The sequence below is a fragment of the Chelmon rostratus genome, chromosome 4 (assembly GCF_017976325.1).
Source record: "Chelmon rostratus isolate fCheRos1 chromosome 4, fCheRos1.pri, whole genome shotgun sequence".
Taxonomy (NCBI): domain Eukaryota; kingdom Metazoa; phylum Chordata; class Actinopteri; order Chaetodontiformes; family Chaetodontidae; genus Chelmon; species Chelmon rostratus.
This window is the reverse complement of record NC_055661.1, coordinates 249,171-307,087: the sequence shown is the minus strand read 5'-3', so window position 1 is coordinate 307,087 and position 57,917 is coordinate 249,171. Positions and strand designations below refer to the sequence as shown.

The window sequence follows — 57,917 nt, the reverse complement described above, 5'->3', positions numbered from 1 at the left end:
GTGTGATGGCTGCAGTTACCTGAGAAATTGAGTCCATGGTCACAGAAGCCCAGCTGTTTCAGCCCAATCCAGGTAATGGCCCAGCTAATCGTTTCTTTGTTCCTGACTCTGTCCATTCCCAGTGTCAGCAGTGGGTCCACACATTCCGATTGGCCCGTCACCAGGTTGCTGAAGCTACATTTCTGGTGCCATAGGATGGAGGCTGACACCCGTAAGTGTGTCTGTAGCTGCGTTTCCATTGCCCCTAGAAATGCACAAATCCTAAATATCGCAATAAAAAACTGGTAATGGAAACACCTATATTTCGAAAATCCTCTCAGATATTGCAAAAACATTTTTACTCTCTCATGAGGTGGTTTTTCATACATGTCGATATAAAAGAGTATCACAAAAGTGTAATGGAAACACTTTTTTCGCATTTACATGTCACTGAGGTGAACTTTAAAGACACACGTGCGCACAGATGTACAGCACGGTGTTTGCCATTGTGATGAGTGTGTGCACCTCAGCTATGTGGGAGACACGCGTGCACGCCATTAACTTTAATATTTACACATAATTGCTGATAGAAAATATGTTCAAAGGACACTTCAGTAATTCACAGTCCTGTATTCTGACGCTGTCAGAGCAAGCCTCACGTAATAACAAAGTGATAAATAATAGGCCATTAAAATCAGTGATCACTCTAAGTTAACAGATCATTTCTTTATTTCACCTTTAGCATTTGTGCATTAGAGTACCTCTATCCTACAAGGCCAGGAGCGTGCATGTGCTTTTTAATTGTAGGGCTTTGTGTTAAGTTTTACCGACGCACAGCACGCACACACATATCTGCTGCATGTTTTATGACAGTAAACTGTTGCCTTACATTTCTCTGAATTTATATTTTAATATGTTCTGTGTATAAAAAAGATAAATAAATAAAACATCTTCGCGTTTCCTGAAACGGGAAAGGGCTTCGCCTTTGAGCAACTACACGGTGCCTCCGCCTTCTGTTCATAATAAATACAGCAACAGCCGTAGCAGCTCCCGAAATCAGTGTCCCGAGATGCATAGCACTTTTGGCCATCTTCCTCAAAATGAAATCTCGCGGGATGTCTGAGAATTTACGAGAATTTCTGCTGGTTCACAAAACACTGTTCAATGGAAACACCTGCAAAGTAGCATTTGAACTTTGCCGAAATTTCAGAAATGTCGCTTTTATTTTGCGAACAACTGTAATGGAAACGCAGCTTGTGTTTGGTCTATCTGTGCCCAGGAGAAATCATCTCAGCTATGCCTGTTCCTGAGTCTTCATGTGTGTGCAACTGCAGGGCGTGGCTGGCAGGGCTGCTCACTCTGCTTGCCCTGCCTCCTCCTCGCTTGATCACACCTGCTGCTAATCATGCAATTAAGACCTACCTGTTGCCACGGAGAGAATCGTTTTGTAGCAGTAGGTCACAAGGACCCTGCAGAGAACAGAGGCTAGAGACCAATCAGGAGGGACAGGAGGGGCTGATTGGCAGCAGGTGTGACTGCAGCGGCAGTCTTTAAATTGTGTGTGCTCACTGTGGCTGTGACTGCTTGATTCCCTCTGGCTCTGGTAGGGTGGACTCTTAACATTGTTTTATAGTTATGTTAGTATTTTAATTGTTAGGGTAAAAGTGGGGGTACTTGCACCCTGAGGTATCTGTATTTTAATTGTGGGTCTACCATTTTTCCAGGTCTAACTTGAGTGTCACACAGCACAGAGGTATGTAAAACAGCCAGCATTTAAACCTCTAGTGCTTGACCTCGGAAATTAATTGTGCTTTGTTTCCAGGCAAAGCACTGGCTGCCGTTTATTTTGTTATTTTAGTATTACGGGTTTTATTTTTACTGATTGTATTTTATTGTTTAGTGTAGGATTTAAATTGTTTAGTTCTAATACTGTCTCCTTTTGCCAGTGTGGTTGACACTGGGAGTTCACTTTAGATGGTAATACAGTTTGTGGTGGCACCTTGTTAATTGTGTGGTGTTTTATTTGAAGTGTGAGTTTTGCTTTCTTTGGATATGTAGTATACTCCCAGTGTCCCAGCAGTGAGTGGTCGGTGTCTCAGCCATAGTACGACTGTCTGTTCTCTTTTTCCTTCCCTGTGTTAATCAAATAAATGACATGTGTATGACCCACACTGGTTGTTGTGGCATCTTTATTGAAGCCCTTGTGTTTCTCTTGCCTGCCATCCCAACTCCTGTATGGTTTAATTGCTTCAGGTTCACACCCTCTGTCTGCTCCAACTACACCCTGTTGTGAGTAGTCTGGATTTGGACTGCCTGTTCACTCTCAGCCCATTCACCTGCAATATTGTTGGATCATCTGGACTCTTCTGTTGTGCGTTTTAACATTCAGTATATTTAACTCCTGTCTCTGTGTCTAAGTTCATCATTTGGGTCTGGTTTCTCTAGAGCAAATCTTAATCTCTTTTGCAACAAGTTTGCTGAAAGTTGGCACTATAGCAATGGCCCCCATTTCCCATCATGCACTGAGCAGTGTGTTAAGTTTGCTGTTTTGAAAATTCAAATACCATACCTTCTGTGAAATTCAGAGGGGAAAGGTTCATGGTATGGGGCTGTTTCTCTTTAGTATTGATACGATCCAACTAATTGGAAGATATAAGACATGTACTGGCCAGTTACTGAGAAATCTGTTGCCATGCACCAGGACAATGAGGATGACATGTGGGTGGACCTTTCAGCTGGACTACAATCCAGAACATACTGCAAAGGAGACTGTAATTGGTTCCAGAGAAAGAAAATGGAGTTGTTAGACTGGCCCAGTAAATTGCTAGACTTTGACCCAATAGAACATTTGTGGAAGGTACAGAATGGGACAAAATCCCATTTGACCACTGTCATTGCAAGTGTCAGTGTGTGTGTGTGTGTGTGACTGAACCTTTTTCTATTTTGTTCTACACAAGTCTCTACTCTTCCCCTTCCCCTGGGTGTACATCTTCATTCCTGATTTGGAACACCTGTGGCACTAGGAGATCATGCCTGCTGCTTGCACTTAAAAGTTGGGTGTTTTTCCCTCTGAAGGGGGTGGGGCAATTGAACAGGTGTGGAGAGATGAACAAGGCCAGAGGACGTCAGAGGAGGAAGCACGAGGGGTGAGCCAGAGACACAGGAAGAGGACCATAGCGAGAGGGCGAGAAGGTGCAGCAGTAGTGGCAACGGAGGGGCTGATGACGCATAGCCCTGTGAGGAAGATCAGAAGGTGCACCGGCAAGGGGGTGTGGAGAGATGAAGCATGGTTCACTTCTCCTGTCAGTTAAGTACCTCTCCTTAATTTTCCCTGATTCTAAAGGTCATCTGCTCAGAAGACAAGACTACATTTTAGAACTGCTTTATTCTGCAGAATAATAGAGGCTAGAATTACTAGCCTGGGTCTTGTGTTTTTTTTAAATCTAAGTTTTGCCTTGTTTTGCTGTTTCATTATGACTCAATGACCCAGTGCATGGACTTCTAGCCCTTTTTATTAAGTAGTCTGTAACACTTGAAGCTGCTGAAGCAACCAAACTCAGTCTTTGGTGGGACTTCTTGTATGCAGGCTCTACACCGACCACCCCCTGGGCTTCGCCTCTCCAGGGACCCTGGGAAGAGGACAGTGGATTTGCTGCAGGGAAGGGAGACTTTTAGTTGAGGCCCCGTTTTAACTTGTGTTTCTATCAAATGGCTGGCTTTCAATTGTCTTGTTGTTCACCTTCCCTTGTCTTTCTGCTGTTTTGAACGGAGTGCTCCCTATCAGAGCAGAGTTGGTTTAAAAGTCGGGTTCCACCCTGTGACACAAGCAAAGGCTAGCGTGTTCGGTGAATTTCTTCCTGTGTCATTACACTTTATGGCACATAACATTTCTTATGGCCTGGAATGTTACAATTTTCTGTGTAGCTTTATCAGCAGCACATGCATCTACTGGCTGAGTTGTGCTAACCCATACAGATGTACATACATCCACACATGTGAGACTTTTAATAATCAAATGTGCATATGAATGTTTGTGTAGTTCTCTTCAATTAGCACATGCCATTAAAAAATAAAAACGCATTAGGCTTCTTCTGACCCTCAGTTTCAATGGAATCAATGTTTGTCATCTGTTACAAAGAGACACAGCTCAATTAGCAGTAAATAACGAACCTTTGGAATTATAACAAGAAAGGAACACACCAGTTAGCCATGAGTAGTTCGAGTTTCTATGTTCTTGCTACTGTCCCTGTTCAGTGTTCTGGCCTTCTTCCAGAACGCATAAGTAATCAGAATTAATTGTTCTGACATTTATTTGATTAGAATACTCAACTTATCTAGAATGTACAGTAAATATAATTATTGTAAGGTACTTCCAAACTAGAGTTATGCAATCAATGAACATGGATGAGTAGTCTGAATTTGAATGAGCTCTGTGCCTACAGCAGTCTGTTTCCTGAATTCAATTCAGTTTTATTTATATAGCGCCAAATCACAACAGAAATTGTCTCAGGACACTTTCCATATAGCGCCAAACCAAACTCTTTAAATGACCTCAGTAACAGGCTAGAGCACTCTAAGCAATAGCCACTGCAACGCTATCCCCTAAATTTACCTTAATAATACAACATTTTAGATGGTTTTAATCAGTAAACACATTAGTACAAGTAAGGCTGCATCTTGACTGAAGTTTGTCACAGGGGACTGCATTGACAAACTAATGTAAACTAAAATCTTCCATGCCATTGGTCAGCATCACTATGTCCACTTCCTTTGAACATTAAGAACTAACCTATGACTGTGCTGTGGTCATATGTTGTCACATGATTTTTTTACGTGGCACTGTGCCCCACTTCAAGAGCTGGATGATTGGAAATTCACCACAAATGCTGCAGGTGCTTCAACAAATATTGTACATGGCTAAGCTAAGATAATCACACAAATACTGACAATTCAACCAAGTCTGTGTTGTGTATAGACATGCAGAGATAGAGAGCTGAAGGCTGCCTTCAGGTGTAAAAGAGTTGTTAATGAAAATTGTCCAATATTCACATTTGCACCCAAAGTTCACATTGTTTGAAAGAGATATTGCTGTTTAATATCATGTTTTCACTTTGAGCACTGGGTGGCAGATAGCCCAGTAGTGCTAGCTTCATACTTATGTGTTTGTTATTTTAGTCCATTGAGAATCTCCAACTTTTCAAGCTTGCCAGCAAGAAGTTGTCCTCCACCAATTATTGGTGCCAGAAAAGGACTAGTGGGGTCAAACACTGATCACAACATCCCTTCATGAGATATTCTCTCATCCGGTCTTCTGATGACGGTGGAGAAGAGCACTGTTTAACAAAATCTTCCATAGGCATTAAATTCAGTTAAAATTTGGTGACTATGAAGACCACAGCAGATGATTCACATCATGATTCTCATCAAACCATTCAGTGACTTTGTGTCCTACTTGAAAGCATGTCTGTGAAGCTTCTCAGTCATCCAGGTCATGGCTATCCAAGCAGGTTTGAATCTCACCCAACTGGACTTGATAGGAGTCTTCATTTCAAACTGATGTGGGAGCCCAGGTATTAAACCTGTGTTATCATTTGGAAGCATGCATTCATTAGGTTTGTTTACTTATTCCATTTTTTTTCTTAATTTTGTTACATGTCTGTATATGCCAAGTGAAGAGATTCCAAGCTCTCTTGACTTCTGACAGCTGTGTCTTCAGTTAACAATCATCACAGCCAACTGGCAATAGGGCTGTGCAAATAGGGTGTGTTACTATGGAAGGACTGCCATACACAGTTTCTGACTTTAGAATTTCTATCATGGACATCTTATTTGGAACTTCCATAAAATCAGTGTCAAGTGTTTTAATGCAGCTTGTTTTTATATGGTTGTGTGTGCCTGTTTTAAGTTACATTCAATAAAAACCAACTGAAATCAGCAAAAATAAAGGGATGACACAAGGAACTGTACTTGTAATAAAAGTTTATTGAGAGACTGCCAACACTAGTGGCTGCACAGGTTTACTGCATCAATCCACACACAAGTACCTGTGACACTCGCTCCAGGTAAGAGATACAGTATGATGCCAAATCATGCCCATATCATAACTGTAAGGGCCATTAGAAGGAAGATTGGAATATTTTTTGATGGGATGTTTGCAGCGCCTAGAAGAGATTGGCAGCCAGATGTGGAATAACTATTGAACATCATGAATACAACAGTGAAATCTGTCATTTAGCAAGACTAAACACAGTGGTGCAGTGACGTCTAATGCCTCGTTTGACATTTTAAACACAAGACCAAACAGCCCCTCCTGACAGAAGACACTGCCTTTGCATGACTCTGCATTCTACTGAAAATCAGCTCAACTGAGTATGTGTCAGTCCTTATGGTTTATGGTTATGGATTTTGTACTATCTGACAAACAAATTTGATTTAATTGCAAAGTTGAAATGAAATCACTGTTTTGTTCCACTAAAATAGTTAGTTGGCAAACTTCAGTGATAGTAAAGGCCACTCCCATGTTGGAGAGTTTAAAAAAACAACAAACAACAACAACAAATTGCTGGTTCTTGTTGTCCACATTCACATTTGTCCAGAGCCATGTATGTTGATTCTCTTATGTCACAAACAAAACTGAGACTGTGAAAACAGATGAAGTTGATGACAGGGACATTTCTACTGCCTCTCTTCATTTCCTCCTCACTGCTTCTTTTGGCCCAGTGACATGCTGAAAAACAACATAGTTCATTAACCAATAATACTGTACTGCACAAGGTAGAAGATTATATAGATTGTTCTCGTTACTGGAACAGAGAGGCTCATTTCTTTAGGTCAACGATTTGACTCTAATAGTTCAGAGGTCATGAACCCATTTTAGCCTTTTTTTACTTAATTAACTAGACAACCTCCTGTCACTCTGTGTCTCCTATACCTGTTCTACAGGGCCCCTCCAGTAAATGCACTGACTCCTGTTAAATGTAGGCCTACTTACCCCATTGTTTGATGAAAGCTTATAAAGGCACCTGGTTGGCTGTTAAGCATCTTGGGGCTGTTTCATTTAATCTACAAATCATTTCAGCACTGTAAGTGTTTGTTGGTGAAAATCCCAGCAAATCAAACAGACCTTGATAACAAAAACTGGCAAATGTCATAAATATGCTGACCTTGGTAGATGTACATCTCTGTGGCATCACACTAAAACTGCATGTTGGTTGGTCATGCCTCCACTCACTGTACATTAATAGCATCCATTAGGATAAAATATTAATTTGTGGCTGTTGGATTCCCAACTTCCAAGAGAAGTACTATTTTTCATCTTACAATCAATCTTTGAGTACATCAGACATCTTTGCCTCAACAAACACACATACAGAAGGCCTCTTGTCTCCTAGAATAGTAAAAAGCCTGTTTCCAAATAAGCACAGTTTGATGTCTTCAGTATGAATCCATAATGTAGAAAGTAATAAAAATAAAGAAAAACCATTGAGTGAGAAGGTGTGTACAAACTTTTGACTGGTAGTCTACATCTGAATGTTTTTATAGTCCGAGAGAACAATTCCATCCACGATTGATTAACTAGTGGACAGTCTCCCCTCGCTCTACCTCTCTTGTACCTGTACCTGCATATCTCAGGAATGCCTTAAGGGATTGCCATCAAATTTGGCACAAATATTCACTAGGATTCAAGGATTAACTGAATAGACTACGGTGGTCTAATGCAAAGGTTGAGGTCACTGAGACCACACGTCTGTCCCATTCTTGTTAACGCATTATCTCAGGAATGTCAGGAGGGAATTTCATTACATTTGGTACAAATATCTGATTACTTCATTGATTAGAATTTGTTGGTCAAAGGTCAAGGTCGCTCTGACCTCACAAACATGTTTTTGGCTACACAATAATTCATACCCTAACTATGACAAAATTTCAGACCTATGTCTCATAGGCTAAAATGATGAAGTAAATTAAGCCTAACATCTTGGAAACTCTCTATCTAATGATATAGCAAGTTGCCCTGGCCTCCAGCACACCCTAAGGAATCTGGGAATTATCTTTAATCAGGACATATCCTTCATCCCCATGTTCATCCATCAGCCTCAAAACAATGCAGAAAAACTAGTGCAAGCATTCGTTAATTCCAGGCTTTTTCATTATTATTGTTATTGCATTCCTTACCATCAGGCCCCAATATGTTGCTTAAAAACTCACCAGCTGCTTTTGTTAAAAGCTGTGTTCAAACAAAAACTACAAGCCTGTTTCCAAAAAAGTTGGGACGCTGCAAAAAAACGTAAAAGAAACACAAACGGCTTGTTATCAGCGCATATTTCAAAAGCCAGCATCCATGATGGAGGTTTTTTAGTGGACATGGCATGGGTAACCTGGACATGTGTGAAGGCACCATTAATGCTGAACCATATATACAGGTTTTGGAGCAACATATGCTGCCAAGCAGACATATTTTTCAGGGAAGGCCTTGCTTGTTTCAGCAAGACAATGCAAAAGCAAATTCTGCACGTATTATAACAGCAGGGCTCTGTAGTAAAAGAGTCCGAGTACTAAACTGGCCTGCCTGTAGTCACGACTTGTCACCCATTAAACATGTTTGGCACATTATGAAACCTAACATACAACAAAGGAGACCCCGAACTGTTGAGCAGCTGAAATCACATTAAGCAAGAATGGAAAACAACCACTTTCAGAGGTTTGTTACAAGACGAGGTGATGCAACAGAGTGGTTAACATGACTCTGTTCCAACTTTTTTGAAACGTGTGGCTGGCATCAAATTTCAAATGAAGATATAATTTTCAAAAACAATGACATTTCTCAGTTTCATTGGGTTTCAATGTTTTGCAAATCATCACATTCTGGTTCTATTTAAATTTTACACAGTGTCCCAACTTTTTCAAAATGAGGCTGAAGGAGAAGAGATCATATTTCTCCCATATTAAACCTCTCTGCATTGGCTCCCTGTAAGATCTAGAATCAAAGTCCCTCTCCTTACCTATACAGCCCTAAATGGTCAAGCACCAACACATCTTAAAGAGCTCAATGTCCCCACTAAAACACTGCATTCCTAGGCTTACTTGTGTTTCCTAAAGTCTGAAAAAGCAGAATGGGAGCCAGAGCCTTCAGCTTTCAAGCTCATCTCTGTTTGTATATTCTGTTTAAGAAGGCATGGTTGAGGTTGTTTTCCCTCAGGAAATTTAAGTTCCACAAGGTCAGTATGACGTTGTTTTCTCTCACAGTTTTGTGGCCAGTGTCTTGTTTAATACTGGTATATGCTGAGGTACTATAACTGCCAATACTAGGAAACGGCTTAAAAATGTATTTAATACATTATTAAAAAGGCATGTTTTATAACTGGTTTAAGTCCTGCTTCATTAGATGCAGCTTTTGAGGAAAGAACCAAAAGAAGAGTTCAGACTGAAGTTCATCCCACTTGGTGTTTTAGTAGTCTATAAAGTGTGTTGAGTGACCAGTTAAGGATGCAGAGATACTTCAGAGAATGAATGAGGGTCTGTTGTGCCCACAGCACATTTGCACATTTCCTGGGATATGAGTTGTGTTTTTAACATACAGTACAGTTTTTGTGGAGATGGCAACATGGTCACAGAGGCGGTGTTGCCATCTCCACAAAAATACTTCATGAGATACTGTAGGAAAAAAAGCTAGTAAGTGAACCTTGAGCTTTTTTGTCAGTCTGTTTATAAGATCAGGGGTGAACCATGTGTTTTTTAATCGTATTTAAAACTGATCACAAACAATATTACTTATATTACTATAGGGCTGCCAAGTTGGCCAAAGAGTATTTGCTTTTTCCCCCAAATCAATTAATAATTTTCACAATCGAATGCATGTGTTTTTTTACAATTCCACTATAAATGAAAATTTTGAATATTCATTGGTAGCCTTATACCACTGCTCACTATTTTCCAAACATCAGATTGAATATGTTAATAAAGTGCAGGCTTTTCAAATCAGTCAGTGCCTTGATATGCATTATCACAAGCGGATGTGACGTACTGTATTATCCAACTCTAGCAAGTCCTTCTGGAATGATTTGTGATGAGTTAACTGTACTGTATACGATGCATGACTTATAGTTATAGGCCTTAAACATGCAAAAACACTTGAATGATGCTTTGAATAATGTGCAGACCTACTTATTAAAAAATGCCTGGTCTTGCAGATTCAGGACCAAACTGTCAGCGTTAAGGTACACCTTGTTCTGAGATGATGCGACCTGGAAGCAGACAGAACAGCCATCATCATCAATCACCATCATCAACATCAGTCACCTTCACCACAAGGGCCAAATAACTTTTTACCTGCTCATTCTGGGATCCTGCAAATTTCATACAGAAATTAAATCTTGCCTCCTTTATTGACAAATCACATTAAAATCAAAGTGGAACAGAGAGATAAACAATAGTCCTGACCGTCTTTGCAATGTTCTGTGCTGCTCTGATCCGCCTCAGCTTCAGGTAACCTGGGTTCTTAGTCACTGCTATGCCCAGCTGACACACACACACACACACACACACACACACACACACACACACACACACACACACACACACACACACACACACACACAGTTTTTGTTTAGTCAATACATTGCCATCCTTCTTTAGACATTTAAAGTCCTAACAGGTTTGTTTTGCTTTCGGACTAGAGTCTATCACATTTGTTAATTATTTATTATAGTATAAAACTCGTGAGGTTGAGCAGAAATGTTTCAACTAAGTAATAGTGAGAAGCAGGTTAGTTGTACAGTCAGTCAATCACCATTTTGGCAGCTTCAGCCTCTCCTTCAGCCTGGATGATCTTCTGTCTCTGATCCTGTTTGGCTTTCTCCACATAGAATTGGGCTCTCTGTGCCTCTTGCTGGGCTAAAACACACACATGCATGCATTATTACAGTTAATGCTCTTAGCACAAATTCAATGAATTTCAAGATTTCTTATTTCAAGTAAAACATTACTCAGTCAAGATACATTTCTACAACCATATAAACTTGTTACTAAATATTTTGCACCTTTCTCTGAACATCTGCTTTATGTTACACCCAAAGCAAAAGCTGTAGTTAGAGCTGACACACTGTACGGTGTCACACAATGGGCAGACTACTCTTTGCTTACTTTGCCCTTGCTTTTCAGACTTTACATAAGAATCATCATCTTTACAGCTACTTTGTCAGATGGAATATTTTGACAATCTGTGCATTCAAAGGGGTGTTCTTTGTATTATTATTTTGCTTGCCAATATCATTTACTGTGTGTTGTGAGAAAGGGTTGATTTAAAGAAAGCAAATGTTCACAATGCACCTCACAATAATTACTGCATAGGTTAGGAGCCATTTAATTTCATAGTACCTTTCATCATGATGTATTTGTCATACATCATGACATACATCATGTCATACAGCTGATTTGAGCATTAAACAATAACCCATTTAATTTGAGTCTGCTGTGTTAATCAATTCACTTTCACTTCAATTCAGTTTTATCTTTATAGAGCCAAATCACAACCAAAGTTGTCTCAGGACTCTTTCCACAGAGCACAAAATTGCAGATTTGATAATGTAATTAACATTTCTGAAATGTTTAAATTGAAGCTAAACAGAAAGTAGCAAAGGGGAAAGATTAATGGGGTTGTTATAATAAAACATATAAAAACATAATAAACATATTGCTAGTCAGCATGAGCCACTCTGCTGCCTGATAGTGGTATACTGAGCCTTACCAACTTGCTTGGCTTCCACAGCAGCCGTGTACTGGCTGCTGAAGCTCAGCTCTGTGATGGATACATCATCAAGAATGATGTTGAAGTCTTTGGCTCTCTCAAACAACTCCCTGCGCACCAGCAGGGACACCTGGACAACAATACAGACCAACAACAGTCAACACTGGACAGACAATGTCACACAGGTCTGGACTGGACTCTGTGGGATGTCTTGAAGCAGTGGTTTGTAGCTTGATAATGTTGGATTGCATCATATTCTGAGGTTTTTGGCAACCTGACACAGTCTAAGAAAACTAAACATTATCAGTCTCTCAATGTTGTAATTGTTGCATGTAGGGCTGAAACAGTTGAGTATTACATTAGGTAATGAAGATACAATTCACATCACACATAAACTGGGATGAAACTAAATGTCACAGCAGAGTGTACAGAGATGTTACACTGCAGTACCTGTGCTCTCTGTGTGATGAGCTGTGAGGCGTTAAATTTTGCCACAACAGATTTGAGGACCTCGTTGACAATGGAGGGCAGGACTCTCTCATCATAGTCCTTCCCCAGCTGTTGGTACATGACAGGCAGGTTGGATGCTAAGGGCCTGGACAACACCCGCACTGCGATGTTCACCATCTGCAGATCTATACCACACACCGGTAATGTTTAATTTCAAAACAAAAAATCCTTAAATAAAGCTAAATATTTTGCAATTAATCATCTGATCCACTTCCTCAATACATATACAACATACAACATGTTTGTTACCATACCCACCAAAGCTGATTCTGTGATTATCGTGATTGCTTGTGTTATCTTTCCAGATCTACAGTTCCAGACCATAGTTCGGAGGCATGTGAATTTACTTTAACTAGCCTTGTAGTCTTTTTGACTTGTAGCTGGTAACCTTTCAGTTTCTATTATGCTGCAGTCTGATCTAAACACTTTATAGCAGACAAATGTCATTCAACTACCCATAATACATGTGGTTCAATAATAATCATACATGCAGTTTTCTTTCAGTGTGGAGTGGAGATGGTGCAGGTTAGATGGACTGTAGTGTAGTGCTTAGATAAAGTCAACCCTAACTCTTTGGTGGAGTTCGAGTGCCCAGCAAACAGCTTTCACAAGACAGAGAGAGTGTTATGCAGAAAGATTTTATGGTGAACATTCAGAATTCAGAAGGAGTCCCTTGTTGTTGTTGCAGTAAAACTTTTCCAAAGTGACAGGTTGTCTGAAATAATTCATAATTCAAACCTGACATGGAAACTCAGTGACAGCAAGTGTCTGTGTGACCTGGCATTCATAGTGGGCATTACCACATACCTCTCAGAGTTGAACCTCTAGCTCTCGTCAGCTTCTCAGTTTTTTACATGTGACATCATTTGAATCAAAATTAGAGCTGTGGCAAACCAACTGGAAAGAGAAACACTCTGCAGTTTTCTACTATGCAAGAAAAAAACCTGCTATAAATCTGAATATGTCTATATAAGTGTGAAAACTCCTTCAGGCACTTTGTGAGAGGTTCAGAACAAGAAAAGTAAACAAAATGAATTAAACATGTTTGTTACACCATTTAATGTGGAACCAGCTAATGTGACTGACAACCTAAAACATGAAAGCATTGAGCTGCAAAGCAATGTCCTATTACTGTAAGCAGTTCTTTTCAAAACTGACTGTTAGAAAGATTTCTGCTCAAGACCGACTTACTCAACCTGGAAAAATCGGGTTCAAGTGGCATCATCATCATCATCATCACTGATAACAGATGCAGTTCCAGTGAATGCAGAGGTTACTGTGTATGCATTAAATAATTTACCCCCTTCCCCCACCACATATGCCTAATAAGCTTCTCAGGTATCCCATTGTTGGGGTGAATGGCATCACTATGGCGAGCTCTCTGAGGCCTTCAGAAAGAAGGTGTAGATAGGTATAAGTCTGGGAAAGGTTTTAAAAAGATCTCCAAATAATTAGAAATCATTCACTCCATTGTCTGCAAAATAACTTACAAATGGAGCACATGCGAAACAACTGCCAACATGTCAGGTCAGGCCATCCTAGCAAGTTCAGCCTAAGAGCAAATCGAAGGTTGCTTGAAGATATCGCCAACAATGCCAAACTGTGATCTTGGGACCTACATCTAGCTCTTGTCATAGTTGATGTCAAAGTACATGCATCTACCATCAGAAAGAGACTGTACAAGTTTAGTTTTAATGGGAGGTGTGCAAGGGGTAACCTGGCTAGCATCACTTGACGCTGTTCACCTTCACTCACGGCTCACACACCCATGTGCGTCCATACGGAAGTAATAGGAACATAACACTTTTCAAAATAAAAGCAACATAGTTGTATTGCATCCAAGGCATAAATATTTTTAAATAGCCTATATGTTCTTATTTATGATTGGCCTGACACGGGCCGGACAGGGACGCAGAAAGGGCCGGATGTGGCCCGTGGGCCGCAATTTGCCCAAGTTTGACTTAAAAGGTAAGGCACTATCTTATCTTAGAGCTCATAGTACCCTATTACCCCTCTAGAACATTGCATTCCCAGAATGCAGGCTTACTAGAGTTTCCAAAAGTCTCTAAAAGCAGAATGGGAGCTAGAGCCTTTAGCTGTTAAGCTCCTCTCCTGTGGAACCATCTTCCAGTCATTGTGCAGGAGGCAGACACCCGACATTTAAGAGTAGGCTTAAAACTTTCCTTTGTGGTAAATCTTGCAGTTAAGACTGGCTCAGGCTGGCCTTGGACCAGCCCCTAGTTATTAGTTATTAGGATTAGACTGTCAGGGGACTTCCAATGACACACAGAGCTCTTCTGTTCTTTTCTCCCTTTCTATCTGTATGTATTCCTGTCCTTGGCTTCTTCCCTGGAGTCTTCGTGCTTTCTCATCTCGCAGGTTCCCATGGAGAGTGGCTGAACCTGGATTGGGGATTAATCTCCCGCCATGGCCTTGTTTGACATCCACTGCAATTTCTATTAACATGAGCTATACTACCATTATTATTAGACCCATACTGTTGTATTATGTACATGTCCATACTATCTGCTACTAATATTAACATATATATATGCATAAATATATCATGTATGTATATACTATGCTATATATACTTTATACAGCTACAAGTCTATGAGAGCTGTCACTGTTACTGTTATTGCATCTTTGTCCACCCCCCAACCCCCCCCCCCCCTCACAATTATAAAATTACTGTTGATTGATCGTGATTGATGGTGCACAAATGCCCAGAGGGATTACATTGCAGCAAGTTTTGCATATGCAGCACTCTTGCTCAATACTGAAAAATTAAAAACCATTGTCCCCATTAGTCACTTACAAACATAGGAAAATGGGGTCCATAAACACAGCTAATATGTGACTGGCATTTCTCCTGTTTGTCCAGGACATTGAAATCTTCCAGAAAAATGGACTGGCACCAACTTGAAACTGCACACATGACTTTCATTGACTGATGTAATGTAAAATGTAACGTAGGTCAAGATGAAACAAGCAAATAATTCAACAACACAGTGTAGGACATTATTTGATTTGCTCATTTTGTAGTGGGTAGGTATATTTTCAAATCTATTATATGTGCATGTTGAAATAAATATACCTATACTAGTAGAATGTCTCTCGTATCTCGATGGAAATAACATTAGGCACATTGTAACATCAAATTCAATAGGCTAACCAGCAAAATAAACAGTAAAGAAACATAAAAATGCCATAGGCGTGTGTGTGTGTGTGTATAGAGTGTTTGTTACCTTTGCTGCCCGTCAAAGAGGATATCTTTCTGGGTTTGGCTCTGATATCATATATGATAGGGTACTGGAACCACGGGATCCTACAACACAGACACTAATGTCACGGCACAGGTAGCACTGGTAAAAGTACTTGTTTCAGGTCTACTGCAGGCATGTCCAAACTATTTCATAAAGGGCCATTTGGAAGCAGATTTTTGTTCCAATCAAGAGGTCACCTAATTATAAGCTGAAGACCGACTGAGATCGCTGATTAAATGAGTCCAGCCGTTGTGCTCCTTCTTGGTTGGAATGAAAACCTGGTGTGATGGGAAATGATGGCTTTCGCTACAATATGTAATAAAGCAATGCAAGGTATGCATGTCTGTCCTTGAGAATCTGACCATGTCTCTGCGTCCATAAAATCTCCCCCTGGAATTTCCTACTGTCATTGTCAGTTGTATATATAGGCAGCATGGACTGGATAATGTTCAACCATCATTTTAACAGTATGTGGGCAATCTCAAATGAAAAAAGAATAGGATTTGTGGTACAGTAACAATTCTGATGCATTTTGTGCCCATTCATAACTTGGTCTTGAACCTTACAGCACTCCACAATGGTCAGAGGACGCCATTACACAGCTCCACGACCTGGCATGCACGAACTGGGACATCTTCAACAGATACTTGAACAACAGGGTTAGTGATATTACAGAACAGTCCATCAACATCAACAGAACTTTTCACCACTAAACTGAAGGTCAGGTTCCGCCTTATGCAACCTTACACATAACGTCGTTGTCACCACCGTCAATAACAATAATTATAATAATAATAAAGAAAAAAGATATACAGTATGTCCAAATTCAGGCATGAGAACCTCATCAGAACAGGAAAAATGGATCAGTCCCTCTTTACTTAATGAGGCTGGCAACATGAAAAATGACAGATGACAAGGCATTGCTACTACATTTTTCTTGCCTGAAAAGTGCTAGAACTCAATTCTGAAACACCAGTCTCCATCTGAACACTGGCACACTGAAACTTCACCAGTGGTAATATAAACTTCTAAATACTTCACAGCCAACACCAATGGTAAAGCATATTTCTCAATGATTGAATATTCTGGCTGTCACTTCTGTAGCTTTGTGGAATAGTGTGCAGCTTGCATCTTGTAACCATCTTCCCCAAGCTGAAGAAGGACAGTTCAGACCCCTACATCACACTAGGGCTGTCAATGAATATTCTAAATTCGCATATATAATCAAATTGTAAAATAATCCATTGATTTGATTGTGAAAATTAAAATTCAATTGTGGGGGAAAAAAGCAGCACAGTCACTGAAGGACGCACTGAAGGCACTGAATGGTGGACAGAAGACAGATGTCCTCCCTCTTTCTTGCTCCTCTCTCTGGCTCATGCTACGCAAGACTTGAGGTTGATGACCAACAATCAAAAAGAACAAATGACAATCTGTGACCGTGACAATAGCTTTTGGCGCCGTCCCAGGTGGCAGCCTGTAGCAGCAGCTCTCGTCGTGTTTTTTAAGTTTCGTTTATTTGTCCGTTCGTTCTTTTTTTTCTGTTTTTCTGATCAATCACAACCTGTGTGTTAGAGTTGTGACAATGGCTGGACTTAAGTTTGCTACCCTTCTCCGTGTTTTTCTTCTACTTTCCCTACTTTTTGTGACTGGGAACGATGCCGACGGCAGCGGTGGGAGCATTGTTTACATGCGCGAACAGCTGATTGTGCTGTGTAGACCCGTGCTGCTGCCCGGAGACAGACCTGTGGTCCCGCAGGAGTTACGGAGGAGAAGCCGGGGCTGCAGGTCTGGAGTGAAAAGGCTGTCTGATGTGGTGGTCAGTGATACAGGAGCTCCACAGGGGACTGTGCTTTCTCCCTTCCTCTTCACCTTATACACCACTGACTTTAAGTACAACTCTGAGTCATGTCACCTGCATAAGTTCTCTGATGACTCAGCTGTTGTTGGGTGTATAAGAGAGGGAGAGGAGGGGGAGTACAGGACACTGATAGACAACTTCGTTGAGTGGTCTGAACAGAACCACCTGAGGCTGAACATCAGCAAGACAAGAGAGATGGTGATCGACTTCAGGAGGAAGAAGACGCCTTCACAGCCACTACGGATCAAAGGGGAGGTGGTGGAGGAGGTGGAGGACTACAAATACCTTGGAGTGGTGGTCGACAACAGACTGGACTGGAAATCCAACACAGAGACAGTGTACAAGAAGGGGATGAGCAGACTCTACATCCTGAGGAAACTGAGAGCCTTCAACGTGTGCAGCAAAATGTTGGAAGATCTTCTACCAGTCTGTGGTTGCCAGCGCCATCTTCTTTGCTGTTGTATGTTGGGGCAGCAGCATCAGAGCCAGCGACACCAACAGACTTGATAAGATCATCAAGAAGGCTGGCTCTGTACTCGGACTCAGACTTGAGTCTTTTCAGACTGTGGTGGTGAGGAGGACGCTGAATTAACTGTTATCCATCATGGACAATGATCAGCACCCTCTCCATCACACAGTGGACAGACAGCGGAGCACCTTCTCCCACAGGCTGCTACAGCTCCGCTGTCGAAGGGTCAGATACAGGAAATCTTTCCTGCCACATGCCATTACACTGTACAATAACAGCTAAAAAGTACACTTATCACTTATTACTACTGTTTGCTACTTTTAATATTTTATTATTATGTATATAATTTTTACTGCTTGCTATTTTGATATTTTATTCCGTATAGTTTGTTCTTTATAGTCCTATTTCACAAATCTTCACTTTTTTCACTGTGTGTATGCTTACAGTCACGGTACACTTTATTTTCTACACACTGCCATTTGCTGTAGATATTCTTTTTTGTGCAATATTTTTCAGTACTACTGTTTACTATTTTGCTATTTTATTATTATTGTTATGTATATAATCTTTTTACTGATTGCTATTTTGATATTTTATTATGTATAGTTTGTTCTTTATAGTCTTATTTCACTGTGTGTAATGCTGCTGTTGCACTGCAATTTCCCAGCTTGGAATAAATAAAGTATATCTATCTATCTATCTATCTATCTATCTATCTATCTATCTATTTATCTATCTATAAACATGGGAGTACGTCTGTTCAGACATCTGCTGATCCTACCTGAAATGCAGCCCCTCAGCAAGAATAGTGTCCATCTGCATCCCTCCAATCCTGTTGAAGATGATGGCTCTGTGACCACCCTCCACTGTGATACACACATACACACACGCACAGAGAGAGAGAGAGAGAGAGAGAGAGAGAGACAGAGAGAGAGAGAATTGACTAATATGAATATAATCAGGATTTAACTCCTGAGAGTCACCAGGACAAAACCTCCACAACCTGAAACATACTACATTACATTTCTTTCGGGCTGAGCATATGCTGCACTCAAATGTCAACAAGGATGAGCGCTATGTGGCAGCATGAACCATTTGCTTTGAGCAGCTTTCTAAAAGTTTACCTGTGTAGGTGGCTTCTTTAATGCCATACGCCAAAGCACCAGCTCCAACCAGCAGCTTCAGTCCAAGTCCTGCCCCTCTGCCACCAGATGAAGACATACGACCTGCTAGATCCCTCAGGTGCTGGACGAAGCGCTACAGTTTGAGTTTGAGTTTGAGTGTGTGTGTGTGTGTGTGTGTGTGGGGTGGGAGGGGCGCCGTAGACAATACAAGACATTATAAGCCATCACTCTGGGTTGAGTTATGTTGGCTAATTTTAACGTGTTACAGCTCATCCTATCATTGGTTCAGGATATAAAGAATAAGTGGTAACAGAGACTCACTATGCAGGCTCGTGTTGTAACCGCTTAAGTGGTCGGCCAACAAGAAAAGCGCAATATAAATACAGTCCATTTACCATTTACTATATGGATGGGGACAAGCTAGTGTTTAGCATTGCTGTGTGTCAATATTGGTTCATTTAACTTCGAGTGCTTCTTCCACTCTGTGTGTATTAGTAGAGAATATTAGTTTGACACCAGCCATAAACAACCAACTCAGCTCATACAGTACGACCTTCCTGATACCGACGGTTGTTCGTGTAGCGAGGCACGAGCGAACAGAACAGTGCGACATGCTAACTAGCCTGACAGAGTTGACAAGAGTAAAAGGTGATTAATTACCAGATCAGGAGTCACCTTCATGGTATATATACATGTCCACACTCAACATCGTAAAAATGACTTAAAATTATTACGCCTGTAAAAGTAATCTTACATTCGGTTCCTTATTCGCCATGCTGTTGTACGTCAAACGCCAAGGTCGAGACAATCGTGCAACGCAAAGTCTATTGGGAAATGTGGTTCGAAGCATGGACTCGTTTTTTTTCTTCAAAACTTTATTTAGAACAAAATGTCGAACCTTTTACAGAAGTTATAATGTACACTCCACATGAAACGTGTGTGTGTGTGTGTGACAGAGAGAGAGAGTGAGTGTGTGAGTGTGCACACACAAAAATGAATAATTTAAAAAACACATTTAAATTCAATTTAATAACAATATACTGAGACCCGGTTGGCAAGTCACACACACAATTCAGTCAATTTCAAATGTATCTGTAATTACACATTTTTGTCCCTTACTCTGATATTTGAGCCTTTAGTGTAGCCATGGAATGAATTCAGATTCAGATCCAGAAAAAACTTGATGATAACTTCAACAATAATAATATTACTTTAATGGCCACCGGAAAGAAGGACCTCCGGCAGTGTTCCGTGGATCACTTGGTCTCTCTGAGTCTCTGGCTGAATGTGCTCATCTGGCTGACCAGAATGCCATGTAGCAGGTGGGAGACATTGTCCATGCTGGAGAGGAGCTTTGACAACATCGTCCTTTCTGCGACTATATGCAGAGAGTCCAGCTCCACCCCCAGGACAGAGCCAGCCTTCTGAATCAGTTAATGGAGTCTGTTGGTGCCACTTCAATGAGGGCCTGAACAGCGTCCGGAGGGAATCCAGGACCAGTCTCTCAAAAGCCTTCATGATGTGTGAATGTGGGAGTTCAGTGCTATCTGCATGTAGTTGCTGGCAATGGGGTAGGCATTCTTTGGTACAGGAACGACACGGGATGTCACAACACTGGGACTTTCTCCAGAGATAGACATAGATTAAGAGATAGTAGACTGAGTCTATGCAGCCCGGGTGGAAGCCGTTGTTTTGCTCTGTGGCTGTGGGTCATAGTGGTCAAAGTGAGGCTGTCATTCAAAGAAACAGTTGAGTAATTCCCTCATGAGCAAGCACTTGGCGACAGTGGCAAAGAAAAACTTCCTTCAAGCAGGCAGAAACCTCGAGCAGAACCAGGCTCTGGGTGGGCGGCCATCTGCTTCGACCGGTTGGCATAAGAGAGAGAGACAGAGAGACCGAGAGAGGCAGAGAGAAAGAAAGAGAGAGAGAGAAAGCGAGAGGTCCAGTTAATTTAAACACAAGATACTTGTGCTCAAAAAGAGGATTTATTCTCAGTGAAGAACCTTGGAGCTCTAATCTGTCTCTATACATGCCAAAGAGCAGTGATTCCTAACACGTCTCTGGGGGTCATCAGGTGGAAACCTCCCTTCAACAGTGTTTCGCCTACTTAGTCCCACTACACCTCCAGGAGGTTAGGCAGTGAACTCCGGCATCCCAGAGTCACCCCCCCTAGTGCCAGTTCACACTGCTCCTACACAATCCAAACAGCACTGCCACGTTCAACTGACCCAGAGATGCTCCAGGTAGTGGCCAGTACCGATGCTACCATTTAACTATTGCTAATGCTAATGCTAACCGCTAAGAAGAACAGAAGAAGACAATACAGTTCCGATGCTACCATTTAGCTAATGTTACGTGCTAACCGCTACATGCTAGGAGGAACAGAAGAAGACAATAAAGCTAGATTCACCTAATGTTAATTGCTAGCTACCAATACTAACTGCTAAGATTCCCTATTTCACCCCCCAACTACTATTATTTCTCCTGATCCATATCCACTGACTAGACCTAGCAGCCTCATCTGACATCTCCCTCACTGTCTTCCTTAAATTTTGCCCATGCACTCCCAGCTCCCTCAACAGTGAAACAAAACCTCTACACCCCACTTCAACCGGACAAACCCTGGTCTTCCATCCCCTCTGCTCAGATTCTGTCTTTAAATCTGCATACTTAGTCTTCTTCCTTTCATAAGCTGCCTCCACTGAATTTTCCCAAGGGACTGTTAACTCAATAAAAAACACAGTCTTTTTACTCATGGACCATAAGACAATGTCCGGCCTCAGATTATTATAAACTATTTCCTGGGGCACAACTAGCTTTCCTCCCAAGTCGACTTGCATTTGCCAATCATCAGCCCCTACCAGGCAGCCACCTACCTGCCTTCTCCCTGACTTAGCAGCTCTATTTTTCTCCCCCTCTCGAACAAACTGCACATCTAACCTCTCCTTTCTAGAACTTCCAGAATTCACCTGCTTCCTTCTCTCTTCAATGCCTGCGGCTAAGCTTCTCAGCACCTGATTATGCCACCATGTATACCGGCCTTGTGATAAGCTAATTCTACAACCTGACAAAAAGTGCTTTAAACTTGGTGTACCTGAACAGAGTGGGCATGATTGATCGCCCTGTACCCAGAGACTTAGGTTCTGCGGAGTTGGCAACACATCGTATGTCGCCCCTAGCAGAAATTTAATACGGCCTTCCTCCATATTCCACAGGTCCCTCCAACTAAGTTTCCTCTTCTCAACACCTTCCCAATTCAACCATTGTCCCTGTTTGGCTTGACCAACTGCTTTTGCCCCCCTTAACAACTCCTCCTGCCTACGCACCTGCTCCACTACAAGCTTTCTTTTCTCCTTTAGACCTGCTTTATTCCACACTGGTTTGCCTGGGCCAAGCCCCAAGCCTCCCCGGCCAAATTGAACATTTCCTACTATTTCTGCATGCCTAAGAGCTGCCTCTGCCTCCTGCACTGCTGCCCTTGGGTTCCATTTCCTCCCCCCAGAAGGATTCGGAACCACTAACTAACATGTCCTTACTCCCAGATAATAAAAGTTCTGTCCTAACCTTAGTGCATTTAAACTCCTCTGTTAGACTGGATACTGGCAGCTGAAGCATTCCTTTCCCATACAAAGCTACATTGCTTAAGCACCTGGGAGCACCCAACCATTTTCCAATATAAGAGCTAACTAGCCTTTCCATTCTCTCTGCTACAGATAATGGGACTTCATATACTGACATTGGCCACATTAACCTAGGATACAAGCCAAACTGCAAGCACCACAACCTCAGTTTTCCTGGGAGCCCTGATTTATCTATTCTCTCCAGCCCTTCTGCAACATCCTTTCTAAATTGCACAACCTGTTCAACATCATTCAGGTCCACATTGTACCACCGTCCTAGACTCTTAACTGATTTCTCTCTAATTGTTGGGATTTCCTCACCATCTATAGCAAACTTCCTATCACTTACTTTCCCTCTGTATATTGAAATACTCCTTGACTTACTAGGCTTAATCTTCATACTAGCCCACTTGAGATTCTGATTGACTTTATCTAACAACCTCCTTGTACATGGCACTGTTGAAGTTAGCAGTGTCATATCATCCATATAAGCCCTAATTGGTGGAAGACGCATTCCATTCTGCCGTCTCTCCCCACCTACGATATATATATATCAGATAGTATATGAACATAATACAGCACTATTTATCTAATAATAATGGTAGTATAGCTAATAGTAATAGACGTTAGCAGAAGCATAGTTCACAGCTGAAGCCCACGGTTCATCACCAACCACCTTATGTTTTTAACAGATTTTCAGTGCTCTGAAACCATCTTTGGTTATTGGCAGCTCTATTTTGAGAAACGTGAAGTTAGCAACACCGGCGACCATAGTCAAATGTATCCCGGGGGCCAGAGTAGGCGACGTTGAATCAAATTTAAAACCGCAAATGCAGTAAGATTGTTATTCATGTTGGTGGTAACAACACCCAATTACACCAATTGGAGGTCACTAAAAGTAATGTGGAGTCGGTGTGTGCATATGCAAAAACAATGTCGGACTTCATAGTTTTCTCTGGACCCCTGCCAAATCTGACCATTTATGACATGTTTAGTCGCATGTCGTCATTCAATCGCTGGCTGTCGAGGTGGTGTCTGGGTTTCACTGATAATTGGCAGACTTTCTAGAGAAGACCTGGTCTGATTAGGAGAGACGGCATCCATCCCACCTTGGACGGAGCAGCTCTCATCTCTAGAAATCTGGCTGAATTTATTAGTCGACCATACCCGTGACAATCCAGAGTCCAGGAGGCAGAACTGCAGTCCTATACACTTTTCTGCTCTTCCATTAGAGCGGTTACCCACCCAAAAGTTCATAGAGACTGTGTCTGCCCCCGACCACGCACAAACTAAAATAAACAGGAGAGGAGTTATATGTAAAAACTTAATAAAAATTAACACCACCACCGCAACAGTACAACAAGACAGGAGAATTAAATGTGGACTCCTTAATATCAGATCTCTGTCCTCTAAAGCTGTATTAGTAAATGAGTTATTATCAGATCATAATATTGATTTATTTTGTCTGACTGAAACCTGGCTGTCTCATGATGAGTATTTTAGCCTAAATGAAGTTTCTCCTCCGAGTCATACTAATACTCATGTTCCTCGAGGCAGCGGCAGAGGAGGTGGAGTTGCAGCCATTTTTGACTCAAGCTTAGTAATGAGCCCTAGATCTAAACTCAGTTATAACTCATTTGAAAGCCTTGTTCTTAATCTTTCAAACCAAACCTGGAAAACATCACAGCCAGTTTTATTTGTCATAGTGTACCGCCCTCCTGGTCCTTATTCAGAATTTATATCTGAATTCTCAGAGTTTCTATCAGGGTTAGTCCTTAAAACAGACAAAATAATTATTGTAGGTGACTTTAATGTTCATGTGGACGTTGATAGTGATAGCCTTAGTACTGCATTTATCTCATTATTAGACTCAATTGGCTTCCATCAGAGTGTTCATGGACCTACTCACTGTTTTAACCACACTCTCGACCTTGTTCTGTCATATGGCATTGAAATTGAACAATTAATAATTTCATCACAGAATCCTCTTTTGTCAGATCATCATTTGATTTGAATGTCTATTGCCAGACTACCCGCCATTAGGCAAAAATTCCTACACCAGATGCCTATCAGATAGTGCTATAGCTAAATTTAAGGATGTGATCTCATCAGCATTTAATTCGATGTCATGTCTCAGTACAACAGTGGACTGCTGTGATAAGATTAGTCCTTCTCAAATTGATCATATGATTGATAGTGCTACAGGTTCATTATGTATGACCCTTGACTCAATTGCCCCCTGTCATGTCCAAGAAATTGTGTTAGGTTATGTTTAGTTTTTGTCCTGTGTCCATGTTGTCTTGTGGCTTCCTGTTTTATTGTGAAACCTAACTCTCCTCTCATTTCAGGCCCTTGACCTTCTGGTGTCCTTCCCGCCTGTGATTGTTTCCTCCTGTTCTCTCGTGTATATATAGTCTGTGTTTCCCTTTGTCCTGTGCCAGTTTGTCTTGTCTCGTACGGTCTGAACCTACGCCAGTCCATGCCACGTCGTGTAATAAGGTTTTGTATTTCTTTGCTGCTTTGTCTTGTTTGTCATAGTTCCTCGTAAGAGTGATTTTGGTTAGTTTTTCCTCTTTGAGAGCGATCCTTGGTTATTAGTGTAGTTTGTATTTTCCTCTGTAAAGAGTGACTTTGATTTGATACTTTGTCATTAAAGATTGTTTTGTTTGTGCGGCGGAGTGAGGGGAGAAAGGTCACCAAGTAGTATGAGGGGGAGAACCGACAACGCCACCTGGGGAATTGCAACCCAGAAAATACCTCAATAATATCAATGGTTGGAAGATTAGTAAAGTACACGGATTCATTCTGAAACAGGACAGAGACGTATTGTTTTAAATGAATGAATCATTTATTGAAAATCTACTGTTGTCCTCAAAATTATTCATACCCTTGCTAATTCTTGTGATTTTTTAATTTAGTGACGAAATATTACATTTTTTAAAAGTTTGTATCAGTTATGTGAACAATTGAACGAATGACAATATAAAATTTAAGAAAATATTCATTTCAGGGGTATTTTATTGATGGATTCACAAAAAATGCCATGTTCAAAATTATTCATACCCCTGACAATATTTCAACAAAAATGTACCTAATGTGGTAATCTTTGTCCAGTAGTTACTTTAATCACACAATGGATAATAAAACCCTTTAACATTGTTGACCAAATGTTAAACACTGATTTAACAAAAAAAACCATCCTTCCAGAAGAGTATAAATAGGGGAAAAGTGCTCTGGTCATTCTCAATTTCTGGTAGTCATGGTCAAGAAGAAGCTCAGCGAGGACCAATGTCACCGTCTTGTATGTGCCTACAGTGAAGGAAAGGGTTATAAGGCCATTTCCAAGCAGTATGATGTCCCTGTGTCAACCGCCCAGAGCATCATCAACAAGCACAAGAGGTTCAACACTGTTAAAAACCTCAGTGGGCGTGGCAAAAAGTGTAAGGTGTCCTCTAGACTTGCCAGGAAAATCTGCCAAGAGGTCAACAACAACCCACAGACCACAACCAAGGCCCTAATTGAAATGCTTGACCAGGCAGGGACACAGGTGTCACGGCCCACCATCAAGCGAGTTTTGCACAGAGGAGGTCTCCATGGACGTACACCTCGGAAGACGCCGTTGCTCAGGAAGAAACATCTGGAAGCTCGCCTTTTCTAGACATCTGAAGCAAGATCCCAGCTTTTGGTCAACCATCCTGTGGTCTGATGAGACAAAGTTTGAGTTATTTGGCCATATGGATACTCAGTATGTCTGGAGAAAGGAGAAGCCTACAGACCGAAGAACACTGTGCCCACTGTCAAGTATGGTGGTGGGAACATAATGCTATGGGGATGTTTCTCCACCAGTGGCACAGGGAATCTCGTCAAGGTCCAAGGAACCATGAAAAAGGAGGATTACATCAGAATCCTTGATGAAAATGTGAAGGAATCTGCTGAGAAACTCCAGCTTGGCCACAACTGGATGCTCCAGCAAGACAATGATCCTAAACACACTGCCAAGGTAGTGAAGAAATGGTTCAAAGACAATGATGTCAACGTCCTAGGATGGCCAAGTCATAGTCCTGACCTGAACCCCACTGAAAACTTGTGGCATCACTTGAAGACCAGAGTGATGGCTAGGAAACCGACCAATCTGACCCAGCTTGAGGCTTTCGCCAAGGAAGAGTGGGCCAACATCCCACAGGAGACATGCAGGAAGCTTGTGGACACGTACAAGAATCGTCTAGAAGCAGTCATAAAGAACAAAGGCTATGCGATTGACTATTAAAGAAAGACAAAGGACGAGGGTATGAATAAATTTGAACATGGCATTTTTTGGGAATCCATCAATAAAATACCTCTGAAATGAAGATTTTTTTGAATTTTGTTTCTTTCAATTGTTGGTCACTTAGAACTGGTACACAAACTTGAAAAATTGCATTCATTTCATCACTAAATTAAAAAATCACAAGTAGCAAGGGTATGAATAATTTTGAGGACGGCTGTATATAAACAGGCAGGGCTGGAGCTGCAAAGGAAAAGGAAAAAAAATAACTAGTCAAAATAAAAATAAAACAAACGCTGAAAGGGATTATAAACATTTCTTTATTACAATATTGTCTAAAAAAGGCCTTAACAAATACGATCTAAAAAGCAGATATGTAATAAAACACCTAAAAAACTCAGCCTATCATAACCTAAACAATAAACTCAAAATACACTCCTAAATAATGGAGGAACTAGAAACAAAACCAATACAACATAAAATCACTCAATAATGAGGAAAACAATACGGCTGAGATCTAGATAGAGAAAATTAAACAAAAACTAGATTATCAAAACTACAAACAAAAACACTCACGAAGAGGAAACAAGAGCTTACGGACAATAACTGTGGCTGTGGCTGTGGCAAGGACAAGGGAGAAGACAGGCTCAGGTGAATTGCCGACGGACAAAGACACACTGGCACAAGACAAGGGAGACGCAGACTATTTAACAGGAGGGTAATCAGGAACAGGTGGAGACAACAGGTAATCAGGGCAGACACACGGGACACATGAGGAAGAGCAAGTGCTCTGAAACGAGAGGAGAGTTAGACCTTCAAAATAAAACAGGAAATGACAAGACAAAAAACCCCATGACGAGCCAGACCTCACCGCGGTGTGACATTAATAATGGTTCACAACACTGCTTTTGAAAGTTTTAAAAGCACAACCCTACTTACCACCTATATTACCAGACCACTACAGCAGGGAGAGGGCTCAGACACCACTGCTACCTTCAACCTTACTATGAGGAAAAAAGGGGGTTTTAAATAAAAGTGCAGGGAAGAAATAAAACGTGACAACTAAACTGAAAAAGGCTCCTGTACCTACCAGTGCAGCAAACAGCAGCCACCACACACAGGAACCAGCAGTCAAGAAGGAGCATATGCTCACCATCCCTTATATAGGCCGGCTGTAATTAAGGGAGTGGCTACTGGGGAGTGGAGTCTGACAGTCTCAGGTGCTATACCTCACTACATTTGCACTTTGTCTCTTGAGGGTTTTGGGTTCAAGTCCTAGTTCGGTTGTGACACCCCCTTAAAAAAGAAGATAACAAAACAGAAGAGGTTAGCTCCTCAGCATACCCCCCAAACCCGCAAATTGAAGCAAACGTCACGACAACTTGAAAGGAAATGACGTTCCATCAGTGTAGAAGTATTTCGTCTGGCCTGGCAAGACAGTCTTAAAACATACAGGAAAGCCCTCCGAACTGCCAAAGCAGCCTATTACTCTTCACTAATAGAAGAAAATAAAAACAATCCCAAGTTTCTCTTCAGCACCGTAGCCAGGCTGACAGAGAGTCATAATTCCATTGAACCACGTATTCCCTTAAGCCTCAGTAGTAACGACTTCATGAGTTTCTTTACTGAAAAAATTCTAACTATTAGAGACAGAACTACTGCCCTCAACTATTTATTTTGTATTTTATTTTTTTTGTATTTCTGTTGCCATTGCTATTTCTACTGCTCACTGCCTGTAACACCCTAATTTCCCCAGCAGGGGATCAATAAAGTTTTAATTTATCTTATTTTATCTTTGACATTTCATTTCCAAAGACTTTAACCTGTTCCAAAGTGGACAATATTCAAGTACAATACAGAAACTACAGAAAAATAAGTGAAGTGAACTAAGCCTAAAAATTCAACTTAAACGGTATTAAGTTTCACACAGGACTCAAACCCCAGTCTGTGGGCTCAAAGTCCTGTGCTTGACTCATTCATCCAGTATGACATGCTCCCTATGTAGACTTGGTTGCTTTTTGGTCAGTTGCAATGATGGTCCTGGCACAACATTAATTATAACGTTATAGGAACAACACCAGCATGTTGATGCTGTAGCAGCACGTGAGCTCCTACACACATTGGTTTCACAGCTGCAGACATCGCACCCCCAGGTCCTCCTCCTCATCGCCAGTGACTTCAATCATACTTCCTTGTCTTCAACCCTTCCCACTTTAACCCAGTATGTTAAATTCCACACCAGAGACAATTGAGATTGGACTTGGTTAATGCAAACACAAAGGATGCTTACAGTTCTCCCTCTCTCCCCCTGCTGGGCTGCTCTGATCACAGCCTGGTCCATCTCCTCCCTGTCTACATACCTGTGGTGAATAAACAATCACCTACCGTAAGGTATGTGAGGAGATGGTCAGAGGAGTCCAGTATGGCACTGAGGGACCACTTTCAAACCACTTACACTGTTGTGCAGTCCACACAGGGAGGACATCAACAGTTTAACGACCTACATCACAGACTACATTAACTTCTGTGTGGAAAACACTGTCCCTACCAAGAAGGTGCAGTGTTTCCAAAAAACAAATCCTGTGTGTCCCCAGAACTAAAAGTCCTATTGAATGAGAAAAAGAGGGTTTTTAGATCTGGGAACAAAATTGAGCTGAGGAGGGTGCAGAGGGAGCTGAAAAAATGAGATAAGGAGGGGCAAGGACAGCTACAGCAGGAAGCTGGAGTGGCTCAGGGGAACAACGCCTGTAAATCATCTCAGGCCCTTTATATATTTCATTGTGTCATTTTGGTTTATCCAGCCCACAAGCAACATTTTAAATTGATTATTTAAATCAGACAACCACTGAAGGGAAAAATACTAATAGGTGGTCTGAATGGTCATGCTCGAAGGTGGTGTGAAAAGTTGGCCACCATAGAGAGGGGCGAGATGCTATAATTGTTTAAATATGGGAATAACAGCTGACACTTTCAATCTTTCCTAAAGTGTGGCACTTGTTTGTACATACAAATAATGAAGTAATTGTGTAAAGAATGAAAAAAATACTGCATACTTATCATCTCCGTTCAATTGGCCAATCACTGTGTGAAGTGAAAAGAGGTGTTCATTTTCTTTGCCTGGAGATCAAGGCCCTCCTTGTGGAGCGAGGCATGTGACGGCAGATTGTAGGTGAACACTTTGTGTCCATGCCTTCAAGCTTCAATCAATGTTATGAAGATGTGGTAATGATTGTGATTTTGTTACTTGAAGAAAAAAACAAGAGGTAAAAAAAGAATTCAAGGGAAATGTGGATTGCGATATGTGTTAACTGAAAAGAAGCCACAGCTAAGGTTCACTTCAAAGTCAAAATAAGGGTGAAGAGGTGTAATGTAATCAGTTTGGGATTTGACCTGTTGAAAAATAGACTTTGCAACTTACAAAAAATGGCTGTAGTGACAAAAAATGTCAAAAAAGGTACTCATGCAGATTGGGCCCTTTCAGATTATTATATTATATTAATATTATTATATTATTATTGGATGAATGAGAATATTCACAGGCATATATTATTTTGTATAACTGAACTGTACTATTACTGTTGCACAGACATGAGCTGCATTTTGGGGCTGGTTGACATGGAGTCAATTAAGCACTGTGTGGTTTCGGATAGTCACATCAACACCAATGTTTCCAATCATTAGATAGATGGATGGATGGATGGGTAGATATACTTTATTTATCCCAAGCTGGGAATTGCAGTGCAGCAGCAGCATTACACACAGTGAAAAAAGTGAAGATTTGTGAAATAGGACTATAAAGAACAAACTATACAGAATAAAATATCAAATAGCGACCAGTAAAAAATTATATACATAATAATAAAATAGCAAAAATAGCAAACAGTAGTAATAAAAAGTATTGTACAAAACAGTTTTTTTTTTTTAGCTGTTATTGTAGAGTATGACGGCATGGTGTAGGAAAGATTTCCTGTATCTGTCCTTTCGACAGCGGAGCTGTAGCAGCCTGTGGGAGAAGGTGCTCCGCTGTCTGTCCACTGTGTGATGGAGAGGGTTCTGATCATTGTCCATGATGGATAACAGTTTATTCAGCGTCCTCCTCTCCACCACAGTCTCAAAAGACTCAAGTCTGAGTCCGAGTACAGAGCCAGCCTTCTTGATGATCTTATCAAGTCTGATGGTGTCGCTGGCTCTGATGCTGCTGCCCCAACATACAACAGCAAAGAAGATGGCGCTGGCAACCACAGACTGGTAGAAGATCTCCAACATTTTGCTGCACACGTTGAAAGTTATCCTTTAAGGTTATTGTCTGTTTTGGATATAAAATCTGCAAAATTGCTACTGACTACAGTTGCCAGTTAAATGTAGTGGTGTAAAAAGTTTCAATATCTCTGAAATGTTGTGCAGAATAGGGCAACAGGAAATTGAATTAACAAAGTAAGCTACAGGCACTTCAATATTGTATTACCACACTGATTATGTTTTTCCAATAAATGTCTAAACAGAGTGACTAACCAGTCACTGATCAGACTGGAAGGTGACAGGCGCCAGACTCACAGATGTCATCACAGACTAAAAATGAGGATTTACACCATGCAACCATGATACACGTGTAAATGGCCACATCATGTGCACACAGCTACACAAACATCTTAGATAAAACACACAAAAACTCATTTGAATAGGCCCTACAATCTACTGAATAATCACTCTAGGGCAAACCACAGGGGTGGTTACCTACTTGCATCAATTAACACCATCACTGCAAAAAAGCCTTCAAGATTCAGCTGTACCTCAGCAGATTTTGACAGTGCAACCACAGTGCCAATTCCATTCCTGAAGATGGCTTTTCAGGCTTGATTATCTGAACTCATGTTGTGTGACAGAGCATTGTTAAAAATTATAATTAAATGTTACCGCGTTCTGAGGGGTCAAACATGATCAACTCACACAGGTGCATGTGCAACCTTACTTGAAAGAGACACAATAAAGACCACACACACCATCGTGTTATTACAATATTGGATGACTTTAATCCACAACTCCTGTCATATTAAAACACAAGTCTATTTTACACAGCTCGGTTAACATCTAAGAAAAAACAATCAATGACATAAACACAGTGGATTGGATGGGAAGTCAAAGTTAAAGTCTAGCTAAAATGTCCGGAGCAGAGCTGCATTTAAGAACTTAAGCAGCTTTGATGATTTAGTTGAAAGTTGAACATTTTGAATCTAAGTATACCTCAAGTACAATCATATTAATGAATGTAACAAAACACCCTCCTGTTTGCTGCTGAAAGTGTGCGTGCAGGTTTTCATTCCAAAACAATACAGACAATATACAGAGGCGATCCAGTTAAATCAGCGTCTCTTGTGTTGGACTGGAATAAAAACAGGCGCTTTGTCTTTCATCACACTACACTGACAACTAATGGTCTACAGTAGTTCATAATTATCAGTTTCTACTGACTAAACCTTGTCTCTTTCCCGTGTCCCACTTCAGAGGCTGCCTGCAAAGGTGTGTCCATCAGAGGACTAAAGCTACATCAGCAGTTCCAATACTTTGCCTCATAGAGACCACCATTAATAGTGCCTGCGTTCAGGCAGTCCTCCTCAACTCAAAAGTGGAAATTTCAGTGTTGAGTTATTGGCTAACAAAGTAAATATGTTCAAATATATTCATATAACTTCCATTTCTCTGACAATAGAACAGTTTTCTGACTTTACAAATAGACAAAAACTAACCAGTGCAAATGATTTGGGGATAGTAAGGACCACAAACAACACCCCTGTTGTGTTCTTCAAATGTATTACAGAAGGAGGCTGCATTTCACAGGGCCTTTGGAAAGGGACAGCCTTATTTACCCATGATGATAAAATCTGACATCAAATATCACAGGAGATGGCCTCTGGAATGCGACACAGCTAAAGGAAATTTTATCTAGTGTTTTATGATGAAGACCTTCTGAAGATAGCTCAGGAGAGACAATGAGCTGCATCTTCCCTTGACACTGACATGCAGCTAGTTTTAAACAGACAACATATGGAAAGCAGTGTTTTCATGTTCAGACAGAAAGAAGATCAGATCAAGCATGTTCAAAGTCTGGTGTTCTGTTCCTGAGTAAATGCAACCTTGGCATGAGAGAGGGCAGAATTTAAAAAAAGCATGAATCATGTCATTATTGTGGTTCCCTGTCTGACTTGAGATCAGTGATAATGTATTTACAGTGGAACAGTCTGAAGGGGAAAACGCAGACAGAGTTGATCTTAGAACAGAAGACACAACAGAGTGCTCTCTCCTCTTCTTCCCTCTCCTCCCAAAGTCTAGAAGAGGTTTTCAGGTCAATACAAAACAAGAGAACAACCAAACACAAAGCTCACTTCACCGATTGTGGGACCACAGCTGGGGTTCACCCAGATGTGCTGATCCCAAGTCAGCAATGAGTATTTTACTGCCGCAAATTGTAGCTAACCTTGGTAATTTATAGACCTTGGCAGGACGTCAGCATATTGGAGGGTAGATCAAAAGGTCAGAGGTCAGACGTAGAAAAGTCGTACTCTGGAGGTACTGACATGGAGGTCATCATCGTAGAACTTGGTCTCTATGATAACGTTACCACTGGAATACAAAGACACATGTCAGCATTGACTGGGGTAACAAATGTCACTGTCAATTCCACCATCACTCTCAAAAAAAAAAACAGTTAACAATTACCATGAATCCATTTGTTTATACTGTGTCTTCTACTAAATTCGAGTTGAAGGAAATTTTCAGTTGATTACAACTTGGCCTGTAATTCTGCAGTTTTCACTCAGGTGATATTGATTATAACTCTGTAGTCATTGAGTAGAACAAGAGCCTTAAGAGATCTGAGAAAATAGTTATAGCACTTAAATTAAATCTGACAGATCAAGAAACCAGTCAGATAATTCAACAGGCTGGAATCAAAGAAGTTATTTCAAGGTTAAAAAAATGGATGCAGACAACTACATCATGTACATCTCAAATTTGAATTTGAGGAATTGGGTCTGTAAACTGTGATGTTTACCGCAGACAGCTTGGGTCATAATTTCACTGTTCACTTTTGTTTTGTCTTCCAAAAAAGTTTGTTTATCCTGTTGGTTTGTTTTGAACCTGTCTGATCATCTGACTGCTTCTCTTTCTTGACCAGTCCTTCATTATGATGATCACTGTGTTCCCAGATCTCACCGATTAAACTGAATACAATGTATTGCTAATATAAATGATGGATAAGACTATGAAAACCAGCATTATCCGCTTGTTATCCCTTAAGAATGACATGATTATTTGGAAGATTGTACATATTTCCAAAAAAATCATATCACATATATCTACATATCATAAATCATAATGATGAAATTGGTGCATTAAATAAATGTATTACAACATTTCGTTACCTTAGCATTAGTTCTTTTTATCTACAGAAGGAGCGGTCCTCTTCCACAGAGTCCACCATGTTGCACCACTATGTTTCAACAGTAGCCAAGACTAAACACTGCCTTTAGAGAGTGCCTTTTGCATTTTTGCAGTCACCATATGGGAGAATGAGGCAAGGGCTGGTCAGTTGGTTGAAATCTGCAACCTGACCACCACATGCCTGTAAATCCAACACTCTGGACATTTAACTTAACATTAAACAAGTTATTTCAAACATGTACATAGGTTATAGATAACCTGTAACAAACATGGACATTGTCACATGTACTTGTTTTTGTACCACTGTATGTTGGTTAGATGTAGCTCAAGGTTTGATTAAAAGTGAATCGCAGCTGTATGGGATTAAATAGCAGAGATGAGAAATAAGACTGCATATGTCAGCAGTACAGAAACATTTATTTAAAAAATTACATAAATAAAAAAATATGTCAGCAGTACAGAAACATAAAATTAAAAAATTAAAATAATCTGAAGACTCACGTTAAAACATTGGCTGGCATCATCTGGGATTCTGGAGCTGCTTCTATCAGAGACTGCCATGTGTTGGTGGAGTTGGGGATAACAAAACCAAACTCAAAGAACCATTCTGGACAGAGAGACACAGACAAAGAGCTCAGTGCTGCCTGAAAAACATACAATATCATTACTAGGATATTCAGTTGTTTGTGTGCAATAATGGCCCAAATACTATTTCAGAGACATTTCCCTCTCTGGTGGAAACTAGCAACATACTGTAAACATGTTGTGTTGTGTGTGTTGTCCCCTGGGGCTGTCTGTAACCTCATCTCTGTACAGCAGGACACTAGGGACAATGCTCAAATCATACAGTAACAGGGACGTGACAACACTGACAACAACTTACAAAAGATCACAGTTACCTGAGTTGTCTGGCTCAGGAAGCAGGTGTCCTAAACATTAATGGTAAGGTTGGGCAGAGGGATGAAGATCTGAAGGTATTATAAAGCCACTGCTGTATCTTACAACACAGTTAGAGGAATTTGGTGGCGAAGACGTAAAAACAGAACAAGCCACATCTCAACAAACTGCTCCGTAGAAACACAACTTAGTCTGCTTCATCCACTCATCCTGAAGAGGTTCTTCCTAACATCACCGATTATACAGGGTGATAAACCTTTTAATATTTGTCTGTCAGGCTTTAAATTAGTTAGTTAGTTAGTTAGTTAGTAATTAGTTGCAGCCCTACTCCAGAATTTGTTTAACTGATTTGACCTAGCTTCTTGCCCTTGTTAGCAGTTCAATGCTTTGGTTACCTTCTAGACACTGTCCTTTGAAGAAAACTTTCTGCTCCAGCCTGAACTTCTCCAGTTTTTCTGAGGAGGAGAAGTTCAGTTCTCTAGACACTGCTTTACACTTCAGAATCTTCTTCGGGACGCGAGCTGGAAAGACAGTAAGAAACTGTAATTAATCATGCTGATAGTTTTCAAAGTGTGCAAAAGAGGTTTGACACCAGAGTTATGTATTCAAGACTTGCAACTTGTTCAGTTGCAAAATGTGATTAATTGCAACCAGTTTTTTTGAGTTTTCAAAAGCAAACTACTTTGTTCTCGGTGACATTTTTCCCTTTCAAGCTTTGTAGGCTTAAGGATTAAACCAAGATGCTTTTTTGAGACATTCCATTACCAAAATTAGCATTATGTGCATTATTAAAAAAGACACCAGATCAACGTTATATCCTAAAAACTCATGTTGCAGTATTTTAGCCATTACAGAATACCCACATTTTTGTCTGAGGTTCCATTAATTCACTTCTTATAGGGGGACCACTGTATTGTGCTGTACATCATGATTTTTTTGTTAATGTCTTAGCCCATGCTACTACCCATATATTTTCCCCTGCCCTCTTGTCTCCTGTGTCTTCTCCATATGTCACACCTGCAAGTAATCATCTCATCAGCTGTAAGCAATATTTCAACACCAGCTGTCCCTCCAGTCTTCACGAGATTACTCCATCACTCACAGCAGTAACAATTCTAGTGTTACTGTTCTTTGTGATTACTCTCGTGTGCTAACGGTGTGTTTCCCTGTGCTCCAGATCTCCTTCGTCTGCCAGCCTGCTCATTTTCAATCTTCCACTCTTTTCTCTGCAACCATTCTCATCTACCCTCCCTGTCAACCAGGGGTATATGGACAGTAAGGGTGGTGAGAAGGCCCAGGGTGGGGCACCGGAAAATTTCCCTTATTTTCCTTTGTATTGCCCAGCCTATTTGCACTTGAGTGCGTACAAAATGTTGTTGTATATTTTTATAGTTATTTTTCTTCAAATTGTGACAACTGTCTATTTTACATTTAATTTTAATTTTTATCTTTTATGTCTCTTTTTTCTTATTTTTATTGTGCACACCCTTAGGAGCATGCCACATTGCATTTCACGACAACTTCTATTTCTGTATGACAAATAAACCTTTGAATCCTTGTGAATAACTTATGTAAGAATGGTGAAAATACCTGTTCAATTCAAGTTCAATTCAAAAAGGTTTGTATGATTTGTAAGAGCTTTATAATGATTTGGTGATAAAATGTTTATTTTCAGTTCTAAATAATTGGAGTAAACTGGTGTTAGAACCTCACCTCGTGGATCAACAAAGACAGCCTTGCATGTGAAACAACAAAGGGCCTGAACAAAGGCCCACATGTAAACACTAAAGCCAGATGAAGAACTTGGGACAAAGAACAAAGAAATAGGACCAAAAACCTGTCGGGCCTTGCAAACCACAGTTGAGTTTATGATTCAGTTTGAATTCAAATCCTGAAGACAGGGGAATCCCCAAAACATGGCCAGGACCTCATCAATGATTGAAAAATCAATGCATCCCACTCCAAGTTGGAGTGCTAAAGGAGGTGTATCACCAAACATGTTTGAACCCTCAAAATGATCAGCTGTTTGTACAATCAGTCATCTTACTTTGCCAGCAGAAGGATGTTTTAGATTTACGTTACTTCAATTAAGTCAATGTTACCTCTGCTGCCTACAGGGACCAGCCAAGCTTGAAGAAGCCTGGCTGGTCCCTGTAGGCAGCAAGAAATGCCACCGGACTCACCAGCCAAAAACACATATTAATCAGCCACGAAGCAACCTTAAGTAAGATCTGCTATTGTCTGAGCAGACAGCTTAATAATAGTGTGACTATAAGTGACATTATTGTATATTTGTAAAATTAAGAGACTGCCGAATCCTGCTGATGCTGGACAAGCAACAAGCTTGCTGCTTCTTACTTTGTGCTTAGCACATTACAATGATTGTGTATTCTGCGCTGGTAGGCTTTGCTTTGCTTTGCGGATTCAACTCTTCACTGTTTTTCTGACAAATGTAAAATTATATTTTAAACATTGGCCCCCGATCTCAGGGTGGTGCCCCACGAGAATTAATGATTCAATTAGTGTCAATGCAGTTATTGGCAAAAACAATCCTCAATATCTGCTAATAACCAAACCTGCTACCAGATCCCAGAGAGTCCCCACATCCACAGATCTTAGCGATGTAGCGGATGAACAAATGTTCTGAACTGTTGGAAATAACTGCCAAAATAGTGAAAATAATATTTGCAATTTTTTTTTACTTGTTCTGCCACGTTACATATATTGCATGTGGATCTAATTTTAAGCTCTGTGTACCTTCATGTTCTACTCCTGGTACAGAGAGATCCTCAGTTCCCTGCCACAGCACTTTGCCCGTCTCTGCATCTCGAAGGTTCATCCAGTTTCTGCCAGGAAAAGGTTAAGTGACAACAACAAAACTAAAGACTATACAAATCGAATTGAACTGATATATCCATAGAACAATAACATTAGAGGGGATTTGGCAAAATGATCTGCCTTTGACACAGTCATAACAATCCTAGCACAACATCTGTGTGCTACCACATGTGTGCCATCAACCTGCAACATCCATCACCTGACATTTTAAGGGTTGACATTAAATGAACAGATTTCATCATATCCCATCTGGACAGTTACTTTTATTTCTCCTCTAAAATTATTCTAGTCAGATATCGACCATCAAACAAAACAATAGGATATGTATTGAAAAAGAATTCCGAATCTCACATTTTCCATAATTTCTATGTCAAATATAGTTAAATATACATATAAATGACTGAGGAAAACAAGTGCAACCTTTTCTTCCAGCTATTTCCCTATACCAAAGGTCACCCACTACTTCCATCTCCACCAATTCCAACCAACTCCACAATAGCTAGAGGTAGCAGGGAGCTGGGTTAAAACATAAATTCAGTCACTACTACTTGTCTGGCTATTTGCAAAGACTACCAGCTATAACAGTGGCACTCATTAGCTTCTAGCATATATCCAGTACAACATTTTACAGATTTCTTTAACTGGAGTCCTTGCTGAAAGTACCTGATGACTAATCACAAGTTCTTTAAACAATCATATTTTTTAAACACTGCTGCACTGTTGAATTTAAGTAGTGATTTGTGATCAAATCCATCAATGCAATTTTAGACACCTCACTGACAGTTGTCTATGAGACAGAGTTTAGAAAGATGTTTAGAAAGACAAAAAAACAACTAAAAGGACATAAGCATGCAGAACAACACTTAGTGTAACCATACATTACCTGCTTAATTCAAACACAATTTTCATTGCACAGCCTTATTTTACCAGAAAAGATCTGTGATAAGATTCTGTTTAATTTGAATGTCAACGACTATTTTACAAAGAACACCCAAAAGTCTGTTATTAGCTAAAAGGCTAACCAGAGACTAGCATTTGGCTTGGATAACTGGAAGTGCAACATTGGCCTAAAATTCCAGCAAATAATATCATGCTTTGGAAATCCATATTAGTCAAGATTTAGCTGAGGAAGAATGAAAAAAAAAATACTAGCTTGTAGGTAATCTAAAGACAATTGTGTGTAAGTTAGACAGAGGAAAATGAAGAAGCCTTTGTGTAGTTGATGCTGGCTGCGAGCTGTCCCTTCAGTCTGTCAGTTGGTCAGCTGCTCCTGACCTCCACACTCACTATAACAACAATACAACTGCCAATCACAGAGCCTGTGAGGACCGAGTCTGTGAATCTACTGTTAGTTACAGCTTCTCATGCTGCGTCTTCCCAGTCATTTCAACAACAGACATCGGGCCATATTTACTAAAAATCTGTGGGGGCACCAATGCATCAGCATGCAAAAAATTACTACTACGAATCTCTCAATATATGCATATCTTTCTAACTGTGGAGACCAGGAAAGGAATTGTTTGTGCAAAATATACAGAATTTAAGGAACAACTCTGTTCAGGCACAAAAGAGAGAAGATAATAACTCAAATTGACCACTTTAACTGATTTGGTCCAAAGGTGTGTAATGTACTTCGTGCCAAGAACAGATGGCTGTTACAGGAGTGGAAAGCAGTCATGTTAATGACTGTATCCTGTGTGATGCCAAATTGATTCATTTTCTTTTTTCATTCTTGTACTTTACTATAGTTGTCATTATAGTTTCTCCTAACAAAATATGCTATGTTGTCTGTGTTGAGGTTTTGGGCCATTCTGACATTCAAACATTGTTTTGTTTTTTTTACTATGTGTTGTCTCATTTAAATCAGTACAACTCAGCAGAGGAACTGTTTGTAGGTTGAACCCCCAGGAACAACATACATGCATTTAAGCATTGAGAAAATGGTTGACTTTGGTGACTGCTAGTGTTAGAATGACAGCAGTGCACACTGATCCCAACTAAACTGAGAAAGGAAAATGTTATCTTTGGATATCACAGTCCTTGTTCTAGAAGACTGTCCACTTAGCATCCTGTCACACTCAGATACTACTTAGTGTCACACACATTCAGTCCTACCATCTGTGAAGCCCTTCATCCCACCTTACAACCACCATCAATCGCCTCAAAACACACACTTCTCAAGCTTCAGGACTCTGACTTGACCATGTTTGCATACTGTTACATGAGTAGGGAGAATAAAGATGCATACAGACTGTTAACACAGTAAACTGAAATAACATCTTTTGCACATCTGCTTTCAGTCCTGTGTATTCAGGGACTCTTCCTAAGCTCATACTACTGAGTGCTGAGCTGGTCTGGATTTTGTTGAGGAAATTTTAAAAATAGATTCAGGAGACGATACTGCAACGATCATATGTTGGAGAAAGGTTTGTGCAAGAGCCACCATAACATAATCAGTATTTTCACCATGCTATGTAGGTTAATAATAATATGCCAATAATTAGGCATAAGATTACCATATTTCATTTTGATCTATTTGCCTTACTTTCTGCAAGAAATATGCAGTAACCTCAATAAATATCTCTGAGAATGTCTTATTTGTAGGTTTTCATTTTTATCTCAAACAAGTAAGATATTTGTGTAGCTTTTTTTTATCATTATCTTGCATTTCTTTAATAACATTTCTTACAATGCTTGTATGAAAGCCACCAGTGCGGGACAGGTATAATAAAGTAATCACCAAAAACTACTGAATGTTAGTGAAGCAGCCAGGGTAAACTGATATGGACTAAAGTTCACACTATACATATTAGGTTTGCTATTATTATAAAAGGGGAAATTAATGGAAGGACGATTGAACATCACTTATGCACTTTAAATATTTTATATTTTTCTCAATTACAAAAATCTAAATTTAGGATTCAAACTGAAACAGATTCAAGAGACAGAATGTCAATCAACAAAAGCCTAAAAATACTATTATAATACTTATTGATAATATTCAATTTTCTTGCAGTTTCATTGTTCATTTGGTACTATGGTTTAAAAATCACACTCCCAATTGTTTTCACATTTATTTACTCAAACATCAAATTCTGCTTATACTAGAGATTTATGATATATGGATACTTTAATAAGTTGCAGTCATAAGTGAGTCAGTGCTGCTTTAAGAGCTTCAAACAAAAAATGCAAACGTTAATTATTTAAAAATCACATTTAAAGAAATGTGTCATTATTGTCTATTAGTGCTCTAATGGCCTTCAGACACCCTTACAGGTCAGATCCCAACAGCAGAGCTCTTCCTCTGGCTTTCTAGTAGGTGTGCAGAGTTGAATGGTTTCTCTAATCCTCTCAAGTCTAACTAAATCCTATCTCCTACATCTAACTGATCATCCTCCACACCTTCTAGAATAATCCAGGCCACACTAAATGTCTTTCTCGTTGAGGCTCTTTCAACAGGTTACATGCCACCTAAACCTCTAAACATGTCACTGTAAAATAAATAAATAAATAAAAATTTAATAAGAGAGAGAAAGAACACATGTATCATTGTAGCAGTGCATGCATTATTGCAGTGACACCGACAAAAGAAGTGGGTTGTTCGGCTTTAGGAAGGAAAAAACATCAGCCACATTAAATGTTCACAACTGATAATGTGTGCCCTTTTCATTAATTCTTTCTCAAATAACTTTCTTACAAACTAAAGAAAATCTTGTACAGCAATTGATTTAAGCTCCAACAACATCGTACCACTGCCTCCTCGGGGCTAGCTGCCGGTTGTGTATGTGTAAACCACCAGGGTGCCTCCATAAATCTGTCAGAACACACACACACAAGTTAATGAGCCCCCAGTGAAAAGCTGCTGTCACAGTTTAGTCTGCATTTATTTTTAAAGATGAATTAATGCCTCAAAGAACAGATAGCTTCCCAACCATAACCTTTACACAAGGCAATGACAGCCCAAGCACAATCCTATTTAACAGATATACATACATTTTCAATTCATACTATTCATACCACATTACCACAATGTTGTCTGTTTTGGACAAGCATTCATTTTAAAGTTATATGTTTTTCACCTGATAAATGATTGATAAATAAATGACGTTCATTATTTGTTTGACAACTGGTTAATTAAGCAGGTGAATAACATTTTTTCTGCATTAACATCACATCATATCATAGGTATCCTAAGTAAGACTCAATACAGAATCTTTTATTTTAGCATCAATTAAATAGTGAAACAATTGAAAATGTATATTTTGCCTTTGTAGCTAATAACTCATCACCATACGAACAATGCAACACATTTGTAAGCATTTTTTTTTTCAAATGCATTGTTAATGAAATATTCTGTGTACATTCAGTACCAGTCAAAAGTTTGGACACACCTTCTCACTCAATGGTTTTTCTTTATTTTTATTACTTTCTACATTGTAGATTCATACTGAGAGAATGCCAAGCGGAGTGTGCTATGCTGTCATCAAACCAAAAGATGGCTACTTCAAAAAATCTAAAATATAAAACATATTCTGGTTTGTTTAACCCTTTTTTGTTTACTACATAATTCCATGTGTTCCTTCATAGTTTTTATATCTTCAGTATGAATCGACAATGTAGAAAGTAATAAAAATAAAGAAAAACCATTGAGTGAGAAGGTGTGTCCAAACTTTTGACTGGTACTAATTGGATAAATTGGATGTTGTTTCAATAAGATGTTTTAGAGTTCCCTGCAGAACTATTGAGTAAAATGTATCATCATTTCAGTCCATGTTGCAGGTCTGATAAATTTCAGATTATACACAACAGAGTTATCTAGGTAACTAAGTGAATTCATCAGATTCATCAGCTGCCAATAACTCAGCCTGACTCAGTAGATATAGCAAAGTCAGATAAGCAACCTGTGTTTTGACTACTGCATTCGGATTCCTTCTCTCTATTGTCATTTTGAATGAACGAAAACAATAATAGTAAGTGGTCATCATGGTAAGTGATTTTTGTTGTGGGAGTGAAAGAACAGTGTGCAGATTCTATTCCTTATGGCCATAATATTTCTTCAGCTATGTCATAATAACAATAAATTCAGACAGACATACGTTTAAATACCTGCTACTGCTTGTGCGAGCATCTTAGAAGATGATCTCTATGCTCTGTTCTTAAGAAACATTGACCAAAGCTTCACAACATTACACATTAGACCACATCTGATCTTTTTTGCTGTATTATGGAATCACACACAAAGGGCTAATTTTATATTCTTATTCATATTCTTCATCAGTATTCTGGATAACAGATGGTAGCAATATTTGGCAGCAATCTTCACAGTGTAGCAAAGAAAAACAAATCTGTGCTTTTTGGCCTCTATGTTGGCTTCAATAAGGCTGTACAGTATGGACAGAAGGTAGTAAATCCTTGCTCCACTAAATCATGGATTTAGGCATTACCACACTACAGCAAGAGGCCTGACCTTACCAAGAAGCAAATACTCACAACTTCATGTTTTGTATAGACTGAGATACGTAATGTTCATGCATAGCTAAATAAGTAAATTAAAAGTTTAGTTTTATCTAAACTAAAATTGTATGGTCATGTTGTTCCTGACTGGAAAGCACAAGTCCTCCATTGCAGTAAGTATAGCATGCTGCAGCGTGCTGCTGCTTATTCTAGAAGGTATTACTGGTCCTAATTCAGTCTTACACGGTCACATAAAGACACACTCCAGGCAGTAATATGGAAAGCATCAATCTGCCATGTTGGGTCCACCAATACGCAGACACACTATCACATCCTAGATTTGAAGCTACAGTTTGCATTTGTAAAAAATATAGATAAAATTAAAAAAACAATATTCCCCAGTGGATGAATCCTGGCAAACATGGGACTTACAGTAGCAGTGAGGGACGTGAAAATGTGGCAAACATTTAAATGGATGGAAACTCAAACCACTATGAGGCTTGTGGATCACAACAAGGCTGCAGGGAGTGGGAAACTTAACTGGTGTAAAATTTAAAATACTCTTTAAGACTATCAATAGATTTGCCTACAGCCTATATCATTCTTATGCTTTTCTGTTCAGCTAAGGTGGATTGGTTTAATGGGCTGGATATACTCTAAAATTGATGTGGACACAGTCAGGTGCCCATGTGGTTCTGTTTATACTATAGCTGGGGTCTGCATACAAAGATGTGTTCACATACGTTTGTCGGCACATATGGTTTGCACGTTCATTAATTTTGGCAATGGACAGATGACAAAATATAGGTCATGCAGATCCTCGTAGACCCATGCTGCCATGCAGATGTGAAAAGTATCATTTGGGATTCAGTATGCCACAACCACTGTCCAAGGTGTGGAACCTTTGATCTCCATTGGTTCACTTTGTGCTGAGAACTCTGACAATATACAATACTGAACAATGAAAGTGTTTGTTGTTACAACCATACAGTAGGATTCATTTCAGAAAGCTTGTCGTTGAATTCTGCTGTTTACCTGATTGCACGCCTTTGTATTGTGGTGCAGAGAGGCAAGGCCCAGTCTCTCATTACCAGACATAATATACTGATGCCTAAGTAAGAAATTCTGGCCCTATGTTATTAATTTTATTTTGTGAACCAACAGCCATTGCATTGTACTGTATTGTACTGGTATATCACCACAGTAAACCACATGCCCCATCACAATAATGTCAGACCTAATGGCATGTACTGGAGGTGGTTGTAGAATTGTACTGTTTGCAGTGCCTGGCTACAACAACAACACAACTGGTTTTCTCTACCAAGAACATCAAGTTATTCTGCATCATTAAACTGCAAGATGTCGACTGACAACAAGAGTATAGGGGCCACTGTCAAGAACATCCACTAGTGCCCTGTGTTTTAAGGCTAAGATGATACCTACCATCACCTTACAGTGGGACTATAATAAACTTAACCTTAAGATGCTTTTGGTAAACAGAGCCCAGATCAGACTACACGGATCTAGCCCGATTTTGAGATGGCTGACCAATTACCAGCCTTGTGGCCAATCTTGAATGATAACCGCGTCTATACCCGTGTAGTTTTTTGTCTTGACTCGCCTAGTGTGACATCTCCCAGGACATGGTCCTGATCGTTTACCAGTCAGGTGCTCTCTCCAGAGCTCAGTCAGGTAACCATCGTGGGGAGGAGGAGGGATGCTGTGGTTGCTGATGTCAGGTGGGACAACAAAAGAGACGAAAAGTTTGTTGAGCTGCCACCACTTGCATTTGCGTTCACTGTTATAGAACATCCAGACCCATTTTTTTTTTTGCCTCCCCAACGACATCTGAAACTCATGCATGATTGTGAAATAGGACGTGCTGTGATTAGTTGGGGTCATACGTGCAGGACAATTACATGGACTGGCCTTTAGCTTAGCAACATGGCTTTGGTTACTTCTGTGCAAAAACACAGTTAGATTTATTGGTAACGTAGTTTTAGTGGACTTGTTCAACATTTTGTGTCAGTCATCTGACTAAGAGACAGCAAGAGTTTATGTCACTGTAATCATTAGATCTGACATGGTCAAAAAGTCAAAGACAAAAAAAAACATTAAGTCTTTATCCTGGCATTAATGAGAATATGAGCATTCCAATGTCTAGAAAACTGAGGCATTTGGCTGTCAACGCAGAGGACAACCAAGCTTAATTACCTTCTTCTTAACAAATACACTGACAAGCAAGAATGATAAGGTGACATAGTAGTCAAGTAGATGGCTAATGTATTTAAGTGCAAAGCAATTTTCTGTTGTCATTTTCTCCAAAACACATAGGTTGTGAACATTGAAGTAGTGAAAAACAATAGGTTGTGAAATTATTTTTAAAAAAATCAGCAGTCAGAATGGCTCAACACCATTAGTCTTCCGATCCCCCTTGCCTACCTAATCTGAGATGGCTACTCAAGTTTTTTTTTTTTTTTCCCCACCACCTATAAATCTAAATTTATTAAAAGGGTATGTGTACAAGCAGCTGGCAAGTCAGAGTTGAGTAGCTGCTATTGAGCTGGCAGCCAGTGTATGCACAGCACTTAACATCAGGAGAGTACATGTTTTGTCATATCAGCTTGTCTGACCATGAACACACTGGTAACGGTTTGAAATGTAAATTTATCAACTTGCAAAAATATGACATCTCATTTCTTAATGTGCTTCCTTTTGGACAAATGAAACAGAGAAACTGAATTTTGTTGATTACTTACCCTAATTGTAAGTCAAACACACAACCTGACACGTCAAGTGTTGTGGAAAAAAGACTGCTGCATCCGTACTGGCCTTAAGAGCAGTGAACTAACAACATAGTAGCAAGTGCCAGGGCGTCCTGCTGACCCAGTGGTCCAGGACGCATACCATACAAACACAACATGGCAAGTTTGACTGAATGGCAAATTGTCAGTAGTATTATAAAGCATAAATGACAGGATGACACATTCAGAGTACACTGTCATGATCTTTAAATAGTAGTGTGATTTCCATACAATAAAGGGACGCACCTGGATTTGATATCTCCCAATATGTAGCTAAGTGGCGTCATAACGTCAAACCAACAAGCCAAACGGTAGATGCTTCACGCTTGAAACATTTCTGCTTTTAACTTTCATCTAAGAGCGTAATACTTGTAAGTAAAAGTTTTTAAAAAATGAACTTGCAACAACCTGCGTCAATTTTAGCATTAACGCTACCTCCATCGCATGATACCGTTGCTATAGCTAACGTTACAGGGTATTTAACGTTACAGCTGCCGCACCAATCGCACTGAGCTGTTAGCCAAGCAAGTTAGCCACAGGGCAAGGCCACTCATTTTCGCTGACAGGCCAAGCTAAGTTTGTAAATAAAGCAACATTTGTCACATCAAATAAAGACAAACATCAGCTATGTAGCAGACGGTATCAAATGAAACGGACAGGTTAGCCACAGCTGCTAACCTTACTGTACCATGAGACTCAACTGCAGTCACGACGTTACTACCATCTTGCTAATGTTGGATGACGTTGTAAGTAATAAACAGGACAGGCAGCTAGCCTGTTACCATGTGTTTAACCTTCGTACACCACACACCCGCCTCCACAGCATAAAGGATACAGTTTGAAGCCCTTCAAAATCTCCTTGGCCCTGTCTTCGTCTGAAGACATTTCAGATATCTTCTGTTTTCCTTCCTTAACGTTATCCGTTGGTAACAAAGCTGCTGCTGGTCTTATCTTAACTAGTTAGCTACCGACACTGGTTGACTGGAAATAGCATAAACTCTGTGTACTTAACCCTATACTGTTGGACTGTGCGTTAGGTCTGATCCGATAATGCAATCAGCTTAATATACCCAGCTAACTAACAGACAATTAGCTTAGCCAGTCAAAGACAAAGGCTAACTCCTAACAGCCAATCACAGACCGAGAATGAGTAGCATGGGTGGGACTAAAATGGCTAGAGACGCGTCACCAGGGGCAACGCCGCACACTGAAGTCTGATTAGAGTTGGCGTAGGCGCTGATGTACAAGCACATTTTCTCTCCGCAGAGATGCCATATCTGTAACACCTTGTAATATTATATATAAGAACAAGTCATCATTTTATGATAAATGGCTTAACAATGGTGTTGTACAAGTGATGCACTTGTTTAATAAACAATGGCTTTTTCTACAATAACTTTCCAATAGTTTTCTATAGTTTTTGAGTTATCCCATCTGGCATGTAGAGGAATAACTCTCTATAACCACTCTCTGCTCTTGTCAGTACCTCACCTAATTCAGCCTCTATTAGGTAAAGTTCGTTTTGCTTGTAGAAAACAAACAAAGGGATGAGGGATGTTTCAGAACAACATGATGTCTGTTCCTGCAGCAACAGTATATTGGATTCATTTTGTTAGTAACATTGAGTAAAAGAAAGGATCATCTTTTCCAAGAGTTTCTTCTGTCAAATGAAAACTGATCCATAGATTATACCCAGTGAAACATTTCTTACAAAAATTAAAGACTGACATAGATGTAAATATCTTTTTCTCTGAATTACATTATGAAATTTTCTAATTACTTAAGCAAATACTTATTTTGGTCTTGTAATTTTACAGTGAGCCTTGGAAAGAGTTGACAACATTTTCTCAGATTTTTGTTTTTTTACTATAAAAATAATTGATTTAGTTGCAAATATTATAGTGAGATATAGAATAATAGAATGCATTTTTCCTTGTTAATTTAATTATACAGCTTGCCAAATTCTACTTTCACAAATGTGAATTTACAAACAAGCAATCAAAACGATGAATGTATGTAGTATCTTTAAAGTTTTTAAGTGATCTTATTGTCATACATGTATGTCTTTACTTCTACTTAATTTATGTGTTCTATGTTAGATTAGTTCCATTGTTGTCTTTTCTGTTGTCTGATGTTGCTTTTGATACTATGTATGCTGACAGTTTGAAATAAAGTTTTGGTCTGATTATGGCCTTACCAGCACGGTCTGTGTACCACTCCTGTTGCTATTTCAAAAGTATGCATGCATAGCTAATACCTGAAATGCAAAGATACATTTCCCAAAACAAAACTAATTTGGTTTGAACATTTGGTCAAAAACTTTGAATATAATATAACATACTTAGTGGTCTAGGTCTAGTGGCTGTAGACCAGATGGCAGAGGTCAATCACAATTATGGACCACAACTGTAATCTTTATCTAGGAAGTCGTGTGACAACAAAAGCAACTTTCTTGATTTATTAAAAATACAATTTAAAGTTTTGATTTAGTACCCACCTCACTGTTACTCTTTTTTAGTTTTTGTAACTTGGACTTTACCTTGCCTTGCAAACTTCCTTGTCTAATTTTAGTGTGTAATTTTTGTGTCAGTTTACATGTTTTGTGTTACATTGATGTGCAACTTTGTCCAGTTGTTTCAATGACTACAGATGACCAAATACTATGTAACTTAAATAATTTGTGATGTCTACTCAATAAGGTTTGTTAAGCTTCATTAAGCATATTGTTTACCAGACTGAAGCAAGCATATGGCCAACTGAATTTTCAACTCAACTCATGTGATAGTTGGACATATAAATCCAAAATCATGGGGCTTGCCAAAATTACACAATGTCTACTAGAGAGTCTACTTAATTTGGTCATATAGTGTACCATGTTCAAATACATTTGCAAGCACTCCAGCTGACCCTCCTAGTCAGTAGATCAAATGATGACTTGGTACTTTAATAAAAAGACATGTTAGTGACATCGAAATTCCATATCAGATATGCAAATCTGTAAAGCTTATCCCAACTGAACCGTGTAAATATATTGTTGACTACTTTTACAAGTATCTCTCCATTCTGTGGAATAAACATAATTCGAAGCCTCATATAATTTTAACATATGTTTTTAAAATTCTTTTAACAATGTGACTCCCACCAGCAAGGCTTTTCCAGCTTCAAACCATCTGAAGCCCTTTCTGACCACCACCTGGAAAACATAAAGTGTTAATTAGCACAAAGCTACATATTTTGTGCATAGTAATTACTTTTAAATGGAGTTTAAGGTAAAGGGCATGTCTTTCATGTGAAATCAATACCAGTATTAATTGTCACATTTACCTCTGTAATGGTGAACGAAATGTTATCTTAGTAACTACATCTGTGCACAGTGGAGCTCAGATTGTTTATTTGTACCCAACAATAAACAGAAAATCACGGATTATGACTCTGAGTAACATTTGCATATTACATACAGATATTTTACAAATTCAGTGGTTAAGAACATGTTGGTGGGATGCTTCATGGAGTGACAGTGTTTGACCATTACAGTGAAATTGCTGTGTACACTTGTGTAACAGACTACTGCATCTGGACAACCTGTTTCATCCACCATACTGGGAGCACAGTGGAGACTGCTTCACGGCTCAAGGACGAAGTTTTAGAGTGAATATTAGCACTAATCCCCATCACTATCCTCAGCTGCTCAAAACTTGGGTGCTTAGCTCGGCTCTCGATGAGCTGTGGCATTAATTCTCTAGCCAGTTGAACATGCATTGACTCCCTTTCAATGGTCCACATAGGCACACTGTCTTTACTCCTGGAGAGGGGCTGGTCTCTCTACTTTTCTAGAGTTGTGAGAGTCACTGGGTTGGTGTAGGGTACTCATGAGCCCCTGGCTGAGTGTGTGGGAGTTTTCCCCATGGAACAAGAGGGCTGCCTCTATGCAACTACAGGTCGCTGAGTGTAATACTCTCACTGCTTGTGCTGAGGCATTGAACAATAGTTTAGAGCACCCAGTCTTCTGGGTGGTGACTCTAAACTGCCTTAGGACTCTATAGTTCTGCTGGGGGGACTTCATTGCTCATGTTGGCAATGATGGAGAAACCTGAAAAGAGGCAAGAGCCTGTGTGATCTGAACCAGAATAGTGCATTGTTAAATTAATTTGTGGTGGAGAGAGGAGCAAATGGCCATCTGATCACCACCTGATGTTGTTTGGATATCAATCCCATCTCTCTCATACATCCTGGGGGAGGTTGGGAAGATGAAATCCAAGTGGGCCATATTCAAATGTTCAAAGCCTCCATTGTGGAGGTTACTGTTGACAGGTTACTGAGGCTTTGGGGACAGAAGGCCATAGGTGCCTGTCATGGCGACAACCCCAGAACATACTGGAGGACACCAGTAGTAAAGAAGGCCAGTGGATATTCTTGAGAAGAACCCAGACTGTGTTTAATGTGCAATGCCTAGAAGATAAGATAAGATAAGATAAGACTTTATTATTCCCCAGTCAGGGAAATTCAGATGTTTCAGGCAGCAGGCAATAGCAGTAGGAAATTAACAACAGAATAGAGAAATACAAAATAAAAGCTGACTATATGTATGTACATTTTATCCAAAGACCTGTACAAAAAAAAAAAAAAAAGTAAAAAATATGAAAGTAAGAAAATATTGCCATAAAAACATTCTGCCAAGAATTGTATAGAATATCCACAGAATTTGCACATGAATTGAAATTGCACATGGTGGGTATGGATAATATAGTACAGCATTTAGATTATTGCACATTAAGAAATATATATACAGATTTATCAGTATATATGCATAGGTGGAGTACTTAAACAGAGTGAAAAGGTAATATTGCAGAAGATAATTTGCATATGATAAATCACACATCAGTGCAAAACCAGTCTGAATTTGGGCCCAGTGCTACATTAAGCAATGCTGGAGTTGAACACTCTGACTGGTATAAAGGAACTGCGGTAGCATTCCTTCTTACATAGTGGATGCAGTAGTCTGTGGCTGAAGGAGCTGCTGAAGGCCCCCTGTGTGATAGAGGGTTTTCAGGACTCAAATGCAGAACACAAAACTTCAACAAAAGGCAAGCATGAAGGCTGAACTTATTAACACAGGGTTGTTCTCAGGACAGGCAATAAACAAAAGGCTCTAGGATACTAAGGATTTAACAAAAGGCGGTACGATCACAAAAAGGCAAAAAATAGAATACAAAAAGGCCGGAAAGCTAGGTAAATGGACGCAAACCAGGGATCACAAGATTCACAAGAGGTACGAGACAATCTGGCACAGGACAAAGGGAGACACGGACTATTAATACACGAGGCAACAATGAACAGGTGGAAACAATCAGGGTGGGGCAGACAATCAGACAGGACAGAAGGACACCAGGAAGTCAAGGGTCTGAAAACAAGAGGAGAGTTAGGGTTTCACAATAAAAACAGGAAGTGCATAACAAGACATGACACAGTGAACAGAACACATCAACAGACACGACAAGACATGACACTGTGCCATACAGGGGTGGGAGGGGTTGCCTATGATGGAGGTCAGCGTGGCTAACATCCTCCTCTTGGCTACGTCCTCAATGTTGTCCAGAGAACAGTCCAGAACAGAGCCAGCTCTCCGGACCAGTTTGTTGAGTTTGTCCTCCTGTACAGGGCATATGTGTTGATGGACCAGTCCAGTTTATTGTTGAGGTGGACACACAGGTATTTTTACTCCTCCACAATCTCAATGTCCAAACCCTGGATGCTCACTGATGTAGTCTGTGGTGCTTTCTGTGGAAGTCTATCACCATCTCCTTAGTCTTGCTGGTGTTGATGTGCAGGTGGTTCAGTCCACACCAGTCGACAAAGTTAGTGATGACTTCCCTGTATTCCAAAACATTCCCCTGTGATAAACATCCAACGATGGCTGTATCATCGGAGAACTTTTGTGGGTGGCAGCTGTCTGTGTTGCATCTGTGTTGCGGGTACATCCCATTTCTCTTAATTGCATTCACATTTCCCTCACTGGCGTCTTTTCTTTGCGTCTTAGTCCGTCCCACCAGGGATGCATGGAGAGACACAAGGAAACCACGTAAGGAGAGAGGAAACAAAGAAAAAGGCTTTTAAGAGAACTGAGACGTCCTTTCCTCTGAAGCGTCATGTGAAACGACGTCTGTTTCTGATGATGTGGCACAGCTGGATGTGTTGCATTTACCGTTACATTCCACATACCGCACCATCACCGACCTGAAGGTGAAATTCACAGACCTGGAGAAAGAATTAATACAACTGAGAGAGCTGTTCAGCCAACAGCCAAGCCAGCCCACCACAGCTCAGCCTGATCCCTGGACCATCAGCACAGAGCTAGACATGCTAAGGCAGGACAGGGACAACTGCAGGAAAGAGCTGAGCCTGCTCAGGACTGAGACCAGTCTAACCAGAGAGCTGCATCAAGACAGAGAGCAGCATCTAGCAGCACTGACAGCTCTGACAGAGGAGGTGAAGGAGCTCAGAGGAGAGAGAGAGAAGCACAGGAGAGAACTTAGCTCTCTATCAAATGAGGTGGAGGAGCTCAAAGGAGAGAGAGAGGAGGACTTACAACCAGACCAAAACCAGGATCCCGAGAGCAACTAGAATTCACCAATCCAAGAACCTACCTCCACCCCCAGCTCCACATCCACCCTACAGACCAGCTCCACACCTCACTCCATCAGACCACCACAACAGAAAGAGAAGACAGACATCGTCCTCCTCATCGACTCAAATGGAAAATTCCTTGATGAAAAGAAAATTTTCCCCACCCACAAAGTGGCTAAAATCTGGTGTCCAAACACACACCAAGCCATAGAGCTGCTGTCAGAGGAGCGACTTTGATCTCCGAGTCACATCATCATCCACACTGGCACCAATGACCTGCGGAGCCAGCAGGAGAGGGTGTCAGAGTCCCTCAACAGAGTGATAGAGAAAGCCTCCAGCACCTTCCCCAGCAGCAGAGTGGTCATATCCACTCTGCTCCCCAGGAAAGACCTCCACCCTGACCACCATCAACAGGATCAACAGCAGACTGTCCAGAGACTGTGCACAGAGACCCAATGTCCACCTGGCCCACCACCCCACCCTGGACCACGTCCATCTGTTTAAAAACACAGTCCCCATCTTCACTGAAGAACGTTGCTCTCAACAGAGACCAATCCACGCCCCGCAGAAAGAGCACATCACACCACAACCCCCACAGAACACCGAGACATCCTCAACCAACATCCAGACCAACACGGTGGAGACAAGACCACCCTCAGCCCCACCCACATCATGTCCCAATTAGACCCCACCAAGGCAACCATGATCCCCTTCAAAACAGAAGACAGCCACTCCTGTCCCTACAGGCCCCACCCCAACCACAGCAACAAGAGCCCCGCCCTGGCCTACTGACTTGTGCTCAAGTAGTCCGGAGTCCCCCCCCCCCCCGCTTTGCTCTCACCTGATGGGACAGGTACCACGATAGACACTGTATGAAGTATAATTAGAGCATCTCTCATTCTCATACTGTCTAAAAGAAAAAAAAAGACATTACTTTGTACACAAGTATTAATTATTTAATATACCAGTTATTGGATTGTTACCTTTTATAATATGTTATGTAGATACTTTAAATTATTTTCTTTAAATTAGTTTATCTCATTTTGATCACCAACTGCAGCCTTTTTTTAAGTTTTAAATTTAATGAAATCTTTTACTTTTTCTTGTTTGAATATTCAGGGTCTGAGATCTTCTGCTCTTGGTCTTAAGAGCAGGACCTCAGACTTTATTAGAGAATTAGAAAATGCAGATGTGTTTATATTTCAAGAGACTTGTTGTAGAGGAGACATCTCCACTGGTTGTCCCCCAGGCTACATAGAGATAATGTCCCTGTCCACCAAACTAAAGGGAGTAACACAAGGAAGGGACTCAGGAGGAATGCTGATTTGGTGTAAAGCAAAGCTCCTACAATACATTGAATTACTAAAAAAAGGATAATTTTCAATTTGGCTTAAAATCAGAAAAGACATTATCACCACAGATAAACATGTATTCCTGTGTGCAGCATGTATCCCCCCATCACAATCCCCTTATTTTAATGAACACAGTTTCTCCATTCTTGAAGATGAGATCAGTTACTTTCAGGCCCAGGGAACTGTACTGATCTGTGGGGACCTGAATGCCAGGACTGGTACAGAAACAGATTTTATCAGCACACAGGGAGACAAACATATACCTGGTGAAGTCAGCATCCCCCTCCATTCACTCCCCCACAGAAGCAACTTCGACAAAACTGTCAATAAAAGTGGGCAGCAACTGTTGCAGCTCTGCCGAACTTTGGGTCTGTACATGGTCAACGGTCGGCTTCGAGGGGACTCATTCGGTCTTTACACCCATAGCTCTCCTCATGGCAACAGCACAGTAGACTATGGCATCACCGACCTAGACCCCTTCTACCTGAAAGCATTTATAGTCAGCCCCTTAACCCCTTTATCAGACCATAGTAAAATCACACTCTACATTAAAACGACAGCAAACAACCCTCACACAGTAGAACCCTGCAATCTGACCTACAGAAAACAACCCTATAAATGGACAAACAAAAGCAAAGATGATTACCAGACAGCAATCAAAAACCCAATCTTTCAATCGCATTTGGACTGTTTTCTTTCCACCTCATATCCCCTCAGTCAAGACGGCCTTAGACAGGCTGTACAGGACATCTACAACATATTTGACCATGTGGCAGACTTATCCAGTCTGAAAAAACGTCGGCACCACAGACCAAAAGACCTGACCAATGACTCCACCCTGCCTGACACCTTAAACAGCTTCTTTGCCCGCTTCGACACATCAGGCAGCAGAGAAGCTACACACCTACCCCGACAGGAGGAGCAGCACCAGCCCCTCATCCTGCAGCAGCACCAGGTGACATCCACCCTGAGGAGGATCAACACCCGCAGAGCTACAGGACCGGATAAGGTTTCAGGCAAGACTTTTGAGGACATGTGCTGACCAGCTAGCAGGAGTGTTCCTGGACATCTTCAACCTGTCCCTGCAGCTGTCTACAGTTCCTGAGTGCCTCAAGTCCTCCACCATCATTCCGGTATCTAAGAAGACATCCATCACCTAACTGAATGACTACCGGCCTGTTGCTCTGACCCCGGTAATCATGAAGTGCTTTGAGCGGATTATTCTCAGGTACATCAGAGGCTTCATCCCCTCGGACCTAGACAGCCTTCAGTTCGCCTACAGAGGGAATCGGTCCACAGAGGATGCTGTCTCCATCACCCTGCACACAGCCCTGACCCACCTGCAGCAGCCCAACACCTACGTCAGGATGCTATTTGTAGACTTTAGCTCAGCTTTCAACACCGTCATCCCAGACAAGCTGGCGCTGAAGCTACACGCAGTGGGTCTGCCTGCAGCACTGTGCCACTGGATCAGAGCCTTTCTCACCAACAGGCCTCAGGTGGTGAGAATAGGGAACACTACATCATCCCCTCTGGTCCTCAGCACGGGCATGCCACAGGGTTGTGTGCTCAGCCCGGCCCTCTTCACCATGTGCTGCCATTCACCCCACCAACACAGTCGTGAAGTTCACGGACGACACTACAGTAGTGGGTCTCATCTCAGATAACAACGTCACCCACTACAGAGAGGAGATACACCAGCTCACCCAGTGGTGTTCAGCCAACAACCTGGTGCTGAACACAGGGAAGAACAAGGAGGTCATTGTGGACTTCAGGAGGTCCAGAAAGACGGATCACGCCCCCCCACTTCATGGACAGAGAAGTGGCGGAGCATGTGGACAACATCATGTTCCTGGGCCACATCTAATCTTTCCTGAAGAAGGCACAACAAAGGCTCTTCTTCCTCAGGAAACTGAAACGGGCTGGACTCTCCTCTCGGTTGCTCGTCAGCTTTTACAGGGCCACAATTGAAATTGTTTATTGTTTAGTATATTTTTATTGCCTTAGTATATTTTCATTCTGGTTTATTTTTATTGCATGTTGGTTTATTCTATTGTAGTAATCTTAATTTTATTCTTTCTAATCTTTCTTATCTTTCTTATTATCTTGTTTCTAACATGGAGGTTGCAATGCAAATTTGATTGACATGTCATGCTCAATGACAATGAAGAATCTTGAATCTTGAATCTTGAAACCCTGCACACAAAGATTTGCAAGAGCATCCTCAGAGTGCACAGGAACATCCCCAGCAATGGATGCCGACCCAAGCTGGGCCAATTCCCCCTTCTAATCAATCTAATTATTGTTAATTATCTATTCAATGTACACATCTAATTTTATAATTATATATCTAATCTATCTAATCCAATTTTGTGTGAATTATCTGTTGCGTATATATTTTTGCTTTTTGTTTTTACTTTTGTTGTTGTACTTTGTATTTGTAATGGCTTTGGCAATATTGTTGATCTACAGTCATGCCAATAAAGCTTATTGAAATTGAGAGAGAGAGAGAGAAAGAGAGAGACATGGCGAAAGAGACAGAGAGAGAGAGAGCGAGAGAGATATAGAGACGTTGTGATTTGGCGCTATATAAATAAAACTGAATTGAATTTCTGTAGGTGGAAAGTCTCTGTGTCATACCTGCAACCTTGCAAATTTCTCTTTGGAGATGAATAAAGTATCTTTCTATCTGTCTATCTATCTGAAGTCAGTGGTGTACAGGGTGAAAAGAGAAGGGGATAGGACAGTCCCCTGTGAAGACTCACTGCTGCTCCACACTGTGTCTGACACACAGTTTTGGAGTCGCACATGCTGGGGGCGCCTGGATGGGCAGTCCTTAATCCAGGACACCAGAGGAGCATCCTCTTGCATGGTAATCATCTTTTTCCCCAGCAGTGCAGGCTGGACGGTGTTAAAGACATGGAAAAATCACAGAATATGATTCTGGTTGCACCGCCACAGTTGCGTGCCTTGTTTATTTTGAAGTATTGACCAAAGTTATTTCTTGGTTTAAACTGAGCAGTTGCTGGCATTCATCTATATCCACTTGTTGTGAATGTTTATATGAATGTCTTAATGTTAGGATGACCATAGAAGCACAAGAAAAATATTACTGCATATATATTGTAAATAAGTGGTGGAAGAAGTAACCAGATATTACCTAAGGATTACCAACGGAAAAATTACAATACCAGTAGTAATACTCTGTTACAAGTGAAAGTCCTGGATTAATTTTTTTTAAATGTAAAACTACTACTACTGTGTTTTTACCCGCTCTGTAAAGTGTCCTTGAATGTTCTGAAAGGCGCTTCCAAATAAAATGTATTATTATTATTATTATAAAGGTCTTAATATCAAAATATATTTACATCACAAAAAGTAAAAGTACTCATTATGCAAAACAGCCATTTTCAGAGCAATGTATATTACTGAATCAGAATTACTGATGTATTAATACATACTTTAATTTTGCAGCTGGTTAAGGTGGAGCTTTTAGTCTGCTATTTGGGTAGCTTGTGAATTTCACCCTGGGGATCATCTTATCCATAATATTACATACTAATTTTATATTGATCAGATTTTGTGGAATGTGGAAATACTCAAGTGAACTGTATTTAAGTACAGCGCTTGATTAGTTATTTTCCCACCACTGTTGTAAAGGCAAAGGTGTTG

The 57,917-nt window shown here is 40.4% G+C and overlaps 2 protein-coding genes across 3 annotated transcripts; both read right to left on the bottom strand.

Moving 5' to 3' along the window:
• Positions 1-5,947: 5,947 nt before the first annotated feature.
• On the bottom strand, positions 5,948-19,760 carry LOC121605264 (prohibitin-2-like). Of its 2 annotated transcripts, none has more exons than XM_041935124.1 (10): positions 19,710-19,760; positions 18,956-19,088; positions 18,613-18,697; positions 15,484-15,563; positions 12,176-12,360; positions 11,726-11,855; positions 10,769-10,872; positions 10,420-10,497; positions 10,144-10,223; positions 5,948-6,706 (listed from the first exon to the last, which is right to left on the bottom strand). In XM_041935124.1, the coding sequence occupies exons 1-10, from the start codon at positions 19,728-19,730 to the stop codon at positions 6,679-6,681; spliced, it is 924 nt and encodes a 307-aa protein (XP_041791058.1). In that variant the 5' UTR covers positions 19,731-19,760; the 3' UTR covers positions 5,948-6,678. The 2 variants fall into 2 exon arrangements, with proteins under 2 accessions (XP_041791058.1, XP_041791059.1); XM_041935125.1 differs by having other exon boundaries at positions 19,616-19,756.
• A 12,095-nt stretch (positions 19,761-31,855) lies between these two features.
• pde6d (phosphodiesterase 6D, cGMP-specific, rod, delta) lies at positions 31,856-47,328 on the bottom strand. Its single transcript, XM_041936155.1, has 5 exons — positions 47,105-47,328; positions 37,931-38,019; positions 35,569-35,694; positions 34,778-34,883; positions 31,856-33,457 (listed from the first exon to the last, which is right to left on the bottom strand). Exons 1-5 carry the CDS (start codon positions 47,152-47,154, stop codon positions 33,376-33,378), a joined length of 453 nt encoding a protein of 150 aa, XP_041792089.1. The 5' UTR covers positions 47,155-47,328; the 3' UTR covers positions 31,856-33,375.
• Between the last annotated feature and the right edge of the window lie 10,589 nt (positions 47,329-57,917).

Bases quoted from the DNA above. Each gene is read 5' to 3' on its own strand.
- LOC121605264 (XM_041935124.1), bottom strand. From the start codon at position 19,730: ATGGCGAATAAGGAACCGAAT. The intron at 15,564-18,612 runs GTAGGATCAGCA...TCTGTGTTGTAG, and splicing joins GCTGAGGGGCTGCATTTCAG to GATCCCGTGGTTCCAGTACC. The intron at 10,224-10,419 runs GTCAGGACTATT...GTCTGCTTCCAG, and splicing joins CACAGAACATTGCAAAGACG to GTCGCATCATCTCAGAACAA.
- pde6d (XM_041936155.1), bottom strand. From the start codon at position 47,154: ATGTCTTCAGACGAAGACAGGGCCAAGGAGATTTTGAAGGGCTTCAAA. The intron at 35,695-37,930 runs GTACACAGAGCT...CTGTCTTTCCAG, and splicing joins ACCAGGAGTAGAACATGAAG to CTCGCGTCCCGAAGAAGATT. The intron at 34,884-35,568 runs GTAACCAAAGCA...CTCTCTGTCCAG, and splicing joins CAAAGGACAGTGTCTAGAAG to AATGGTTCTTTGAGTTTGGT.